Genomic DNA, 72,089 nt, shown 5'->3' on the forward strand with positions numbered 1-72,089 from the left:
CAAGTATAAGTCAGGCTTTGGAGCACCTAAATTCCAATCTTGACAATTTTGAGAATCGTTTGGTACAAAAATTCTTAACCTGTTTCTGTTCCTTCTCTATCCATGAAATGAGGGTAATTTTTTGTGCAAAATGAAACAATAGTACTTTGAAAATTTAAGAGAAAATTCAAGTGTAAATAATCATAATCTGAAACTCATTTGTATGCGGCTACGAAAGATCTTACAGGCTCTTTCTTTGCAAGTCAGCCTTTCCAATTATATTTTGCCTGTTTGAAATGAAAAACGTTTGCATCTCCTGTACACATATGAAAAACCAACAGAAGAAAGTGGTTAGTAAAAGATATAGCTGAAATTGAAACACTCATCTGTTAGGTGGATAAATTCATAAGAAAAAATGGAATTGACTACTTTTGAAGTACTAAATTTGAAGTCATCTTACTCCACTTTAAATGTTCTTTTTTTTTTTTTTTTTTGATATGTTGGTTTTTAAAGAGTTAAAGAGAGAATCAGATATGCCCAGCAGGGTAGATGGGTGAGGAGAAAAGTACATATTTAGAAATTTTCTCTAAAAGATATTTTTGAAGATTATGGAGTATTTTAATATTTCTGCAAACTATTCCAAATGAATGAATTTTATATAGGGCAACACATACTGGCACCTGATTCTGGTCTATTTGAGTCCATATGTAGGGTTTGTTGGGAAGAATTATATGATTGTCTTCTTTTTTTATAGAAAGAAAATATTTTCCCTTTTTTCTTATCCTTATACGATTCTGAACAGCTTTGCAGATTTCCTTAAGTTCATAGCTTGTAAGTAGTTCATGGTACATAGGCATAGTCTTGACTTAACAACTTAAGAAAAAATTTGTTATGGAAGTTTATTTTTTCTTTGGAACTGTCTTTAAAAAAAAGAAAAATATTAGAAATTTTGACCTTAAAATATTCTGTTTCTTGTTATCATATTCTGGATATCTATTTTGTTTACAAATGAAAATTATTACTCATGATTAGCAACTTGAGCCTGTTAATAGGAAATTGCAAAGCGTGAATACACACACATTGCCTTAGTCTATCAGTAGAGTAGAGGACATATGTTAAGAAAATGTGTCTGCTTGTTGCTTTTGTTGGACAAAATTTTATGTCTGTATGATTTTTTTTCTTTCTTCAAAGATGTGAATTAAATGAAAGTGTGGGAGCCAGTTAAATTACTTTATGTCATGGGTGTTCTGGATCCTTTCACGCCATATACCATTTTCTTGTATGGGCAGCATTTGTAGACTTGCTAATGGACTATAGAACTGAGCTATACTAATTTTATACTTGACCCAGGAGGTCAGCTCTGTGAATGCCATTGCATGAAGAAAGCAAATGTTTTCCTTGATTTTAAATGTATCCTGTTAATGTCTTCTTAAAACATGTTTGTTTAATAATATAGATTTTTTTTTATATCATAGTAAATATTGCTTAGTACTTTCCCCCACCCCACTGGGTAGTTTATATACTACCCTACAGGTCATGCCAAAATCAAATAAAAGTTTAAATGCCAAAATGTTTATGAAACTGCTGTCTAATTACTGATTGATTGCACAATTTAAATAAAAGTTTCCCTTAGTTTAAAAAAGAAATGCTAGTAATTTTCACACATTAATTTCGTATCGTGAGACTTTGCTTAAGTTGTTTATCAGCTTAAGAAGCTTTGGGGCTGGGCGCGGTGGCTCAAGCCTGTAATCCCAGCACTTTGGGAGGCCGAGACGGGCGGATCACGAGGTCAGGAGATCGAGACCATCCTGGCTAACATGGTGAAACCCCGTCTCTACTAAAATATACAAAAAACTAGCCGGGCGAGGTGGCGGGCGCCTGTAGTCTCAGCCACTCGGGAGGCTGAGGCAGGAGAATGGCGTGAACCTGGGAGGCGGAGCTTGCAGTGAGCTGAGATCCGGCCACTGCACTCCAGCCTGGGCGGCAGAGCAAGACTCCGTCTCAAAAAAAAAAAAAAAAAAAAAAAAAAAAAAAGAAGCTTTGGTCCGAGATGATGGAGCTTTTTAGATATAGAATTATGTCATCTGCAATTGAAGATAGTTTGACTTGTTCTCTTCCTATGTGAATGCCCTTTATTTCTTTCTCTTACCTGATTGCCCTGGCCAGAACTTCCAATAGTATGTTGAATAGGAGTGGTGAGAGAAGGCAAACTATCTTTTACAGGTTTTCAATGGGAATGCTTCCAGTTTTTAGTATGATATTAGCTGTGGGTTTGTGATATATGGCTATTATTAGTTTGAAGTGTGTGCCTTCAATTTCTAGTTTATTGAGAGTTTTTAACATGAGAGGATGTTGAATTTTATGGAAGTCCTCTGCTGCTGACACCCAGGCAAACAGGGTCTGGAGTGGACCTCAAGCAATCTCCAACAGACCTACAGCTGAGGGTCCTGACTGTTAGAAGGAAAACTATCAAACAGGAAGGACACCTACACCAAAACCCCATCAGTACATCACCATCATCATCAAAGACCAGAGGCAGATAAAACCACAAAGATGGGGAAAAAGCAGGGCAGAAAAGCTGGAAATTCAAAAAATAAGAGCGCATCTCCCCCGGCAAAGGAGCGCAGCTCATCGCCAGCAGCGGATCAAAGCTTGATGGAGAATGACTTTGACGAGATGAGAGAAGAAGGCTTCAGTCCATCAAACTTCTCAGAGCTAAAGGAGGAATTACGTACCCAGCGCAAAGAAACTAAAAATCTTGAAAAAAAAAGTGGAAGAATTGATGGCTAGAGTAATTAATGCAGAAAAGGTCATAAATGAAATGAAAGGGATGAAAACCATGACACGAGAAATACGTGACAAATGCACAAGCTTCAGTAACCGACTCGATCAACTGGAAGAAAGAGTATCAGCGATTGAGGATCAAATGAACGAAATGAAGCGAGAAGAGAAACAAAAAGAAAAAAGAAGAAAAAGAAATGAACAAAGCCTGCAAGAAGTATGGGATTATGTAAAAAGACCAAATCTACGTCTGATTGGGGTGCCTGAAACTGAGGGGGAAAATGGAACCAAGTTGGAAAACACTCTTCAGGATATCGTCCAGGAGAACTTCCCCAACCTAGTAGTGCAGGCCAACATTCAAATCCAGGAAATACAGAGAACGCCACAAAGATACTCCTCGAGAAGAGCAACTCCAAGACACATAATTGCCAGATTCACCAAAGTTGAAATGAAGGAAAATATCTTAAGGGCAGCCAGAGAGAAAAGTCGGGTTACCCACAAAGGGAAGCCCATCAGACTAACAGCAGATCTCTCGGCAGAAACTCTACAAGCCAGAAGAGAGTGGGGGCCAATATTCAACATTCTTAAAGAAAAGAATTTTAAACCCAGAATTTCATATCCAGCCAAACTAAGTTTCATAAGTGAAGGAGAAATAAAATCCTTTACAGATAAGCAAATGCTTAGAGATTTTGTCACCACTAGGCCTGCCTTACAAGGAAATTCTTTTCTTTAACAACATTGAATATTGGCTCCCAATCTCTTCTGGCTTGTAGGGTTTCCACTGAGATGTCCGCTGTTATTCTGATGGGCTTCCCTTTGTCAGTGACCTGACTTTTCCCTGGTTGCCCTTAACATTTTTTCTTTTATTTTGAACTTGGAGAATGTGACGATTATGTGTGTTGGGGATGACCTTTTCATGGAGTATCTTACTGGGGTTCTCTGCATTTCCTGAATTTGAATGTTGGCCTGTCTTTGTAGGTTGGGGAAGTTCTCCTGCATATCCTGAAATATGTTTTCCAAGTTGATACCATTCTCCCTGACTCTTTCCGGTACCCCAATAAGTCATAGATTCAGTCTCTTTACATAATCCCATGTTTCTTGGAGGTTTTGTTCATTCCTTTTTATTCTTTTTTCTCTATGTTTCTCTGCCTTTCTTATTTCAGAAAGGTAGTCTTCAAGTCTGTGATTCCATCCTCTGCTTGGTCTTTTTTGCTATTAATATTTGTGATTGCATTATGAAGTTCTCATAGTGTGTTTTTCAGCTCTATGAGGTAGGTTATTTTCCTCTCTATACAGGCTACTTTGGCTGTCAGCTCCTGCATTGTTTTATCATGATTCTTAGCTGCTTTGCATTGGGTTACTACATGTTCCTTTAGCTCAGCCAAGTTTGTTTTTTATCCATATTCTGAAGCCAACTTCTGTAATTTCAGCCATCACAGCCTCAGCCCAGTTCTGAGCCCCTGCTGGAGAGGTGTTACATCATTCAGAGGAAAAGGGGCACTCTGGCCTTTTGACTTTTCAGCATTTTTGCATTGATTCCTTTTTACCTTTTTGAGCTTGTCTACCTTTAATCTTCAATGTTGCTCAGCTCTGGATGCAGTTTTTGTTGTTTTCTGTTTGTTTTTCTTTTAACAGTCTGGCCACTCTTCCACAAGGCTTCTGCAGTTTCCTGGGGGTCAACTCCAGACTCTAGTTGCCTCAGTTTTTCTTGTACCTGGAGGTATCACCAGTGAAAGCTGGGAAACAGCAAAGACAACAGCTTACCTCTTCCTCTGGAAGCTCTGTCCCAGGGGTAATGACCTGTTGACAGCCTGAACACGCTTGTAGGAGGTAGCTGGAGACTCCCATTGAAAGGTCTCACCCAATCAAGAGGAATGGGATCAGGGACCCACTTAAAGAAGCTGTCTGGTTGCTTTTTGGTAGAGAAACTGTGTTGTCTTGGAGATCCCTTTGGTCCCCTATTGCTTTGGGCTCTCTGGGTCCACAGGCTGTACCAGCTGAGATGCCCAAACAGCCAAGGTAGTGGCCTGCCCCATTCCCCAACCACTTCATTCCAGGGAGAAATTAGAACTCTATCAGCCATAAAACATTGGCTGGGGAGGCTTGAGGCCCTAGTTGGGAGGACCTACTCCATGAGGAAGAGGAGTGGATCAGGCCCGCTTAAAGGAGCAGACTGGTCATAACTCGATGAAATAGCCATGCTGTGCTGGGGAACCTCTTCTGCCCTTGTTGGCTTGAACACTCCAAAGTCCACAGACTGGCATGGCTGTTATCCAAACAACCATGGTGGCAGCCATCCCTTCCCCTGAGCACTCTGTCCCAGGGAGACATCAGAGTTCTGTCCATAGAGTATGTGTGAAGTTGGCTGGAGGCCCCAGCTGGGAGGTCCTGCCCAGTAAGGGGGAATGGATGCAGTCCCTTAAAGAAGCAGTCTGTCCATGTTCTGGCAAAGCAACTGTGCTGTGCTAAGGGGACCCTTCCTCATCTGGACAATTTGAAGTCTCCAAAGCCCACGGGCTGAAACAGCTAAAGCAACCAAACAGCAGTGATGGTATCCCATCACCCCCTGTCCCCCACCCCTCGCCTCGGGGGCTCCATCCTGTCTCAGACAGGCTCCATCCTGTTGCTTGTGTCTTGTTGGAATTCCAAACCAGTGGGATTTCTGTGGAAGTGCGGCCTGCAGACTGACACTGCTTGGCTCCCTGGATTCAGCCCCCTTCCTAGGGGTGTGTACAGACATCCTCTTTGCCTGCATTGCAGATACCTTTGTTTGGATCCTGGGCCCAAAGTATGGGTCTTGTGCATGCCTGAGCGGCTGCTCTGCAGAGACTCCACACAGCTCTGTGGCAGACCCAAGGCCCTGGTGGCAAGGGTTCACAAGAGGATCTCCTGATTCACGTGTTGCAAAGATCCTTGGGAGAAGTGTGGTTTCCTGGCATCACGCCATCACTCACCACTTCCCACGGGTGGATGTGGATGTTTCTGCAGCTCTGTGTAGCTCCTGGGTGGGCCATTGCCCCACCCTAATTTTCTTCATTCTCCATGGGTTGCATTGTTTCTCTGATCAGTCCCAATGTCAGTACCTGGATATTTCAGTTGAAGATGCTATATTCACTGGCCACTTTTGTTCCTCTCCATGAGTGCCACAGACTGCAGCTGCTTCTATTCTCAGAAGTACTAGAGTGCTCCAAAACACTGGCCTGGCTTGGTGACAGAGATTGCTCTTCCATTCTACTTTTAAAATATTCTAATTGTAATGAAGTTTTTTGCCATATATGCCATATTGCCAACATAATATGTTTTATTAGTCCACGTAGTTTGCCATAACAAAATACCATATATTGGGTATCTTAACCAACAGACATTTATTTTCTCAGAATTCTGGAGGCTAAAAGTTCATGATCAAGGTTAAGGTAAATTCAGATTCTGCTGAGGGCTCTCTTCCTGACTTGCAGACATCTGCTTACTCATTTTGTCCTCATGTGGCCTTTCCTCAGTGCATAGTCAGTGAAAGAGCACTCTGGTGGCTCTTCCTCTTCTTATACAGACACAAGTCCTACTGGATAAGAATCCCATGCTTACAACCTTATTGAAATTTAATGATTGCCCTAAAAGCCATATATTTAATATAATCACATTGGAAGTTAGGAATTCAATAGGTAAACGTTGGGAAAACAAAATGCAGTCTCTAACATCTGTCTTCTATATTTCCTAAACAGAGTTCCTGGAACCACACAAAGTAAGTTAAATGTCTTATTTGTTAACAATCTTTTAAAAATAGATATCATCAAGCCTGTAATCCCAGCACTTTGGGAGGCCGAGACGGGCGGATCACGAGGTCAGGAGATCGAGACCATCCTGGCTAACATGGTGAAACCCCGTCTCTACTAAAATATACAAAAAAATAGCCGGGCGAGGTGGCGGGCGCCTATAGTCCCAGCTACTCGGGAGGCTGAGGCAGGAGAATGGCGTGAACCCGGGAGGCGGAGCTTGCAGTGAGCTGAGATCCGGCCACTGCACTCCAGCCTGGGTGGCAGAGCAAGACTCCGTCTCAAAAAAAAAAAAGTTAAAAATTTAAAAATAAATAAATAAATAAAAATAGATATCATGATACTCCAATCCACCCCATCATGAGTCTAGCTCTTGCTGAAATATCTCTAATTACTTCAACTGTGCCTTTTATTAAAATGTCTGATTAAAATAATATACATATTTATTTTAAAAAATTAGATTAAGGTAAGCTTTCGCCAAAACTAGTTAAGTTATTCTTAATAAGAAAAAACAACACACAAACTGTTTTCCTCCACTCTCCTGTGATCTAAGACACCAAAACAGATGCCCCTTTATTAACCAAGAAATACTCTAAAGTTAAGGAAACAAAATTACCTATGGGTCTAAGGTTCAGGTCCGGGCTGGCATGGCACATTTCCAAATTTCTGTGACTAAACTTTCCAACAACAGTAGTTATCAGCTCTGATTTACAACCCAGACCATCACAACTCTGACTGAACAATTGACCTACCTTATAAGCATGCCCTTCTGATAAGCAATTGCAGCCAGGTTTAGCCAAATAACGGAGGCTGCGCAAAAACCTTCTTTGTGTCCCATAGTTCACCTTTTGACATAGTCAATTTTGCCTCATTTTAATTATAAACCCCCACCTGAAAGTGAACATGAGATGTATGTTACATATATGTTTATCCATTATTGCATGTGCTCAGCTTCCCTCATAAATATGTATAGATTTTCCCCTAAATATGTTGAATATGTATGACATACGTCTTGTGAGGCATAAAACCCAACCTATCCCTCCTGTCTTCGAAGAGAGAACACCTCCCCTCTGGTCCATACAGATAGACCATCTCTCCCCAGTTTGCAAACCTTTATTTCCAATAAAGATCTTCTTTCTGTTTGGCCAGTCTAATTGTCTTTCGGATGACACACAATTACACAGAAGACTGGCCGGGTCTGGTGGCTCATGTCTGTAATCTCAATGCTTTGGGAGGTCAAGGCAGGAGGATTGCTTGAGGCTAAGAGTTTGAGACCAGCCTTGGCAACATAGCAAGACCCTGTCTACACACACACACACACACATACACACACACAACTTGTCTTGGTGGCATGTGCCTGTAGTACCAGCTTACTCAGGAGCCTGAGGCAAAAGGATCACTTGAGCCAGGAGTTCAAGGCTACACTGACCATAATTGTACCACTGCACTCCATCCTGGGCAACAGAGAGAGACCCCATCTCAAAAAAGTCCCAGAGGATCTGTGAACAAATGTGTGAATGTTTTCCCACATATACTAAGAAATCAGTTCTGCAGTAGATAGCAGCTGAATGTCCTTCACTTCAATTCTGGCACTGTCTATCTAGAGATAGTGTCAGATGCCACAGGTTAAAGGCTCAGTCCTATAATAATACTCCCACTTCCAATGACAATCACAATCCCCAGGTTATTGTACCTGTTCTTCTGACCAACCAGCTATTCATTGGGCTTCCCATAACCCCCTCCTTGAGTTTGTTTCATTTGCTAAAGTGAATCGGAATCTACAAGAAACATTTAACTTTACTGGTTTATTGTGAAAGATATTACAAAGGATACAGATGAAGAGATACACAGGGCAAGGTATGTCACCCTCCAAGAAGCTCTACATCGGTGGAAACTTCCTTGGGTTTTCTATGTCAGCCCTAGAGTTAGTGGCTGCTCCCTTTATATGTTGTTCCTGTATTTTTTAGAGTTCCATTCATGCTTCTTAGTAATTAATCCTTGTTTACCAGTTAATTACCAGTTAACAATTCTTTACATTGGATTTTCCCTGCTCAAATTACTGGTCTGGTTTCTGTTTCTTGACTGGATCCTGGTTGATACATAATAAAAGAAATGTTTTTAATCACTACTTACTTCTTTATAAAGTCACACTAAAAAAAAATGTACTTATTGTCCATCATTTGATCAAATTCATTTAAAAAAATCTTTTTGCTATGCCCTTCACCATGATACTGTGATTGAGACTAGGAAGTCTTTTTGTGGCTACCAACTATTCTTTATATAGATTGGCATGCATTTAAGCATAATTTTGTTGATTTAAATAGCAATGCCTGGTTTTGCTTCATACACAGCTGGAACCCATCACAATCCTAACACATCCACTATTCATAACATTATATTAACTAATGAGAAATTTATTCTATAAGAGAGCAAAAAGTGATCAAACCCATTTTCCTTATGTATGTGGCACACACATAGCAAGTGAAGACTCATCTTCTTCTCAGTAAATTTATGCAATTGTACATGCAAATTTCTGCAAGCATATACACACTGTAGTTTTTTTTCATGCGATTGCCATTGATATTAAGGGCATCCAAAGGCATCATGTGACAAAGGAATTGTATATGGATGCGTATGTGTGTTGGATCATTTCATCCTACATATTTAAGGGTGTGTGTGTGTGTGTGTGTATGTGTGTGTGTTACTATCTTTGCTACTTCCATTCTGTTCAGTTTGATTTTTCCAAAGTAACTGTCTTTCCCATCATATACATTCTGTAAATGTTTCTAATATGGTCTTAATTTTTTAAATGTTTTTATTTTCTATTGCTGTTAGTTCCCTGAGATTTTCCAAATCACTTTACATTTTGTTACGCTGTCTTAAAAGAAAAAAAAAGTATGTACTTTTAAAACTTTGATAATTATTTAATTCCTGTTGCTTTTAAAATTGTGTTTCTGGTATTTTATTGCATTACTGTATAGGGGTCATATAGGAGTTCTTTTCAGACAATTATTCACCTTTAAATGGGGCTAAATATTTATTAAAGAATGGTTTAAAAGAGGTAGGGAGAGTAACCTGAAGTAGCTTTCTCTCCTATTAAGTTGACAGATGATTTCTGCCTAGTAAAACTGTTTATTTCCTTACAACTTAGAGTATCTCTTCTAATTCAAATTATTTCTGCCTAATAAAACTGTTTATTTCCTTATAACTTAGAGTGTATCTCCTAATTCAAGTCCCCATGGCTCAAGAGCCAGTTTAGATGACATATCAGCATGATTTTTTCTTCAGCTCTACCTTCCCTACTAATCTGTTATTGACCTAAGACTCCATAGAGAACCTGTTCTTTAATCCTATAGCCCACCCACAACTTTTGAAATATGGTCCTAATCAAAGTGTCCTAAAATCATGAGCCTTACTTTTGGAGAAATACATTTTTTGCTTTACATACTATGAGGCATGTGTAATTTTGAAACATTTTATAGTAGTGACAAGTATATACCTATTTTTCTCAATGCCATTTCTCTTTCCATTGAATATGGAAGGTAGATGCATTTTCAGTATTTTATTCTTTGTAGATTATTATGCATTTTAGAGGGAAGTAGATTTAAGTGTCTTTATTTCACCTTAACTGCGGACTTTCGTATCATTTGGGATGGAAGCAGTTTGAAGAAAAAATTATGCCCTCAAAACATTTCACATAATCCTTCTTAATCAGTATTTTGAAATGAAAGCTCTTTATGCATTCATTTGTTTAAACACTTAATGATGAATTATGATATGTCAGGCTCAGTATTAGCCCCTATAAATAAACACAAATGAATAAGACAGTTGTCAGTTCCTCAGGATACTCACAGACTAGTGAGGAAGCCAGGATGCAGAACTGTAAATGTGATTTCAATAGACATATGTATAGATGCTCTAGAATCTCAGTGGAGAGACTGACTAATTTTGTCTGGGTTGGTAAGCAAAGGTTGATTAATGAGGTGCCATTTGGGTTGAATTCTTGAAGGATGAGAAATCATTCACAGGTGGAGGGTGGTAAAGAAGAGTTGAAGATGGAGTAAACAGTTTGCAGGCATGATGTTGCAAAAGACAAAGTAATTTTGTAGACCTGCCAATGTTTAGCACGACTGGAGTATAAAGTGCCTGTTAATGAGTAGTGGGACTGGATCCTCTTCCCTCTCCTCGACTCAAGGACTTTGCTGCAGTAACTGACACCTCTCTGTGTTGCAGCAATTTTTCTTTTGTACTGGATTACTTTCATTAGTTTACAGACAAAGTAAACAAGCCACCAAAATGCTGGCCCAAATAAAAGCCGCAGTATGAACAAACATAGAAAACCCTCTTTTGGGCCATATAAGCCTCTTCTTCTACCACCTATATCTCTACAAAAAAAAAAAAACTATTTGAAAGTGCTGGATATATTTATTTTCACTAATTATCTCTCATTTTCGTTCTTCAAAACTGTGTTAAATACAAATTGTTTAGAAACAAAAAATGTGTAACTGAGGTGTATGATATATATAATAAAAGTAAAAGGACACCTGCATGTATCCATGCCATAGATAAAAATATAGAATCTTAACAGTGTCCTTGAAGTCCTGTGTGTTCTCTCCCTAATCCTACCTCTATAAGAGAATCCAGAATTTTCAGCTCATTGCTTCCTTCCTTTTATTTATATCTTCAGCAAAAATTTAACTATAATCAACATATTGCTTACTTTTGAATAAATATAAGCTTCATAAATATTCATAAATATTTAATTATATCACATTGTTTGTGTTCTATGACATTTTTCTCCGTTTTTTTAATCCTGAGTGATTCTTGTAGCTCTGTAATTCATAAACTTTAACTGCTACATACTATCCTACTCTTTATATAAAATCCACAAATTATTTAACTGCTTACCTGCCGATAGAAATTGGAATTATTTCTAGCTTTTTCCTATTATAGGCAATGGCACTAGGGTCATTCTTGCCCACCTCTTTCCAAACACATGTAAATTTCTATATGGTGCATGTGCACTTGTTCACCCCTGCCAAAAAATGATAAATGGTTTCAAAAGCAGTTGTACTCATCTGTACTCCTCCAGTAGCGTGTAAATTGCATTGTTGTATTATATCACTCTGAATATTTAGTATTATCAGAAATGTTTTACAACCTTGTAGCTTAGAAGTATTTCATTATAGATTTAATTTCTACTTCTCTATTGTTGAGTTTGACCATATGTCTTACATTTATTGGTTTAATGTGTTTCCTCTTCTGTGATGTATCAGTTCAAGTGTTTGCCAATTTATCTGTTTGCTAATTTATCTGCATTTGTGTTAATTTCGTTAGGTTTCCTAATTTTTCCACGAGTGGAACCCTCTCTACAGGTAACACTCTCTCTACAGGTAACTGTACGGGTCTCCCCTTCTCTTAAGTCTCTTAAGTAGAGAAAATCAGGAGTCTCTACCTGACTATCTGGCATTCTCTAAAATCAACAGTGCCACACAGTCTCCCTTCTCCCATACACACATTATTTTCTACCGAATTATCATTTTTTTTTCCTCAAAGCACCTATTGCATAAGAGTAGAAAACATATCTGTTATTTATACATTTCTCTGATAGAATGTAGTCTTTACAATGTCAATGATTTCATTTTTAGTACCGGATCATAATTGCCTAGGAAAAAAACTGGAATGTTATATGCTAAGTATTATTCACTGCTGAATGAATAAATGTATTGAACCTAATCGTGTGCCTCTATACTTTAACATATCCCATTTTCAGCAAATGAACAGGACAAACTTTAAGAAATATAGTAGTACTCAAAGTAATAGTTTAATGGTGAAAACAGCTTATTTGTCATTTATTATCACAGAATCTTAATTTGATTCGCCATTTTATAGGTTACCTATCCACTTTGAAACTTGTTCTGTTATGTAAAAATAAGGCTAATAATAATATCTCCAAGCTTGCTGAGAATCTTAAATAAGATTCCGTTTGCAGCTGAACCTCTGTAAACTTGCAAATTCTTGCCTAATGTTGCATTTAATTTAACAAAACTTTTATCAAAAACTCTTAGAAGGTATTTGTTGAAATTACATTAAAGAAGAATGATAATCAGTGTCTTTGGTCTTTTTAAAATATCAAGTAGAATCAAAGACACAGATAAATAAAAAATAAGACTTTAAAAATTTATCTTGCAAATTAGTAGTCATAACATCAACAAAGGGAGAAAATTTAATCACGATTTGAAAGACAAGGCTACATATAATGTAATAAATAAGACAGAATTGTGTTTAATGCTGTATCAATTTGGGAATTGTCTTACAAGAACATTTAGGACCATTGCTTGGACTGCAGTATTATCAAGGATTTATTTTATAAATCAGAACTCTCTGTCTAATCACACCAAAGTCAACTGTTGAACTACATAAATAAATATTTACCAGACTTCTAATAAATACTAGTGAAAATACTTCAATATTGCAAATCTTTTTTTGTTAGAACAGTAGAACAGTTGTTTCTGTGAACTGGATTGTGCTGTTAGTCGTTTTGTTTTAAGAAAACGGTCTGAAGAAGAACAATGTTTAAATGAATTTATGGAATGTTCTATAGGCTTATAAAGATTATTTTTAAGATATATTGTAAAGATTCTATTAAAGTGCAACCAATTTATATAAATATGTAGGATTTTTCTATTACAATTATTTCCTTAAAAGTGGCCTTTCCAAAAAATATGATTAATTAAACCAAACAAGTATTTCAACTTTAAGGTTTTATTTTAAAATAAACATGTATACAGTATAACACACTAGGCTTTTTTTGGTATTTCAGTGGTCATTTGTATGGGTTTTTATTTTTTCAGAACTTTTTTCATCTTAATAGTAAGGTACAGAATTTTCAAAAGAATTTAGAGTTGTTTAATATGCCTCATAAATCACATCCTTTTATGGTTTTTTTTTCTATTCACTATACAGCAAGTGGTTTTAAAACTTCAGAAATCTGTTTTAGCGATTATAAATCAGACTGGTAAGCAATGCATTGCTGGTTTATTATCATTAACTCATATGCTCAGTGTCATTCACCATCTCATCTCATATTCCTTGGAGAGCTTGAAATCACCTATCATAATAAATCAAAACAACAAACAAATCGTGAAGGATTGCACATAGCAGTTCTGCATTACAAATATCCCACTCTTGCATTTTTTCCAGCCCATCAAACTAAAAATAGTCAAAACCAAGTTTATCATTTTTCCCCCTACTCCCATAAATTTATTTTCCTGACTTCCCTATTTCTGTTGATGGCACTGCTATTCTTCTAATCGTCCATTCTAAAATATATATGGGTGTATTATAACTCTTCCTTCTCTTTAGATTTCGCGTATCATTGAACACCATCTCTTGTGGACTGAACCTCTATAGAGTAACTCCACTATTATTTTATAACTTCCATCAGCTTCTTACTTAAGTCCCTCCTTACCTATCATTTTGTCTTTTACAAGAGGATTCTGAAAAAGAGCTGCAGCATCCACTTGCTGTCCCTATTGATTCATCTTTCCTGGCAGATAACATTCCCAAGGTACAGCCTGACTGTATTATTATCCTGCTCACAGAACGCAGGTAAAGCTTTCCCTTACCTCCTAAAAAGTGCACATTATCAACATTTGCTCCTAGTATAGAGAGAGAAAGAGAGAGAGAGAGAGATGGTGAAGTTCTTGTGGGTACTGCTATAGTATATTCTAAGACCTAAAAGGAACCAAAGGTGGGGCAGAGCCATTTGTCAGCTATCCAACAAGACACAAGAAAACTAGAGAAGACCCACTACCAAGTTTTCTGTGAACATTTTTCTTTTTTGGACTTCTTATCATAAAAACCCCATATTTTAAAAGAAATTCTTCACAATGTGAGCCTCTGAGGGAAACAGGGTATCTGCCCCCTGTGACAGCCTAAGACAGATATTTTTTCTCTTTCTACATCCTTCAAGCCAAGGTGAGGGCAAATTACCCAGGCTCAGACAATTAGATGCTACTAGCTAGAAATCTGATTCATGAAGAAAGGTAACAAAGAAGAATGGAAGGAGAGTTTGAATCTATGGTTGCAACAGCAATGTATAGCTGTGTAAAGTAGCAAGCTCACCCTGTAGGTCTCACTATCTGTAGTGGTGGCCTACCCTTCATGGTGGTGGGATTAGCTCAAAATTCCAGCACAGATTTTACATATTTATTGCAGTCTATTTTAGGCATTAGAAGCACAATGAGGAAATTCATCCATAGGAATGAAGCTTGAATATCATGGTGTAAATACAGTTTGGTGATGGCAGACATGCTGGAATCTGGTTCATTCCAGACATTTTATCTGAAATAAGAAGGCAGAAGCCAGACGTGAGGTTAGTAACATCAAAATGGGATGCCATGAACAAGGAAGTTATCTTAGTATTTTCTTTTTTCAGTTTACTGGTTAGTCTCCTAGACAGGAAAAAAGTAATCCCGCCTTTAAAGTCACAAAAAAGTAAGTCATATATGTGAGTGGGCTGGCTGCTCCAAGAGAGTAGTCAGAGGTTGGTGGACAGCAACGAATGTGTGATGTAGAGATTGATTATTCCAAGTTGAGACTTGGAAATGGTGTTTCTAAAACTTACTGGCCTCAGGAAAGAGGTTCTTGATATGTCATTCTTTGTTTTTAGCAGAGAGATTGTGCCAGCAGTAAATGGTTGAGTATTAATTTTGAAGAACTGGAATGGGGTCTGATACTGGGTAGTCTTTAATCTGGCATTTATTCTCCTGCATTTCTTCTTCAGTTTTCTACCTATGCCCTATTCTCCAATCAAATAAGACTTTTTAACACACTGAATACTCTGTACACTTTCTAGATGCTGGCTTTTATTTTATTTTTTTAAATTGATGCTGTATTTTGTTTAGAAATAATTCTTTCTCTGGACTTGTGTACCAAAATTCATCAAAGCCAAGTTGAATGGTAAGTTATTTCATGAGGTCTTAGATGATATACCTATCTGTAATTTCTTCCATTACAAAACCTTCTCAGGATTTTGTACTCCACTGAATACCACAGCCTGGTTAAGAGGCAGGCTGAAATCCATTAAGTAGCAAAAATCAGTCAAGCCAGGAAATAATCATGGGGTACAGGTTAACACAAGGGCTGGCCTCTCCCTGGTAGCAAAAATTCAGAACTATGTTCCTCAGCACTGGGCCTGTTAGCCAGATCATTGCACACAGGCTGGTGGAAAGAAGGAGCTATAGTTTGGATGTTTTCCTCCCAAACTTCATATTGAAATCTGATCCCCAATGTTGGAGGCAGGGCCTAATGGGAGGTGTTTGGGTCATGGATGTGGATTATTTATTAACAGCTTCATGCTGTCCTCATGGTAATGAGTGAGTTCTCACCCTATTACTTCCTGAAAGAGTTAACCTGAGAGCTGGTGGTTAAAAAGAGCACCTACCCTCTGTCTCTTGTTTCAACATGTAATTTATACACACCAGTTTCTCTTCACCTTCTGCAATGAGAAGCAGCAGCATAAAACCCTCAGCAGAGCAAATGCTAGTGGTGTCATGCTTGTATGGCCTGCAGAACCACAAGCCAAATAATGAGCTTTAGCAGCCTTTACCTAGATTTCAGAGAATGAAATCTCTGAAAATGCCTAGAGGTCAAGGCAGAAGTCTGTTCCAGGGGTGGAGCCCTTATGGAAAACTTCTACTAGGGAAATACAGAGGGGAAATGTGGGATTGGAGCCTCCACACCGAATCCCCACTGAGGCACTGCCTAGCGGAACTGTGAGAAGAGGTCCACCATCCTCTAGACCCCAAAATGGTGATCCACCAAGAGCTTGCACTGTGCTCTGGGAAAAGCTGCAGACACTTAACACCAGACCATGAAAGCAACCACAGGGGCTGTACCCTGCAGAGTCACAGGGGCAGAGCTGCCCAGCTCTCACATCAGTCTGCCCTAGATGTGAGACATGGAGTCAAAGAAGATTATTTTGGAACTTTAAGATTTAACAAGTGCCCTGCTGAGTTTCAGAATTGAATGGAGACTATGGCTCATTTGTTTTGGCTAATTTCTCCAATTTTGAGTGAGAACATTTACCCAATATCTGTATTCCCACTGTATCTTGGAAGTCACTAACTTGATTTTGATTTTACAGTGTCATAGGCAGAGGGACTTGCCTTGTCTCAGATGAGACTTTGGACTTGGACTTTTTAGTTAGTGTTGGAATGAATTAAGACTTTGGGGAACTGTTGGGAAGGCATGATTGATTTTGCAATGTGAGAAGGACATGAGATTTGGGAGAGGCCAGGGGCAGAATGATATGGCTTGACTCTGTGTCTCCACCCAAATCTCATTTGGAATTGTAATCCCCATGTGTTGAGGGAGGGACCTGGTGGAAGGTGATTGGATCATGGGGGCTGTTTTCCCCATGCTGTTCTCATGATAGTAAGGAAATTCTCATGAGATCTGATGGTTTAAAAGTGGCACTTTCCTGTGCCCACTCTTTCTCTCTCCTGCCCACCTTGTGAAGGTACCTGCTTCCCCTTCACCTTCTGTCATGATTGTAAGTTTCCTGAGGCTTCCCCAGCCATATGGAAATGTGACTCAATTAAACTTATTTCCTTTTCAGATTACCCAGTTTCAAGTATTTCTTTAGAGCATTGTGAGAATGTACTAATATAGAGCTGTTGTTATAAAGATACCTGAAAATGTAGAAGTGACTTTGGAACCAGGTAATGGGCAGAAGTTGGAAAAGTATGGAGGAGCAAACTAGAAAAGGACTCTATTGCCTTGAGTGAAGCATTCTGGTGAGGGCACTGAAGAAGACAAAAAGACAAGAGAAATTTTGGAACTTCTTTAGAAATTGATGAAGTGGTTGTGAACAAAATGCTGATGGAATATGATAGTAAAGACTATCCTGAAGAGGTCTCAGATGGAAATGGAGAACTTACTGGAAATTGAAACAAATGTCACCCTTGTTTTGCTGTAGCAAAGAACTTGGCTGCATCGTGTCCATCTGTAGGGCTATGTGGAAGATCAAACTTAAAGAGTGATGATCTGGGGTATGTGGCAGGAAAAATTTCTTATTAGAAAAGTAGTGCTCAAGAAGTAGTGTGGCTGCATTTAATAGCTTAAGATTAGACATGGGAGCAAAGGGATGAGCTAAAGTTAGAAGTAATAATTAAAAGGGAAACAGAGCATAAAAAATTGAAAATTTGCAGCCTGGCCATGTGGTAGAGAAGGAAAGAGCATTTTCAGCGAGAAACCTAAGGGTGCTGGGGAGCAGTCACTTACTAGAAAGATAATCCCAGATAAAAGGCATCTAGGTATTAACAGTCAAGACAATGGGAAAAAGGCCCTGCATACATTTCAGAAATCTTTTGAGTTGGCTTCTCTTATCACAGGCCTAGGATGACAGAAGGTTTTGGGGTCAGGCCCAAGGTGCCACTGCCTTGAAACACTTTGAGATGCTCCTTCTTGCATCCAGACCCCTCTGGCTGAAGCATCCATGGCTCAAATGGTACCAGGTACAGCTCAGGACCTCACTCGAGAGTCTAAGCCATAAGCCTTGGCAGCTTCCACATGGTGATTAAGAGTGCAGATATGCAGAATGCAGGAATAGTGGAGGCCTGGCAACTTCCACCTAGATTTCAGAGGGTATATTGGAAATCCTGTGTGCACAGGAAGAAGCTTGACATAGGGGAGGAGCTCACAAAGCAATTCTACTAAGGTAATGCTGAGCTAAAATGAGGGTTTGGAACCCCCGTGGAAAGTCCCCACTCTGGGCACTGCCTAGTGGATCTACAGGAACAAGGCACCTGCCTCTAGACCCTAGAATTATAGAGCCACCAGTAGGTTGCAACTTCAGCCAAAAAAAGCTACAGGTATTTGACTCCAACCTGTGAGAGCCGCCATGTGAGCAATACCCAACAAATCCACAGAGTGGGGCTACATTAGGCTTTAGGGGTTCACCCCTTGAACCATATGCCCCAGATGCAAGACATGGAGACAAGAGAGGTCATTTTAGAGCTTTAAGATTTACTGTCTGTCCTATTAGGTTTTGGACTTACATAGGACCTGTTACCCCCTTTCTTTTGACTCATTTCTTCCTTTTATAATGGGAATCCATACCCTTTTCCTGTTCCAACCTTGTGTCTTGAAAGTAAACAACTTGGATTTGACTTGCAACTGTGAGGAACTTTCCTTGAGTCCCAGATGAGATTTTGAATTTTTAAATTGATTCTGAAAGAAGTTAAGACTTTTAGGGTTATGGGGATGTAATAGTTGTATTTTGCATGTGAGAAGAACATGAGACTTGGGGGACCAGGTGTCGAATGCTATAGTGTGAAGGATTGTCCCCAAAATCTTATGTTGAAATTTTGATCCCAGTGTTGGAGGTGGGGCCAAATGGGACATGTTTTGGTCATGAAGGTGGATCCCTCATGAATGGCTTGGTGCTGTCTATCCTCAAGTTAATGATTGAGTTTTTTTCTCTATTAGTTTCCAGGAGGGTTACCCAAAGAGATGGTTGTTAAAAAGTACCTGGGACTCTTCCTTTCTCTCTTGTTTCCTCTTTCACCACGCTCTCTGCACATGTGGATTCCCTTTCCCCTTTTCTCATGAGTGGAAGCAGCCTGAAGCCCTCACCAGAAATGGATATTGTTAGCTCTGTGCTTCTTATACAGACTGCAGAATCATAAGCCAAATAAATGTATTTTCTTTATAAATCACCCAGCCTCAGGTATTCTTTTATAGCAACACAAACAACCTGAGGCAGAAGGCTATAGCACAGTGCAAATGAAGTTCCCCTGGGGCATTCCAAACTATGAGCAGAATTTCTTTCTTTCTTCATCTCACTAGTAAATGGAAAGTCTTGCCATTCTCCTAGGCCAGGGTCTCTAGTTGAGGAGTCAGACAGAGCTTCACTCACACACACACACACACACACACTCACACACACACACAGTTATTGCTTGCACTTCAGTGAAACAAGGTAGACAGGGACTGAGGATACTGTTCTTTTATGGTGTGTTTACTATCTCTTTTATCTTTTAAGTTATAGCTGCAAAAAAAGCTTTCTTGTTCCTTGGAGTTTCCTACAATACACAATTTCTACAGCCAGTCTCAAATAAAATTTTATTGAGAAAATAAACAATTACCACTGTATCAATAAAAAGTTTACAAAGGTATCTAGGTTCATGTTATCAATGTATATTCAATTTGTCTTTAGCATCAAATGACGTAATCTACAGATAGAAATTATTTCTTCATGCACATTTAACATTCAGAAAAATATCAACCCCAGTCCTTCCCACCCATGTTATTTTTATCACTTGATGAGTATACTGATATCCTTTTGTGAGTGTATTTAGTAACAGAGTTAGGCTTTTTTCTTAGGTATACACTCATTACATCAACCCCAAAATCAATGGCATTTGAGTGACTTCCACTGTGTTTCTGTAAAAAAGACTAAGGATTGGTAATTATAACACATTTCATACCTTTATGTAATAGAATCCAAAACAATAAAATCATATACTGTGGAAAATGTAGTTAACTTTTCATGAAAAATAATCCTAAAGTCTTGAATCAAAACTGCATTTTCGTTTTCTTTATGCTTGCATTTATGAAAAATAAATGGGCCAGTGAATTGCTGTATTCCTAAACTGCATACCTTTTAAAGAGTAACACATTATTGTCTGATTAATTTTGTTCCAGGCAATTATATTGAAATGGTTATCATGAGTTATAAAGAGCAACTGGTTTTCTTTTTTGAGTCACGTCTGCATCATCATTCTTTTTTGAACACGTCTGTTTGAAAATTTATAGAAGAGATGTCACAACTGTATTATCAATTTATGAAAATTAAAGAAACATTAAAAAGTGAGAATTCTCACATGATGTTACAATGATTTACAACCCAAATGGTAATTCAACTTTAAAATTAACTATACAGAAAATATTCTGAAATCACAAACTTTCAAAAGATGTTTAATAATATATCAAGAGGGTGACCATATGCTATAATTATTCCATTTATAATTTGGTGCTTACTATAAATAGATTTTAGATGCTTATTGCAGATTATATTTCAAATAATCTACCTTAAAATACTTTTGATTATGAAAATCGTATGCAAGCAAATGCAATTTTTTTTGAGAAGGAGAGTCTTGCTGTGTTGCCCAGGCTGGAGTACAGTGTGATGATCTCTGCTCACTGTAGCCTCTGCCTTCATGGTTCCTGCGATTCTCCTGCCTCAGCCTCTCAAGCAACTGGGACCACAGGTGTGTACCACCATGCTTTGCTAATTTTTTTGTACCAAATGCAATTTTCTAATTTACATATGCACTCAGCACTATTTCGGTATATTTAATGGCATATAAAAAGACTTAATATGACATTTTCTATGTGCTAGGTAATGTGGTAAGTAATTGAAAGGATCAATGTTATTTCATTTAATTCTTGCAATCGGCCTGTAAATGAAAAACCTTAATTGCAAAGCAGTTTAACAACTTGCCTAAAGTTAAATCATTTGTACATTATTTGAAATTGTTTTCTGACTAAAATCACACAATTTTTAAGATACTTCATATTTATATGTACATTATATATATGAAACACATACAAGGAACAATTTAATTTATCCAGCATCAAAGATATTTCCTATAAAATTATTTTGTAGAAATACAATCTAAACTCTTAAGCTTAGAGTGTTATTGAGTTTTCCAACTTTTGTGGAAAAGCTTTAACAAATGCATTGATTGCTCTTTTACATCTCTATTAAATTGTGGATAATAAAATATGTGTTTATTTAAATTTTTTTATCCTCAGGGTCATTAGTTTTTATAGACAGCAGTAACTTAGTCATGTATTTAGAGATATTAAATGTTTGTTTGGCCTTACTCTAGGGGGACTTGGACTATTATGCCTTTTTATTTTAACTTTAATTATTAGATGGCTCAATGGCTATGGCTTTTTATTGTCAGTGTACCTGCTTGCTGGGATGCTTCATTTTCATGTGTATAACTGATGTCTTGGATTTTTTTTTTTTATTACACAGAAACACGATTTCACCTTAAAATCTTAAAATTTTAAGATTTTATATCTTAATCTTAAATTTGCATATAATTGCAAATTTAAAATTGCATATGATATTTATATTAACTAGCTCTGAATTGAGTGTCTAAACTTCTCTTAAATGAAACTATTCTAGTTCAAGGTATGCAAGGCCATTTTCACATTCATTTTACCTGCTCATTCAATTATTCATTCAAAAATATTTAATGGGCAATTACTATGTGAGAGAAACATTCTCAGGTACTGAGGAATCAGCAGTGAATAAAAAAAGCAGTGGCTCATGCCCCTAGAAGTTCAAATTCTATCGGGAGAAAGAGACAAAGAAAATATTTTATTAAAAAATAAAATGTGTTTAACACTGACAAATACTATAAAGAAAATTGCATAATAAAGAAGAATAGGACATTCCAGGGGGACCTGGGATATGCAATTTTAGATGGAGTGATTAGAGAAGGCCAGACTGAAGGACATCTGAATAAAGAGCTGAATGAAGGTATGCTGGAATGAGTGTGTCTTTCCTTAGATACACTTCTCAGCCTTCTTTTGTTCTACTTTATATTCAAGGCATTCTGATGTAGACCAGCAGCATCTAGCTAGGTTTGGCTAAAGGAGAGCATTGAAAACTAAGGGGAAGAAAGAAGCGAGAGTGTTCCCTTTTGCCCACCTTTGTTTTATGTTTTGGGCAGTGCCTCTAGCTTTGCTTTGCTTCTGGCTCTTTTACTGAATGGGGTAACTGTGGTTCCAACATTTTCTTCTTAACCCCAGGTCTTACAGTCTGATAATATTGTCTCTTTCTTTTGGCAATGAAAGAAAGAGGTAGACAGTTCCCTACTGTTTTAAATTGATGTGTATTTAGTATTCCCAGCAGGAGATAGCCAATTCCATGTGCTAAATCTCCTTTTTCAAAATATTTTAAATACCTATTTTAAATACTTAAAAATTGTGAATCAATATTTGGAACTTGACTAGTACAGAGGGTGAAAGAGCAAAACTCACATTCGTCTAGGTAAAGATCATCATGTACCGTGGAAACATCAAGTCTGACAGTCTGGGGAAAACTGCCTGGAGTGTTCAGGACAGAGTGAAAGGACAGTGTGGCTGCCATGGAGAAGGAAAAATTGGGTCTAGAGATGGTAATAGATGGGTCAGAGAAATCAGCAAAATCTGACTTGAGCTTTTCCTCTAAAAGAGAGGGGAAGTTACTGAATACTTCTTAACTGAGGAATGAGTGATCTAATTTTTGTTTTATTGTAACCATTCTTCCTGAAAAGGACAATGGAAGAAGTAATGAGACAGGTTTAGAAGGTATTAAACTTTGGTTTTGTATCCAGAGATTTTGCCGAAGTTGCCTATCAGCTTAAGGAGATTTTGGGCTGAGACAACAGGTTTCGTAAGTATACAATCATGTCATCTGCAAACAGAGACCATTTGACTTTCTCTCTTCCTATTTGAATACCCATTATTTCTTTCTTTTTCCTGATTACCCTGGACAGAACTTCTAATACTATGTTGAATAAGGGTGGTGAGAAAGGCCATTCTTGCCATGTGCCGTTTTTCAAAGGGAATTCTTCCAGGTTTTGCCCATTGAGTATGATATTGGCTGTGGGTTTGTCATAAATAGCTTTTATTATTTTGAGATATGTTCCATCAATACCTAGTTTATTGAGAGTTTTTAGCATGAAGGGGTGTTGAATTTTGTCGAAGGCCTTTTCTGCACCTATTGAGATAATCATGTGGTTTTTGTCATTGGTTCTGTTTATGTCATGGATTATGTTTATTGATTTGCGTATGTTTAACCAGCCTTGTATCCCAGGGATGAAGCCGACTTGATTGAGGTGTGTAAGCTTTTTGATGTGCTGCTGGATTCAGTTTGCCAGTATTTTATTGAGGATTTTCGCATCAATGTTCATCAGGGATATTGGCTTGAAATTTTCTTCTTTTGTTGTGTCTATGCCAGGTTTTGGTATCAGGATGATGCTGACCTCATAAAATCAGTTAGAGAAGTTTCCCCCTTTTTCTATTGTTTGGGAGAGTTTCACAAGTAATGGTACCAGCTCCTCTTTGTACCTCTGGTAGGATTCAGCTGTGAATCTGTCTGGTCCTGGAATTTTTATGGTGGGTAGGCTATTAATTACTGCCTCAATTTCAGAAATTGTTATTGCTCTATTCAGGGATTCAAATTCTTCCTGGTTTAGACTTGGAAGGGTGTGTGTGTCCAGGAATTTATCCATTTCTTCTAGATTTTGTAGTTTGTGTGTTTATAGCATTCTCTGATGGTAGTTTGTATTTCTGTGGGATCAGTGATGATATCCCCTTTATCATTTTTTATTGTGTCTATTTGATTCTTCTCTCTTTTCTTCTTTATTAGTCTGGCTAGTGGTCTATTTTGCTGATCTTTCTAATAAACCAGCTCCTGGATTCATTGATTCTTTGAAGGGTTTTTCATGTCTCTATCTCCTTCAGTTCTGCTCTAATCTTAGTTATTTCTTGTCTTCTGCTAGCTTTTGAAAATCACAAGCATTCCTCCACACCAATAACACACCAACAGAGAGTCAAATAAAGAGAGAACTCCCATTCACAATTGCTACAAAGAGAATAAAATACCTAGGAATACAACTTACAAGGGATGTGGAGGACCTCTTCAAGGAGAACTATGAACCACTGCTCAAGGAATTAAGAGAGGACACAAACAAATAGAAAAACATTCCATGTTCATGGATAGGAATAATCAATATAGTGAAAATGGCCATACTCCCCAAAGTAATTTATAGATTCAATGCTAGCCCCATTAAGCTACCATTGACTTTCTTCACAGAATTAGAAAACACTACTTTAAATTTCATTTGGAACCAAAAAAAGCCCGCATAGCCAAGACAATCATCAGCAAAAAGAACAAAGCTGGAGACATCATGCTACATGACTTCAAACTATACTACAAGGCTGCAGTAACCAAAACAGCTTGGTACCAGTACCAAAACAGTCATATAGACCAAAGGAACAGAACAGAAGCCTCAGAAATAACACCACACATCTACAACCATCTGATCTTTGACAAACCTGACAAAAACAAGAAATGGGGACAGGATTCCCTATTTAATAAATAGTGTTGGGAAAACTGGCTAGCCATATATAGAAAACTGAAACTGGACCCCTTCCTTACACCTTATACAAAAATTAACTCAATTTGGATTAAAGACTTAAACATAAGACTGACCTAAAACCATAAAAACCCTACAAGAAAACCTAGGCAATACCATTCAGGACACAGGCATGGGCAAAGGTTTCATGACTAAAATACCAAAAGCAATGGAAACAAAAGCCAAAATAGATGAATGGGATCTAATTAAACTGAAGAATTTCTACACAGCAAAAGAAACTATCATGAGAGTGAACAGGCAACCTACAGAATGAGAGAAATTTTTTGCAATTTATCCATTTGACAAATGACTAATATCCAGAATCTACAAAGTACTTAAACAAATTTACAAGAGAAAGACAAACAACCCCATTAAAAAGTGGACAAAGGATATGAACAGACACTCCTCAAAAGAAGACATTTATGAAAAAATGCTCATCATCACTGATCATTAGAGAAAGGCAAATCAAAACTGTAATGAGATACCATCTCACGCCAGTTAGAATGGTGATTATTAAAAAATTAGGAAACAACAGATGCTGGAGAGGATATGGAGAAATAGGAACGCTTTTACATTGTTGGTGGGAGTGTAAATTAGTCCAACCATTGTGGAAGACAGTGGGCAATTCCTCAAGGATCTAGAACCAGAAATACTATTTGACCCAGCAATCCCATTACTGGGTATATACCCAAAGGAATATAAATCATTCTAGTATAAAGACACATTCACATGTATGTTTATTGTGGCACTGTTCACAATAGCAAAGACATGGAACCAACCCAAATTCCCATCAATGATGGACTGGATAAAGAAAATGTGGCACATATGCACTATGGAATACTATGCAGCCATAAAAAAGGATGAGTTCATGTCCTTTGCAAGAACATGGATAAAGCTGGAAACCATAATTCTCAGCAAATGAACACAAACACAGAAAACTAAACACTGCACGATCTCACTCATATGTGGGAGTTGAACAATAAGAACACATGGACACAGGGGATGGAATATCACACACCGGGACCAGTCGGGGGTGGGTGTCTGGGGGAGGGATAGCATTAGGAGAAATACTTTACATGTAGATGATGGGTTGATGGGTGCAGCAAACCACCATGGCACATGTATACCTATGTAACAAACCTGCATGTTTTGCACATGTATCCCAAAACTTAAAGTATAATAATAAAAAAATTATGTGATAAAAATGGAAAAAAAATAATGTGATAAAAATGGAAAAAAGAAGGTTTTAAACTATTTTGGTAAGAAATGATTGTGTCAGGGAAATAATGGTAGTAGTGAGGAGTGCTCAAATCATGGGCAGACTGAGGGCCAAGCCGATGGGATGTGAAGATGGATTGCATATGCTAAATGAAAAAGGATATGTTAAGTTGCAAAAGCATATTAGACATTTATGATGGGATGTAAGCTATATGAGAATATGAGTTATATGAGCATGAACTCAAGTGAAAAGATCTGCCCTACAGACATAAATTTGGAAATCACATAGAAATAGTATTAGGTTGGTACAAATAGAATTGTGGTTTTTGCCATTACATTTGCACCAACCTAATTTTTTTAAAGTCATGGAACATAATGACATCACTAGTGATGACTCTCATCTGTACAGTTTTGAGGTAGCTGGGTTTCTCAATAAATGAATACATAATCTATAGATTAATTATATAAAAATACATTAATTCCTTTTAAACAAAACTATAGAACCTTACATTTTAAATATGCTTTTTAAATATTCACAATGAGGGGTCATGCATTTATTCCAAGTATTCTGAACATGTCTTTTAAGCAGTTGTTTGTATTATTTAAGACTCTGTTATCAACCCAGCTCACACTAAGCAAGGACTTTACAAGATAGGCATAGTGCTAAACAAAGCCCCAGGACAGCACTATTGGGGCTCGAACACTGCCAGGGCTCATCTTTGTTTCTTGTCTCAGAGTCTCCATGTGTGTCTGCTGCATTTCTCCCTTTCACTACAGGCCAGCTTTTTCCACATGGCAGAAAGTGTATTTGCTGACACTCTCCACCTTTACATATATGGCTTCTGTGATTCAGAGAAAAAACATGTCTCCCAAAAGCAAGGAAGAGTCAAAGGGCTAGGAAAAAAAAAATCTGTATATTCAGCACAGTGTTCAAAAACAATTTAACAGTCTTAAGAAAATGTATCTTTTTTAGGTTCTTCATTCATTGTTTATATACTGAAAATGAAATTATTCCTGTTTATCATTTAAAACCTGTAATGATAAAAATAATGGAAGCATTAGAAATTTTTTTATCCAACTTTTAAATAATTCTTTGTGCTTTTCCCCAGATCTAATAAAGAGTATTAAGATTGGTGTAACAATTCATCTGCTGGGTATTTGATACGTATACAACAATAAGGGATAGCATTGATGATGTTTAGAAGATAGGATGGTATTCATTTTTCAAGAGTATTTATTTTGAAGCCCAATGTTCCATGTCACATTTTAAGATTACTTAGGCAAGTATAGAAAAAAAAAAGGGCCTTGAAGCTATGGAATATGATGAATTTACCACAGTACACTGAGATAATACATTATTCAATACCGCATGTGAAAATAGATCTTCTAAAGAGGGAAGAGATACATTTCCGTCATTCATTTACTCAATAGGCATTTATTGAATTGTCTCTTCTATTCAAAGTATAGCAGTATACCTGTTCTAGAGAAAGAAAAAATAAACTGAAAAAATGACATATCTGTGTAACTCTAAATATTACAAGGAAAAGGAGGCCAGTGCAATTCATTAATCAATCAGATCTATCCAGAATTACTCTCGCCACCACCGCAAATTGTCTAACCCCCAGCATTTCTCAAGACAACGAATGCAGAAAACAGACACGGCCTTGCGCCTGGTCTTTCCATAATGGCGATCGACCACACAGAACTCAAAGCCACCCTTATAAAATACGAATCAGATTCAGCCACTCTCTGAGTCTCAACTCTCTAATTATTTTCACTCACCCCTAGAATAAAATACAGAATTCTTACCTTGGTATACACTATCTGATTTCATGCTCACTCTTGGAATCATCCCGTTTTCCTACTACTCTTTCTCCCTCTTCCTATGATCCATTTTTGTTCATTTTGCTTTTCATTACTATTCGAAGCCTGGGGCAACTAAAGCATAGAGACTTGCTCTTCTCTCTCCCTGTAATTCTCTTCCTCCACATATCTGCATAGGTCATTCCTATACAGTATTCAGGTCTCTGTTCAGAGGCCACCTTCTCAAAGCTCATTCTAGACCTTCAAATCCCTATCACTTGGTTTACTTTAATTTTCTTTTTCTTTTCTTTTTTTTTTTTTTTTTTTTTGGCAGAGTATTGCAGTATCGCTCTGTCGCCCAGGCTGGAGTGCAGTGGCGCGATCTCCCGGGTTCACGCCATTCTCCTGCCTCAGCCTCCGGAGTAGCTGGGACTACAGGCACCCACCACCACGCCTGGCTAATTTTTTGTATTTTTAGTAGAGACAGGGTTTCACCGTGTTAGCCAGGATGGTCTTGATCTCCTGACCTCGGGATCCGCCCGCCTCGGCCTCCCAAAGTGCTGGGATTACAGGCGTGAGCCACTGCGCCCGACCAGTTTAATTTTTCTTCATACCATATACCTCTAATTGGCAATACAGTGTATACGTATTTAGTTGTTTAATATTTTTATCTAAAACTCATGTATGAACTTCTGGGAAGAAGAGATTTTGACTATTTGCTCTATTTCAGGGCATAGAAATGCTTGGCACATAGGTGATATACAATGAATTCTTCTTTAATTCACTACTTTATTAAATGTACCTATGCATACTTCATGTAAATAGACACGAGTCCCACTTACACCACTTTCTAGCTCTGAGGCCTTGATCAAATAAGATAACTTTCAGTAGCAAAATGATCATAATAATGACATTTATTTTATTTCATATGTAATGTCCTTATAATATTGCCTAGAACATTTGAATCTTTATTGAAGGTTATCATGATAATTTTATTTATGTCATTCTTTACATTATAAAAATGTGTTGTTGCATTAATGTAAGGTGAAATGCATGTATATAAAATATGTATAAATATAGTGTCCTCATTACCCTATCAGTATTAGATTCCAGACAGAAATGAGGTTTTATGGGAAGGCAAAAGTCTGTATTACACAAAAGTTTTACATATAATGACCACAGAGCAATTTTTTAAACTACTACTAGATTTATTCTTTTTAAAAAAACTGTAGTTCAAATTCTCATCTAAATCTTAGTATATATCAAAAAATAGTTTCATAATATTTGATTTTAATTTTAACTTTAATTTTAATTCACATTGACTTCAGTAACAATTATTCTTAAATTGCATAACTCTTCTTTCATCTTTTGCTTACCTTCAACATCCAGAAAAATAAATAAAAATTGACAATATTTAAAATAAAATAAAGTTAAATGTCAATAAGTTTTATTTTTAACTTATCTATGGCAGAATAAATCCAAATGGGATTTACCTATTTTGTGCTTATTGCCCTTAAGGGAAAAAAGATAAAAGACATAAGAGTGTGTCATGTCAATGTGTGTCTTCAAATCAGAGCATATCAGTCTAACTTCCCACACCTTTCTATGTACAGTCCTCTAAATGGTAACTTGTTTTCCAGTGATGGCTTTTTGCACTATGTTTGAAATTCTTTGGATATGTTACTGTGTTATTCCATATGGATCCATCTATGGCACCACATCTATGGAACCACATTAAGAAAAGGTTATTTTTTGTTCTGCAACAACAACAACAACAAAAACAGAGTTCAAACATTTATTTACAGGGTTTTTCATTGACCTGACAATAATACTCAAAGGACTGACTGATTTTGCTTAGACCTTTTTTTCTAGCACGCAGACAAATGTAAAAGTGAAATGCTAAAAAGTAGTGTAAGTATACTGTCAAAAGGCAGCACAAACAACATCCATATCATTGATCAATAAAATCTTTGCTGCTAATGCTGATGGGAAAATATTTTTAGTACTTAAATTTTTTCAAGTTTAACAAACATAGCTCATGTCCCAGTATTTCCAGTGTGCAGATTACCAGACACAGTTATAATGGTATTAGATATGGATTTCCTTCTCATGAATTTTAGTGAGATATGGACAAGATCTTACAAAAATTGACACCATCAGGGGAATAATTAATCTTAAAGGATGGAGAAGGATATTAACTATGCCCTGTAATACCTACCAGAGAGCCACCAAGAATGTTGGAAGGATTTCTTATTACTAAACATATCATTACTTATTTAAACTGAAACAACTATTACTATTAAAAAATAGTTACCTTTTTATTTTACCATTTTACTATGTGCCAGATAAGTGACTATCTTCAGTTTGCTTTACACATTATATGTAATTGCCATAACAACAATGTTCAATACTTCCATTTACAATTGTGGAAAATGAAGTTCATGGAGCTTATTTATGTTGCTTATGTGGTGAATAGAATTTATTGTAAGGTGTATATAGTTCCAAGGCCATGATTTTTTATGACTTAAGTATATTATCTATTGAAATAGCCTAAAATTTAAAAGAATTTCTTTGTTGTGTTAATAATAAATATTTTAAATAAATTAGAATTATTTTCTGAGCATTATATCATCTGCTACTAGTGGGGGATCATTTATAGCAAAGGAGTTAATATTTGGAAGAATAAATATAATAAAACTAAGGATTATTTCGTTGTTTTAATTAAAGAATTGGAGCCTGTTTCATAAGAAGTCCAAATAGAGTGGGACAGTACAGCATGAACAGATTGACAGCGCCAAAGGTATTATGTGTTCAGGTAGATGAGACAGAACCAGAATTATTAAATGCTCCACACTAGAACCACCTGCTATGAATTGTTAAACTGTACCACTGAAGATTCAACAGAATTGTGAGAATTTCTTAAGATAGAATCTGCAGGAGTCAAATGAAAAATATATAGTCATGCAACCACATAAAACATGTTGATTTATGTTTAATAAAAAAGAAAAATCTACATAAAGATAAGTGTCAGAGACAATATTGGCAACAATACGAAAAGAAAAACAACTATTCTCTAACAAAGAGATTCTAAAAATTGCAAAGAATGAAAAATGACCTAGTAGAAAGTTGAGCAAGTTATATTAATAGGCAATTCATCTCACCATTACTCAGAAAAGTATACATTAAAATAAGAATGAGATACTATCTGTAGCCATCAGATTGGGAAATATGAAATGAGTTCTTAACATTCAACAGAGGAAAGGGTAGAGGAAATGAGTGCTGTCATGTGTTACTAGTGGAAATATAAATGGCTTCAACCTCTGGGGAAAATAACCTGGAAGTAGCTATCAAAATTGAATACGCATATAACCTTTCACCCAGGAATCCTAGTCATCCCTTTCTTTGTTTATTTTTACTGCATCATCATCCTCACCTAGAGCTCCCAATTTTATCCAAGTTTTCCTACATCTGATCTTTCAACACTGTAGACAACAGAAGAACAAGTTGGCTACAGTAATGTATTCCAAAAATGGATTGTTTGGGGGCTCAGAGGCTGTAGATGATTTTGATTACACAGTTGGTATCATCAGAATGCCTTGGAGATTGTTTTCTACATGGTTTAGTTGTTTCAATGCAGGTGTAGAGAAGGTAGAGAGTTTGCCTGCATATGGTATTTGGTTTGGTTTGGTTTAGCTTGGTTTCTCCAAGCAGAAATGAAAGGAGAGAGAGGTAAATGTTAATAGTAATGGTAAGAAAAAAAATACAAAACAAATCATAGTATGTTAGCTAAAATCAGAGGAAACTAAAGGGAAAAAGATCCCATGAATAGGGAGAGAGTAGTTGGGACTGTGGGCTAAAAGTGAGTTCTCCTGAGGTTAAAGGACAAACAGTTGCAATTGTTGACCATGTACAATATAATAATAAGAGACCATCATGTGTTAATTATTCCATAGCTTCATGTTTTCAGTGAAACATTATGAAAGGTCTAGGATTGTCATTGACAATCTCTGACCTGGTAATATGCCCTACCGATCTTACTAGCCCAGGAGAATGTTTGGAGCACAAAAATCTTTCTGCTTCCTGTGTAAAATTTTCCAATGAGATTTACATAAAGAAGAAAAAGAAAGAAAGAAAAAACGTTCTGGAGTATGATTATGAAATGAGTAGGGCAAGGTGTGCAAAAAGATCATTAGAGGAGGGGCAGTCAAGAAACCAAATCACCATGCTATTGGAAAGATTATTCACAAAAACATCAAAGTCCCTCACAAATACAGAAATTAGAGTTGGCAAGAAGATTGTGAAGCAAAAGTAAAAGATATCAAGGTATACATGAATTTATCCAAGAGGTAATTAGATGTCAACAACTAGTAGCAGATGTAAAGTCAAGTAATATAAGACTTATTTTAAAAAGTTTTGTTTTTTCCCAATCAGATGGAGATATCTATCATATATTTGATATTACCTTGGTGGACCAGAGAATATGAGGTCATAAAGTATTAAGTACTATTATAGAAAAAAGTGAATGGGTATGGAAATTAGAATATAATCAGCACATAGAATTAAATGATAACTGGGTTAGTGTTTGTTAAGCTTCAACTGATTTTCATTCTGTTCAGATAATCTCACTGAAATAAGAAGTTACCGTAAAAATGCTAGAAGCCAAGGGAAAGAAGGTGCAATATTTCTCAGAGGATCAGTTTATTTAAAAATCTCCAGATACAGACTTTGACTTGGGTATGAACAAAGAAGAGTTTCTAGAGAAGTTCCTGCACAGCACTGGATTGTGGTTGTGGAAAACTGTCACATTAAGGCCCCTTTGGACAAAAGAATTGTGTTCTTCATTGTGAATTCCTGTATTTATCTGCCATTCAGTTTCCTCTCCTATGAATGGACTATTCATATTCTTAGGCCAACTTTTTTTTTTTTTTTTTTTTTTTTTTTTTTTTTTTTTTGAGACGGAGTCTCGCTCTGTCGCCCAGGCTGGAGTGCAGTGGCGCTATCTCGGCTCACTGCAAGCTCCGCCTCCCGGGTTTACACCATTCTCCTGCCTCAGCCTCCCGAGTAGCTGGGACTACAGGCGCCCGCCACCTCGCCTGGCTAATTTTTTTGTATTTTTAGTAGAGACGGGGTTTCATTGTGTTAGCCAGGATGGTCTCGATCTCCTGACCTCGTGATCCGCCCATCTCGGCCTCCCAAAGTGCTGGGATTACAGGCTTGAGCCACCGCGCCCGGCCTAAAACAACTCTTAAACTGTCATATCATTGTACAATAATTACTCCCATCACACCTTGATAAATGAAATTTTAAAAGCGGATTTAGACACCATGTAGTTTAACTTTCTCACAATCCAGAGATTTGCCTTAAACATACCTATAAGTTTCATGAGACCAGTAATAAGTTTCATGAGATTCTTCCTTGTTCACTGTTATATTCTGATACCTGTCAAAGTACTTAGCACACTATAGACAGTTAGTACGTGTTTGTTGAATGAACACATTTTTAATAATGTTGCCTGTTTCACCCAAGTCAGCTGCTCAAGTGGACGCTACCATTCTCCATAACTTGAAAGTGTATTTAGGCATGCTACTCCTACTTTTACTTCCAGAGTAGTTGGGAATGCACACAGTTGAGGACACATTCATTGATTCTTGCAAAGAAACCTCGGGTAAGAATATTCTAACTTTCAATCTGGTCCCCTCACTCATTTGATGCAGACAAGTGAGTAATTATGCAGATAGGGAGCTCATTCCTTCTTGATTCAGTCACTTCCATTAGCCTTTATATGAAGGCTAAATCTATTGCCCTTACCCACCTTCAAAATACTCCCAATATTTTTATGTAATACTATATAAAATTCCATTAATATTTTAATTTCCTAGTCAATGATAATGATAATGTCAGTTCCTAAAATTTTGATTCCACATTATTTTCATTCTTCATATGTTAATATGTTGCATTCCTTTTTTGTTCTTCTGTTTCACCTTAAGTATACAAATTTGTATTCTGTGAGCATTTATTTCAGACTTGTTCCCATGTGTGTTTTAACATTTCATGTTGAGAACTAAAAGTAAGTTGTTCTCAAATTCATAATCCTCTAGGGAGCTTTTGTTCTTGCCTGTACTTGATAAAGTAAAACTATGCTATTCAATCTAATTTCTTTCTCTAAAAGTTTTTCTAAGTGCCTATAATATTAATTTAAAGTTTCTTCAATAGATTTTGTCCTAAATAAATCACTGAAAACTGCATGAGTTTTTACTACAAACGATTTCCTCCTGAGAAAAAAAGAGTACCATGACTCCACTCTCTGTATGTATAGCAACAGGCTGAGAAAGATTCATGTTTAAAATTCAAAGACTGTGACTAAATTAGAAGTATCTATGTTAAAATTTTTTCAGATGTGGATGTATTGGTTTCCTTTAATCTAATGCTTCTGTGTGTGTGTGTTTCACCATATATTTCTGTTTTAGAAAAAAAGTCCTTAAAATTAATCTCCAAAAGAAGTTTTTTGTACACGGTTTATTTCATTTATTAAATGTGGAAAATGCCAACAAACCTCAATAAACTGATACAAACTGGACCAACATCTAAAACATTTTCTTCAATATCTATAATTTTAATAACATGTTCGAAAGCAGATAAGGGAATTGAGAAAGAATTTGATAACTTAAATGCAAGATTCCTGATGACACTAAACAACTAAATATAAATACAGGAACTTGAAGACTATTATCTTTCTTGGCTAGTTATTCATTTCTGTTATTCACAAATATTTTTTCTTTACAATATGATTCAGCATTCATTGAAATACAGTAGAACGTAAATATGAGTATATACCTATTTGAGTTTCATTTTCATTGTGTCTATGAAAATTTAAATGTTTCCAAACTAATATCATTAGTCCTGTAACTTATCAATCTAAACATTCTGCTTCTATTTTTTCCTATTAGATTTCATACTCAAAATATCAACAGTCAGTATGGAAAGGAAGGATTTCCCATACTAAAGAGGCAAAAATAAAGATACAGTGGATGAAAAGTTTAACTTCATGCTTTTATCTCCTCTATGACTAATATTGAACTAATATAATAGAAGGTGAAAAGATATATCTTGGTGTCTAAATTAATTCCGTATTGCCCAGCAGTTCTTTTCATAAGACTGGTGAAAAATGTTCCCTCTGGTAACTTTAAATCAATTTTTTGTAATTAGCATTTCGTTGTGTTCTTAAAAATGAAATTGGGCTTCTTTTTGTCTGCCAACACCAATTTTCAGCTCAGCAGCTAAAGGATAGGTCTTTTGTGTTAAAGCCAGCAGGTTTGAAGTCATGTTGTAATAACTTATGGAAGTTATGTCATTATATTACCTGTGGTAATTAATTTATTTTCTTCTAAATTTAATATTTGTTTATTCATGCATTCAGAATTCTGTTTGTACTGACTTATGACAAAGATATAAATGATATGCTGAAAGACCAAGGATTACTTATGAGAAATAATATTTTCTTTGAAATGAAAAAGGAATCTTTTCTCATTTTTCTAATATACTGAATATGAACAAATTTCCTTCAAAAATGATAAAAATAAGTTATATGTTAATTTTAAATTTCTGTACTATTCATTGACAAAATATCCATCATAAAAAATGCAACTGCATTTATTTCATCTCATTTTATTTCCATAAATGAAGAGAAACTTGATTTAAATATTCATTCTTTATGTATTTTATTTTTAAACCCAGAATATCTGGTTAAGAATACTTACCTTAAATATATTAAGATATTTATCAAGTCATTTACCTTAACAGTTTCACTTGGAAATAAAAAAGAAACTGCAAAATTTTCCAGATAAATTGTCATCTTTAGGGCATTCAAGATCCCTAAGGAATCAAATTATAAGAACTATCAAGTGTTGTATTTTTGTAGCCACCTCTCTGATAGGCCTACAAAACTTACATGAAATGATAACTGCCCTCAGTGCCTACCATTTAGTTGAGAAAAGGAAAAAAATCAAAGTATGAATTAAAACTACATAATTATGACTAAAATAGTTTCATAAAGGATAGTAAAGAGGCACAAACTGTCTTGTTTTATTGAATGTTGGGCTTAGTATCTATCGTAGTCTACTAGAGCTGCCATAACAAAATACCTAACTATGGGTGGCTAAAATAACAGAAATTTATTTCTCACAGTTTTGGAGGCTTGAAAGTATAAGATCAAGTTGCCAACAAAGTAGCTTTCATTGAGGCCTCTTCTCTTGGCTTGTAGGCAAGTACCATCAGGCCACATGACCTCTTCTTTGTGTGCACCTGAATTGCGGGAAACCTCTGGGATCTGTTTCTCTTCTTAAAACAACACCAATTCTATGGGATGAAGGCTTTGCCCTTATGACCTCACTTAACCTTAATTACTTCCTTAAATACCTATCTCCAAACATAGTCAAATTTGGAATTAGGGCTTCAAAATATGAATTGGAAGATGTGACATAATTCAGTCTATAACAAAATCTGAACCTTGACTAATGGAAAAAATCTAAATAAGTCAAAAGAAGAAAAGAAGTATCATCAATAAGGATTAAAAACCATGAAAAGAGTCATATAAAGGTAATTATATATTTACCAAAACCAGATAAATGGCCAGATCTAAAGTATAGAGATGAAAATAAATACGGTAAAACAATGTTTTCTGAAAGACTACTGAACATTAAATTGTCTTAAAAATCCAGAAAAAAAATATTTCAGAATCTCTCTTCTCTTCCCTTCACATACATATACACATGCACTATCTTCCTTCAGCTGTATATGTGTCACTAATTACAAAACTTTGGGCCTTGTATAATAGTCTTTGGAGGATACTAAAATTACATATTGAAATCAGCCGCACAAAGTACTCAGCTAAAGAACGTGACTAAATAAATATTTCAATATCAGTACTAAGTATTCAATAGTTATTAAATGTAGATGAAAATGGTAATAAGATAGAACTCTGACTTCTACACAGGCTACTTTAACATGTCATCTCATTTGCGACTATATTAGAAAAGTAGTTCCTATAGAATATTGTTGTACATAGGAATCTTGGGACTTAAAGAATACCTTGAAAAATGAGATTATTTAGATTTTATCAGATATTAAAATCGACACCTAATCAATGTATCTATATTCTTTCTATTATTCCTTTGAGGATAATCACTAAAGTTTTGAATTTTATTTCCAAAAAAAAGGAAACATAACAATCATGATTTAGACAAATATTAAGAACTTAAATTTTCCTATTTATCAACAATGAGTTTCATATGATTTATATATGTCTACCACAGCTGCTATAACAAAATGGCACAGACTGGGTGAATTAAACAACAGATTTTTAAAAACAGTTATGGAGACTTGAAGTTTGATATCAAGGTATTATCAGGGTCAGTTTCTAGTCTCTCTTCCTAGCTTAGAGACAGCCACCTTTTTGTTGTGTCTTTGTGGCAGGCCAGGTCTCCATTAGGAACCAGAGCTGTCCGTCTTTACCAACACTTGCTGTAATTCTGTTGAATGTATTAGTTAAACATTAAAGAACTGGAGAAACTAGTGCCTTAGTGCAAAGGGCTAGAAAGTAAAACAAGTCCATTATGACACCGCCTGGACTTTCTTAGATTCTAGGGTTTACTTAAAATAATGGAGACATTCTTGCACATGTTGTACCAGGACTCGCTTTAGATAATATTTTAAGTAATTTTTCCAAGCCTCTGAAGTAGTTGTCTAAACCCAGGACCCTAGTCAAAGAATAGATAGAGTGAAACACTTTGGCTTTCAGTTTGTAGGTGTACTGAGTATATATAAGCACTAGAAAAACTTGTAACTTTGACTTGGTTTGGTGAATTACTACAAACTTCTCCCCGTAACCAGTTACAGAAATAAACTCCCTTCTTTCTCAGTCTGTCTTAATTTCCTTATTGAACCAGGAGAACTAGCATCTGGACCACTGTTTGGTCTGGGAACATCTTCACATGTTCTTTCCTCCCTGTGTGTGAAGGGATATCTCTGGTGTCTCTGCCTCTTTGTATAAAGATCTCAATACTATCAAATTATAGTCCTGCCGTTATTACCTCATTTGGCCATAGTTACCTTTCTAAAGACCCTATCACCAAATGCATTTACATTGGGGGTTATGGCTTCAACAAATAAATTTTTAAGGGGTAAAATTCATCCATAACAATCTATATTTAGTTTCAAAGATGGAAAGGTAAGGTCAATAAGATAATAGAATTATAGTTTTCTAATGTCATCTTCCTCCCCACAAAAGTCATCAATTTTGACAACTACGCTTGTATAGGAGTACCTATGAAGTAGTCTAGGAGTTCAGCAGAGAAGTTCTAGGAGACCATGTAAGCAAAAATTCCAAACATAGATGAATTGTAAAAAAAAAAAAAAAAAAAAAAAAAAAAAGAATAGTTTTCCTTTACCCATGTCACAGTTTTACCAAGGTACAGCTCAATGCAAAGAGAGAAACAATTGACAATCAATTTATCCCTTGAGGGAAAAAGAGTATAGTGAGGAAGTGCCCAACTCCCTCAGCCATGCAGATGGTACCCAAGTGGGCAAGAGAGATGCTGTCCCTTTCTTTCTTGCCTCAACCAGAAAGCTGTGGTGATCAGCATAGCTGAGTGATTTGGAGAGGGTGGAAATAGGGATGAGAGGCTGTGCACCCTACTACTTGCTCTGCAAACTCTATCAGGAAGCCTGCCTATGAGATACTTAGTTTGCCTTATCTATACACCCCCTTGAAACTGGCCTATGGGAACCACAAATGCTCCACATGCCTCTCCTCCATTCCACTCCTATGCTGGCCCTCTGAGCATGTCCCTGGAGATAGTGAGCGAAAGCATCTCATGCAAACAACCAGCTAAATTCTGCAGGGTTGGGAGAAGGTGTACAAATGAGTCTTTCAGAACACAACCTTAGGGAAAAGAAACAAGAGGCTCTTGGCACCTGGCTTACTTTGCAGGACAGAGAGAAAGCCTATAGTCTTAAGAATCTCTCACCTGAATGAAAACAAGAGCTGTGGAGAAGGCACATTCATTAAAAAAAGCTCTGAGAGAACCTCAGAATTCCTAGTCAATTTAATTGGTAAGGGTGTTTATCTTTTGAAACCAGGCAATAAAGACTGTAGGAGAAGACTGCATATGTAATGCAAAGTCAGAAATGAAAAACTTCAAGAAATTAAAAAGAAATGAGGAAAACATGACACCATCAAAGAAATACAATGATATTCCACTAACCCAAACCTTAAATAAAGGCAGATCTATGAATTGACAATTTAAAATAATTGTTTTAAGTAAGCTCAGTGAACTATAGGAGAACATAGACAACTCACTGAATTTTTTTTTAAATGAAAAAACAACTAGTTAAATAAAAGGATAAAATCATCTTAAAAATAAATTCTGGAGATGAAGAATACAACAAATGAAATAAAAATGTAATAGAGAGCATAAACAACAAACTGATCAATCTGAATAGAGAATCTGTAAACTTCAAGATAGGTCATTGGAAACTATCTAGTCGAGGATAAAAATTTAAAAAAAAATGGAATTAAAAGGAATGAGCAAAGGTTGTGGTATTTATAGAACACTGTCAAAAGAGATACCATTCATATTATGAGAGTAACAGAAGGAGAAAAGGGGCAGAAAGATTATTTAAATAAGTAATGGGTGTAAACTTTCCAAATTTGGAGAGACTTATGGAATTCAGGTACATGAAGTTCAAAAGTTGCCAAACAAGTTCAAAAATACTTGTTCAAAAAATACTTCACTAAGACAAGTTAAAATCAAAGTGTCCAAAATAAAAGACAAAGAATGAAGTTTGAAAGCAGCATGAGAAAAGAGGCTTCAAGCACCAGTAACAAGACTATTAGCAGACTTTTCAGCAGAAACATTGTAGGCCAGGATAAAATGGAATGATACATTCAAATTTCTGAAAGAAAAAACACTGCCAACTGAGACTATTTTATTTGGCAAGGGTATCCTTCACAAATGAAGGAGAGATACAAAGTTTTCTATAAAAAGAAAAGTTGAGACCATTCATCACCATTAGACCCGCTCTGCCAAAAACTACTAAAAAGAGAGTTCTCTGAGCTGAAATAAAAGGATGTTAACTAGCAACATGACAGCAAATGAAAGTGTAAAATTCACTGGTAAAGTTAACAGAGAATTCAGAATATTCTAATTCTGTAGTAGTGATATGTAAATCAATTATAACTTGGTGTAAATGTTAAAAAAGAAAAAAAATTAATGCAGCTGTAATATTTTATTAATTGGGATGCTATGTACAAAATGTAAATTATGATATCAAACATAAAATGTGAGAGGGGAAAATGTAGTTTTTGTATGCAATAAAAGTAAAGTTATTTAAAAGCAAAAAAAGAAAAAAGGTAAAGTTGCAATCAGGTTAAAATAGACTGCTATAACTGTAAGATATTTTATGTAAGTCTGACTGTTACCAAAACCTATAGTAGTTACACAAAAAAAAAGGGAAGGGAAAAAAGCATACCACTACAAAATATTCTCCAATTACAAAGAAAAAAAGAGAAGAAAAAAAATCCACAAAAAAAACACACCTAACAAAATAGCAATAGTATGTCCTTGCCTGTCAACAATTACTTTAAATGTAATTAGATTACCTTCTCCAATCAAAGACATAAAACATGCAAAGCCTATTTCCTGTGCCACTTTAGCCCACCACATCTTGAGATGCAATTTCTGTTACTTGCTCAAGCCCAATTAAACAAACAAACAAACAAAAAAACACTCACATAACAAATTACATGATGCAGATTTATTACTAATAGATATAAAGGAAGGGGGCTGTAGAAACCTAGGATTTGTGGTGAGCTAGACCCCTGCTTAGGAAAACTGCACCAGATAAATGGAATTTCACCTGCACATGCGCCATCTGTACTGCAACTGAGAGACCTGAAAAGTGGCCTACTCCAGGATTTACACCCCAGGGAAACTTGATATGCTGTGTTAAAGTGTTGTAGGGCATCCTTTACTATGAGGAAAAGGAACAGAGCCCAAACTCTTCTGGCCAGTTCTTCCTTATCTCAGGATATTGTATTCTCATCCTATTTCTGCAAATATTGAGAACTTAAAGCAAGAAAAGGGGAGGGAAGAACCAGATTGGTGCAGGACTACCAGGAGAACTGAACTGTAGAGTCTTGAATGGATAAATAAAATAAAAACTTACAATATGGTGCCTACAAGAGAAATACTTCAGCCTTAGGGAAATACATAAACTAATACTGAAGGGATGGAAAAAGACATTCTATGCAAATAAAAACCAAAAGCGAGAAGGGATACCTATACTTATACCGGACAGAAGAGACTTTAAGTCTAAAATTGTAAAAAGAGACTAAGATCATTATATAATGATAAAGCCAAGTCATCATGAAGCTATAACAATTTTAAGTGTATATACACCTGATATCAGAGTATCTTAATATATGATACATATATTAACTGATCAGAAGGCGGCAGTAGACAAGAATATCATAATAATAGAGGATTTCAATACCTCATTTTCAGCCATGCACAGATTATTCAGACGGAAAATTAATAAGGAAACAGTGGACGTGAGCTACACTTTAGACCAAATGGATTTAACAGATATATACAGAACATTCTATACAACAGCAGTAGAATACAGATTATTCTTAATTATACATGGAACATTATCCAAGACAGATAACACAAAGTCTCAAATTTAGGACAAATGAAAGTATATTAAGCCACTTTTCTGATTACAATGTTAGTAGGACAGACAATATGCAGTTTCCTGGAAACCAATAACAGGTGGAAACGGAAAAATCACATTTGTGAGAATTAAAAGCACACTACTAAATAACCAAAGGACCAACAAATAAAGTAAAAGGAAATTTAAAAATACCTGGAGACAAAGGAAAAATGAAAACATAACATTCCAAAACTTATGGGATGCACCAGAATCCATAATAATAAGGAAAATTATGGTGATAATACCTGTGTGAAGAAAAAATAAAGATCTCAAAGACACAAACTAACTTTATATTTCAAAACAATAAAAAAAAAAATAAGTAAAAAGGAAAAAAACCACAAACATCAGATCAGAAATAAATGTGGAAGAGACCAGAAAAAACTGAGATCAAGGCAATAAAGAGTTCTGTTTTTGTAAAAAATAAACAAAATTGACCAACTTTTACCCAGACTAAGAAAATAAGAGAGAGGATTCAAATAAATAAAATTAGAAATAAAAGAGGGAACATTACAGCTGATAGCATAGAAATACAAGAGATCATAAAACACTACTCGAAATAATTATAGTCCAACAAATTGAAAAACCTAGAAGAAAGGAACACATTCCTAGAAATGCACAACTTATCAAGATTGAATAATGAAGAAATAGAAAATCTGAACAGACCAATAACAAATAAGGCGATTGAATCTGTAAACAAAATCTCTCATTAAAGCCCAAGACTTCATGGCTTCATGTGTGAATATTACCAAATATTTAAGGAATAATTAATGCCCATAATTCTCAAACTTTTTGAAAAATTGAAGAGGAGAGAATACTCTCCAAACTCATTTTAGTAGACCAGCATTATCCTGATTAAAAAAAAAAAAAAAGAAAAGAAAAAAGGACAAGAATACCACAAGAAAAGAGAATTACAGGTCAGTCTCCCTGAACATAGATGCAAAAATCCTCAATGAAATACTAGCAAACCAAATTCAAATTCAACAGTACGTAAAAATAATTATTCACCATGATCAAGCAGAATTTATCCCTGTGGTACAATGATGATGCAACTCACTCTTACCACATCTTTACAACATAGTGTCAGAAGTTATGGCAAGAGAAAGAGATTAAAGGCATCCAAATAAGAAAGAAATAAGTAAAATTATCTGTGTTTGCAGATGAGATGACATGATCAGAAACCCTAAAATTCCACAAAAAAAATTGCACAATTATAAATAATTAACAAATTCAGTAAAGTTGCAGGATACAAAATCAACATACAAAAATCAATAGCATTTCTATCCATGATCAAAGAACTATTCAAAAGTTAATGAAGAAAATAGTCCCATGTGTAACAGCATTTAAAAAACTACTTATGAGTAAATTTAAACAATGAAATGAAAAATCTGTACACTGAAAACTATAAAAATAAATGGAAAGTTATTCAGTCAGTATTCATGGATCAGAAGACTTCATATTGTCAAAATGTCTGTACTGTCAAAAGAGATCACAGATTCCATGCAATTTCTATCAAATTCCAATGATATATTTTATAGAAATAGAAAAGACAATTCTAAATTTTGTTGGACCCACAAATGACAGAAATAGCTAAAGTAATCTTGAAAAAAATGGACAAAGATGCTGGAGACATCATACTTCCTGATTTCAAAATATACCTCAAAGCTATAAGAATTAAAGCAGCATGGCACTGCCATAAAAACAGACAGATAAATGAAACAGAATAGAAAGCCCAGAAATAAGCCCATGCATGGGTAGTCAATTGGTATTTGACAAGGGTACCAACAATACACAATAAGGAAAAGATAGCCTCTTCAATAAATAGGGCTGGAGAAATTGAATATCTACATGCAAAAAATAAAATTGTATCTTTATTTTACATCATTCACAAAAATCAACATGAAATTGAGTAACCACTTAAACATAAGCCTTGGAGCTATGAAACCCTCAGAGAAAAATGTGAGGAAAACTGACATTGGTCTTGACAATAATTTTTCGGATATGACACTAAAAGTACAGGAAAAAATAAACAAGTGGGACTATATTAAACTAAAATGTTTCTGTACAACAAAAGAAATAATTAGCAGAATCAAAAGCCAACCTATGGAATGGGAGAATATATTTGCAAATCAAATATATTCTATTTGATCTATTATAGGTTAATACTATAATATATGAGAAACTACACAAATTAATAGCAAGAAACTCCAAAATAACCCAATTTAAAAATGAGGAAAGAACATGAATAGACATTTGTCTAAAGATGTCATATAAATTGTCAATAGATATGTAAAAATTTTTCAACATCATTAGTCATTAAGGGAGTGCAAATCAAAACCACAAAGAGATATTACCTTATACTTGTTTGGATGGCTATTATGAAAATACATATGTTGGAAATAATGTGGAGAAAATGGAAACCCTATACATTGTTCATGGGGATTTAATTGGTGCAGACATTGAAGAAGGTTTTTCTTCAATGAAGGTTTTCAAAAATTTAAAATAGAACTGCCATATGGTCCAGCAATTCAATTTCTGGGTATATATTCAAAGGAAATTAAATCAATATGTCAAAGAGACATCTGCACTCCCAAGTTCACTGCAGTATTATTCACAATATCCAGGATATGGAACCAACCTAAGTGTCCATCATTGGATGGATGAATAAAGAAAAGTTGGTATATAGACAATGAAATCCTATTCAGCCTTTTAAAAGAAGGAAATCCTATCATTTGTAACACAATGAATGAAACTGGAGGACATTATGTTAAGTGAAATAAGTCAGGTACCGAAAGGCAAATACCACATAATTGCGTATGTAGAATCTGAGAAAGTCAAATTCATAGAAGCAGAGGATAGAGTGGTTGTTGCTACAGGAATAGGATAAATTAGGAGATTTTGGTCAAAGGCTAAAAAGTTTCAGTTAGACAGAATCAATATGTTCTGGGAAAAATATTTCAGAGAGAAGATATTTTAATTCTTCATTCTTAAATCTATACCCAAAAGCAAGGCAGAAGAAAATACATAGAAACACAGAACTCATTTCTTCTGAAACTAAAAAATATCTGTAACGCCTACACAGAAAAATTAGGAAGAGCTATCAATTGCAATGAACATTGGTGAATCAGTGGAATCCCATCAAGAGTATCCATCTTCATTTAATTGCAGCTCTCAGAGTATGCAGCTCTCCCCAAAATAGAGTACATGCCAAGAGTTGAACAACAGACTGTCCTGGCTTCTGAGTAACAAGATATGAGCCAAATACCTTATTTTTTTTTTTTTAATTCAAGGAGAAAATTGTTAAAACATCCTACTTTCTCTCCAAAAAGCAATTCTACTAGGCACAAACACATTCACAGAGGAATTCTAAAATACTCCTTTAAGAAACTCATAGCTTTAATCCATATAAACTGTTCCAAACATTGGGAAAGAAAAAGGAAAGCTTTTATTAATAATGCTAATATGCACTGTTCCAAAAAATAGTCATGGGTAAAAATCACAGCAAAAATACCATTCATGATATGTGTACAAGAACCTTATAAATATTAGTCCATAGAATCCAGCAACCAAATCACAAATGAAATTAGAATTTTTTTCAGAGATCTCAGGATGGCTCACTATTTGAAATAATTTAATATATGTCATTATATTCCCAAGTCATAGGTTGTACATGTAATAAAAGCCAATATTGCAAACTTACAACAATTAAAAATGAAAATGGATTAAATGTCTATAAAAATGGAAATGCATTAGAGGTCCATAAGTGGAGTTGTTGTAGCTAAACTATAGCACATTCATACAATGAAATACTGAGCAGTTCGTACAATAAAAATGCAATCTTGAGTGCACTGTTATAAGATATATTGTTGAGTGAAAAAATGCAGAACAGTATATATGTGTGTGTACACACTTGTGCATATATGTGTGAACAAAATTTAAAAATTAATGAGTATATATGACTGAAACGTATAGAATACTTGCAAAAGAATACACAGAAAATTTACAATGGTTGGGAAACAGAAAATGAGAAAACTATACTTTTCATTGTATATTTTTTCCTAACTTTTAAGATTTATAACAATTGCATACATTACCTATTCAAAAATAAATGCAAAATTTGTAAGAAATACAAGTTTTCTTAAAGTGGCATGTAAAAGGGTAAGGCATTTTGAATTCCCAGCCATTAAGAACCATTAAAAAATTAATAAAAGGACTAGTAAGCATGACCATTTTAAAATCACCCACTCTTTACTATACACAGCCCAAATAAGGCTGCTACCAAAGAGCCTGTCTTAAATGCCTGACTTTGAAATAATGTACATTTTTTCTATTAGCCATAACATTTTCTATAACGTACATTTCTTCTATCGGCCATAGCATTTTCTATAATGTACGTTTCTTCTATTAGCCATAGCATCTTCTATAATTTCTTCTATAAGTCATGACACTTTCTATACTTATACTTTATGCCTTGTATTATAGTAATTTATTTGCACACTCATTCTCTCACACCTTAGTACCTTTCTCATGCTATCAACTTTTCATAAATTTTTCTTGGGCAGTTATGACAATGAGGATTTTTCAGGAAGTCTTGGGTCAAGTATTATTTCCTCTAGACACTTCTAGTCTAAGTTTTTAGTTTTTTGAGAATTTCTTCTCCATTCTTCCATGAACATCTTTATCTTACTACATATTATTCCCCAAATTACTATTCGCAAGTTTATTATCCCCTCTAGGCCATTAACTCTCAAGAAGCACGTTACATGTATCACACCATTCAATTGTGACCACAATCCTCTGATGTAGGTACTTTACCCATATCCTGCTGATGAGAAACCTGAAGCCCAAAGATACAAAATAATTTGCCCAATTTACTGGATTTGACTCAAAGCTGTCTGATTCTATAGTTGTATACTTCACTTATATGCTATGCTATTACTCAGAAGTTAATATTGATATTAACATCTAGAGTTTTGATGCTAAGAAACGGTACATAACTTCTGCTTTCAAATAGGAAATCATTGAATGCATTTTCTCTCATAGTGATGATATTCCCCATCTAGTTCTAATTAAACCCACTGGTCACCTTGAGAATGATGATTAGTGTTTCTAATACTAGCCTAAGTCATAAGCATATAAGTATGCTTTAAACTGGTATATTTAGTTTCAAATTAAATAGTTACTGGAAAAAAAAGATATAAGGAAAGTATATTTCTTAAATTTTCTGCTATAATTTCCTAAAAGGATAAGAATATAATGGTGCAATAAACTATGATGACTCAGTGTCTCCTTCATTATGCCAATGAAAACATAGTCTAGTATCTTAGTCTTGTCTATTTTAATATGAATGTTAAGTTTATACTGAAATGAACTCAAAAGAGATTATATAATCTTCACTTTTTTATGTCACTCATTACATTCTGCAAGTTATATCAGAAGTTAATTCTTTAAAATGTTCCAAAATTAGTATTGCTTTTTGTCCTATAATTTTAATAACTCAGTGTTGGGAACGATCATTTCACTTGTTCAAGAAAATTTAAAAGAAAACATGTAATGTGCTTATGTTTACCCCAAAAGGGGAAGATAAATTTAAAAAGAAAAAGATTCAAAAAGAGGCAAACTTGTTAAATTATTTCCTCTTTGATGACAAGAACCGAGTTTAGGAACTATAATCTCAGAACTTAAACTCTTGTCATCATTTTGAGAAAGGAAAAAAAGTAATAATATAAACCAGAATTGAAAGTTGTCATTTCTCTTCAAGGAAGCAATTTTTATTCTTTTCATTTGTCAATCAGGGGACAATATGTAGCTTATTAATATAAGAACCAGGGGTTTTATTTCAGATTTTGATCAGAAGTGTTGATGCCACAAAGCTTCTGGATAAAACTAAGTATTTTGCTTCCTTCCTTCGGTTAAATTGGGAGTAAAAAGGTAAGTGAGTATATCAATACATTAATTTTGTGCCACTCTTGGCAATAAAATTAATAAATGACCAAAAACTTCAGTGTAATCATTTTATTCTAAACCTGTAACTTATGTTAAAAACATATTCTGGCTATAAAATAAATTTTCACGTGCCAAACACCAACAGGAGTTTACCATGTATTGGTGTGCCACCAGGGCATCATTCCAAAAAAGGATTTTCAATCTGTTCTTGCATCACATGACATGCACAATTAGCTAAGCTCAAGGCAAAAATGTTGTATGAATGCATGTTTCTGAAAGAGCAGCTGGCGTGGAGTCTTAAAATTCAGCTCAGTATCAAAGGAATAAGTTTAACGCAAGCCCAAGTGGGACTGCTAGCTTATGTCGATTACCAGCTGTCATGGAACCAAACTTCAGGATTGCATACTGCTTCCTGTCCTTAAAAAGATTCACTAGTTTGAAGCAGAACACATGCTTTTGTTTTGCCTTATTTTTATTTTGGTCCAAATTTACTATAATTGGATATTTTATTCAATATGAATACTTCTTGAGTTTTCAGGGAAATAAAACTTTGAAATAGAGTAGTAGGATTCCACATTATCACCACTTTGATGGACCTTTTCTGGGATAACATGTTTGGGTGACCTATGTGCTATCCTCCCTTTAGTGAAATTTCTACCTGCACAAGATTTTAAATTTTTCATCTTATTAAACATCTAAAGCTATGCATTTTGAAAATTGAGGTTAATGGGTATCCTCCAAATAATTTATTTGCTTCCAAACTCCAAAGTCAATTTCCTGCAGGGATCATTTTTTACAATATTATATTTTAGACGGTTAGTACAGAATGCAAATAATTGCCATAAAGTGATGAATACAACCATTACATTCTAGTTTGATATTTTGTAAGGGAATACAGTTAGCCTAATGCTTCTAGGAGTTTAATCCTTAGTACCATCATAGATTAGCATTTACTAAATAAAATATAAAGTATGGTTATGTGCTATATATTACTAAATATGAAAAATGCTTATTATAACATAGAAGGCATCATTTCAAAGTAAAATGTATCATAACTTATATAATAATCTTGACTAAGAATTTTTTTAACGTCTAGGCAAATCTACATATCAGCGCAGAGGAAACAACACGGTTGGCTTTTCTACTGGAGTCACTTAAATTAATTTTACATTTCTGAGGCTATATTATTACAACACAATACCTAAGGTCACAGGGAAAGACCTAATACCATTATATTTCATGAAGGAATCATTGACTATATTCTCCCAGGGGTACATATGGAACTGCCTCCCCTCCCCTCCCCTGCTCCTTTTCTATATACTGGGAGGTCTTTTCTCTGTTAACATCTATGCTCTTTAAAGTTGGTCCTTGCAGCTGATGAATTACTTTCACAGTCAGTAAGTTCTACTTGGCTTGTCTTATTACTCATTGAGAATAGAGCTCAAGGTTCTATCCTTTCAGATCAATATTTTTGTTTTGTGTTTGCTGTGTTATTCACAAATTTCTATAAAAGCTTCTACAAACTACCTGGAATCATTTGCCAGGGAAACATGATAGACTTTGCTTCATATTGTGTGTTTCTTTTTTTAGTTTATATAGGAAAACACAAAGGGACTAGAGTAAACCACAGTGATTACAAAATTAGACTCCAAAAGGAGATTATATATTACCATACACACACACACACACACACACACACACGTGTGTATCTAATATATATTATATGGAATAAGTCATTAATGAAGCACACATGGATTGTTTCTACTGGAAATATTTGGTCTATTTAAAAATTCTCACCTTTGTTTATAAAAAAATCCTAATGGCTAAAAGCAGATTTTTCACTGGTATTCATAACTCTTTAAAGTGTGAATAAATTCATAATGCTGTAGGAGGCTCTGTCTTTTTTATTAGCTTTAAGAATTATTATTCATAATAAAAATCACATGTAAAGATATGCTGCAAACAAGCTAGAGAACATATCTTGACCATTGATTTTACAACTTTTACTCATAGGCTACAACAAAACTCTGAGAGAGTAATAAAGTTTACAAAAACTTTTAATTCAAGAAACTATGCTATACAAATAAGCAAACTCTATGAATTTAGGTAACATAAGGGGTAGAAACAAAGGTATGTTGCCTTAAAAATTATTAAGAAGCTTAAAAATGAACCCTAATGATGTCCTAATTCTTAGTTCTATATATACTCTTATGATTTGCATGAACCAATATACATGAACACTAATGAATATAAAATATAAAGTGCTTTAGATTTTTATTGAATATGTTGCAATCATCTTTATCCATTATTCTTGAAGAAGTTTTGATTTTTCCTTCATGAAACCATTTATGTAAGAATGTCACACATCTTATACTCATTTAGATAATTGTAATTAGGCTATAACCAGTTCTGTAAACACTATCTTCCAAATAAATTGCTTCTACTGAAGCTACACCAATAAATTTTAAATATATCAGAGAAAAAAGTGCTCTGCTGTCGTTACAGCCTGCTTAAATCATAGAACTATATAAAAGACTTTGTTTAGGCCTTATTTTAATGGATTAGTCGGCAACATTCTCTTGCTCTAGTCTCCAGGCATCCAATTCATATGTTAATTAGCAATTATTTTTTAAATACCTCAAAATTGATCTTTTGGTCATGTGCAAAAGAATAAGTAAATAAAAATCTGTATTTGTTAGTTTAAATGGAACTAATAAAATTCCCTTTTAAAATATTTTTTATTTGAATCTATCACCTCAATTCAATTGGAATGTGTTTTACTAAACTTCTCTCCTTCCAATAAGCTCAGTCACGCATGGTTAGGAAATCAGCCGCAAAAGTAGATTACACATATCTTACTTGAATAATCTTCAGTATACAGTTTAACACATGGAATCAGGCTGACATCTATAAAGTGATAAATCTATAATCTTAGCAGCAATTGGAAATCATCAAGGTAGACACATCCTTTGCGGCTAATTTTGTCATAGATGTCAAATTTTGCAGTTGAATTTCCACATTGGGTATTATTATACACCTTGGATGTAAAAACACCAGGAAAATAACATTTAGTAATTATTTATTCATGGTAAATATTATTCTAAGAACTATCAATAAGTCCCAAATTAATGAATTTCAAACACATACAATTTAATTGTTTAAAGTTTTGTGCTAGTTATAGACAAATTAAACTAGTAAAGCACTTGATATCACAAATGAGTCTAAAGAGTTAGGTGGTTATGGTGGACAACAAATAGATGTCTCTTTTGAATTATGTAAGAGAAATGAAAGTATCTGGAAAAATATGTAATACAATGGAAAATAAACAAGCACAGTGCAATTTAATAGAAGTTAAATTTGTAGCTGTCTAACTATTTAATTTATGCATAAAAGAGTTACAAAGTAGGCTTCCCCTTTCTAGAGATATGATACACCAACAGAATCTTTGATGAATCTTACAAATGTTAATTTTCCCCACAGTGGAACTAATGTTTCTGATTAGCTAAAGTAAATAGTTACGTGCAATTACAAGTGATTCTCAGTGATAATACTTTTTCTTTTTCAAATATTATAAACATTTAAAACACAAACATTGTTCTATACACTTAGGAAAAAGATTGAAGTGAGATTCCAGAATTCAGGTTGTGTTTTAACTTTGCTAATAATTAGCCTTTTGCTATATATCTTAACATTTATTCTATATCAGTAAAATGCATAAAATACTAGGGACTTTAAAGGGTATCTTAGAATTCGCAACAAGCTATATTTTTAAATGAAATTTTTGCACCCAACTCTCATTAATGTAGAAACGCTACATCTTGGAAAATCACAGTAAAAAAGAAAATCTTTCTCTTTTGTTTTTTTAGTATAATGATGATACTCACATGTTCACAATTACAGAGCAAGAGAGAAAGAGATTATATAAGATGTGGTCCAGTGGGGCGGAGGAAGGTTACGTTTTTGTGATTATGTAATGGTATTAATATGGCCCAGTTATTTTATTTAAAAAATGAATACACCTTTAAAAGTATAAAACATTTTCAAGTCTATTATTTAATTTCAGGGATATAACAATCCTGTAAGTGACATAGGTACATTCAATATCTCAGGGATCAAGAAATTACATTTGGTTTCTTGTGGAAATGTCACACACATAGTAATGTCAACCAGTGCACCAGATAGGAAACTCTCTGATTCCCACAGTATTGCTAAATTTCCTCCACCATTATGACTAGCACACAGCTTTGGTGGAAAACCTGCCACAAACATTTACTGCAGCAAAGGAAAATCTGCACGAGTAGATCATAGTTAGACATCAGTTCACCCTGCCTTAGAGACAGAGTGTGCTGTCTTAGTTTGAATTACCTCCTCACCCTTTACCTTGTCAAGTTCCATTTTTTTCTTACCATGTCTACCACTAACTTTCAAAAATGAAAAGGATTGCACCTTCTGAACTTCTGCAGTCTACTGGACAAAGTATTCAGCTGACATTTACTGTATTGAGACTTACATTGTTATTTAACTTTCTTATGTTTATTTCTCATTTCACCAACGAAATCTCAAAAATTGGAGGGTTCTATGTTTATAAAATCTGTCACTCTGCCAATGACCTGATGATGAACATCTTTCATAATATTTCTCATAAAGGTTGTTTCTGCATATTCTGATTCCCAAAGATTGGAATTTCTGGAGGATCATGATTTTCACCCAGATGCCCCAGAAGCTAGACAATAAAAACCACTAGTTAGTAATCAGTAAACCTTTAATAAATGAATGTATATATGTGCAACAAATGTCTGTTCTACATTTTATAATTGAATCAGCCAAGCATTTATTCAATCTAAAAAAATGAAAAACAACTCTTTTAACTGATATTCTAAAATAAGGTAAGATTAAAATTAGAGACATAAAAAATTAGAAGTTTGTTTTTATTCATTTTGGTGGATTCTATTGAACTTTTTTTGGAAGAGAATACTAATGAATCACTAAGCATAGTTAATTTAGAAAAATATACGTGCAGAAAGTTGAATTATCAAGCTAAATAAAAATGTTGCATTTGTGATGTTTGTGAATAATTGACACACCCAAGGAAGAATTTGTTTAAAATGTGTTGGAGTTACAGATTAATGATTTTGTGGTCAATTATGACCAAATCTTCTAAGGTCATACAGCACTTTTCCCAAACTCACATGTGAAGAAGAGAAAGAAAAGTCAAACTTATTTATTTATTTTTATATTTTATGTTTTATTTTTTATTATACATTAAGTTCTGGGGCACATGTGCAGAATGTGTAGTTTTGTCACTTAGTTATATACATGCTGTAGTGGTTGCACTATGCACATAGTGGCTGTGCCAATCAACCTGTCACCTACTATCCCTCCCCTACCCCGCTACCCCCAAACAAACAAGCCCCAGTGTGTGATGTTCCCCTCCCTGCGTCTATGTGTTCTCATCGTTCAGCTCCCACTTATAAGTGAGAATATGCTGTGTTTGTTTTTCTGTGTTTGTGTTAGTTTGCTGAGAATGATGGTTTCCAGCTTCATCCATGTCTCTGCAAAGGACATGAACTCATCCTTTTGTATGGCTGCATAGTATTCCATGGTGTGTATGTGCCACATTTTATTTATCCAGTCTATCAATGATAGGCATTTGGGTTGGTTCCAAGTCTTTGCTATTGTGAATAGTGCCACAAGAAACTTATGTGTGCATGTGTCTTTATGGTAGAATGATTTATAATCCTTTGGGTATATACTCAGTAATGGGAATGCTGGGTCAAATGGTATTTCTGGTTCTAGATCTTTGAGGAATTGCCATACTGTCTTGCACAATGGTTGAACTAATTTACACTCCCACCAATAGTGTAAAAGTGTACCCATTTCTCCACATCTTCTCCAGCATCTGTTGTTTCCTGACTTTTTAATGGTTGCCATTCTCACTGACCTGAGGTAATATCTCATTGTGGTTTTGATTTGCATTTCTCTAATTACCAGTGATGATGAGCATTTTTCATGTTTCTTGGCCACATAAATGTCTTCTTTTGAGAAGTGTATGTTCATATCCTTCTCCTACTTTTTGATGGGTTGTTTTTTCTTGTAAATTTAAGTTCTTTGTAGATTGTGGATATTAGCCCTTTGGTCAGATGCATAGATTGCAAAAAATTTCTCCCATTCTGTAGGTTGCCTGTTCACTTATTTAAAAATGATTATGTAAATAGTTCTCTCAATTACCATTTATTCTCTCAAGGGAAGCTTAAAAAATAAAGAAGAAGAAAAAACAACACATTGGTCTGGCCACCTCATCAATCCAACAAGCATTGTTGTGGCATTTCAGTGGAGAAGGAAACTTGGGGGAAAAATAACCCATCAAGGTTGTAAGAACAGCTCCCAACGTAACTGTCCCTGTCCCTATTTACCCACCTCTATTCACCACCCAAGACCATCCATTATTCTAGAGCACCCTCACCTATAAAAGTGGTCAAAGCATCAGGAACAGGCAAGGAGAGAGAAGGAAAAGGCATCAAGAAACCGATTTGCTTGAGAAAAGCAGCCATTCTTCCTTTAACAGCTCTCTATGGCTGAGAGGGAAAATGCCCAAGAGATCATCTATGTGACTTAGAGACTCCTCTTTGGGAGGTTAAGAGTAGCATGGAGAATTTAAGATAATGACAAGTCTAAATTTTTAAAGTTTCAAGTCTAAATTTTTAAAATTTCAAGGTTTCAACAGAATGTGGATATATTCAAACTTTCAAAAAGGACAGTGTTTGGAAGGGGTAAAACCAGGACACACAAAACGTTGGGAATTAGCATGACCCCCAAGTGCTTCTGGCTCCAGGTAATAACCATTCATGTGTTTGCTGGAGGCCACACAATTTTCCCCTATTACCTGGTACAAAATGACTCATCACCTCCCAAAAGCTTCTTTTCAAACCACGATTTTCACTTTTATTTTGGTCCAAGGTAGTCCTATTCTTTATGTCCTATAGTCTCACCCCGAACTACTTCTCTGGGTGGTAAAAAAAAAAAAAAAAAAAAAAAAAAAAAAAAAGAAGGAATTCCCCTCAACCTGGTCCCCAAAACTCAGAATTAAGTAATAGGAGGGGCTGGCAGCCTCCTGGAGACTAAAATAACTTAAGGCTAAATCTATCTTTCCAAGAGTGGAACATTTATTCACATAATGTTTGAAAATTCATATATGCCACAATAGGATAAAAACCGAAAGGCAGAAATCTCACACTTTTCCTTATACCTCCCTCCCCTACTGCCCAACCAGATTCCAGACTTTCTATCACTGTCATTACCATTTCTGTTAAATGGAGGCCCCCTAGGCACTAACCACACTGGCAACTGCATGGTGACAATGCACCACGACTTTTCCACTAAAAAGCTGTAGCCTCTTTCTCTCTGGCTGTATTGGCGATCTCCAGTTACTTCAATACTGTAAAGCCTGTGGCAGCATGCAAAATAATTTCATTTTCTTTTTTAAAGGTAAGAAAGGTCTCTAGGAGACAGTGAGTTTTATTTTGTCTTGTCTGGATAGAGATTTGATTTGCTTTCAAATGTTTCAGGGTGGAGAGAAACTAAGAGAAAGCACAGGATGTCGAGGTCTGTTCAACATAATCTTCTCCCTCGTTTTTATCTTCACCATCAATGGAGAGAGCAGCATACCTGCTTGCAGAACTGAACTTAGAAGCTGGATTTTCCTCAGGTTTCTTTGGCTTAGGTGCAGATCTGGAGTCTGGATCCTTTTTGCCATCTTCCCTATCTGACTTCTTCCAGTGGTCTTTGTTCCCTCCATCTCCTGGACCACAGCTAGAGTTCCCAGTTTGGTCTTTTGGGACATTCATCCCATCTACTTTATTTTCATCTTTCCTTGCTGGTCCTTCCTCAGATGGTTGACCTGCAGCTACTTTTCCCCCACCACTTGTGGGAGATTGCGGCTCTGTGTCTGAGCTCTTGCAACAGAGTAGCTAAACTTGCCTGCTTTTATGTGCATTTTTGTAGGGATCAGCTTGGTAGACACTACAAGGAGAGAAATGACACCGTGATCTTGGTTTGCAGACCCTTCTCCCATCAGTCCTAGATTAGGCCCTGGTCAGCCATGCAGGGGTGTTGTTTTATGCATGCTGCAGCAGTGGGTATAATGAATATAACTTACTGAGCGGACAAAGGTGTGTACCAAGTGAATTTAAATAATTGGTGTGGATTGGCTAGTAGCTAAGAAGTGGTCTTTTAAAGAGATACTACAGATTATAAAAGGTTTATTTTAAAGAAAAACAAAACCATTTATTGTAGATAATGAAAAGCTAGGGTTTGCTCTCTTCGTGTCTACTTTCCTTCCAAATAGTTGTATCCAAAACTGTTTTTCCCTCTCCCCTACCTTGCCCCCTGTTAAAATAGAAATGGGGATTGATTAATGTCCCGTTCCTGAATACATATAAAATTTGTTCAAAAATATTGTCTATGAAAATGATTTGTCATCTGTAGACTTATTACCTGGGAGATGTCTTGAGATGTAAAAGCCCATCTTTTGGGTTGTGGGTTTTTTGTTTTATCCAAAGAAATCTGATCTTTAAAGTTAAAAAAAAATGACTGTATAAAAAACTTAAAATTTTAAAAGCCCCAAAATATTTGCAAATCTGCTAGCCACTTAGTGGTTTCGGTACTTGAATTTCACGTTCTTTCTATAGTAGCCTATAACCCAACATGAATAGAAATGTTGACCAAATATGTTCTCTATAGCTAACAAATGGAAATTTATTTGCATTTTACTAAAGTAATCCATATAAGTGAGGGGTTTTGTTTTCATTTAAAAATGTCAGACTATGTATCACTTAATGCTTTTTAAAACAAGCCTATTATGTTTATCATCTTAAGATATTTAAGAGCTGCAACCCTGTATTTATATGATAAAGCCCCTACGTAAAAGATAATACTAGACACATTAAAAAACACTCATTTTTAGGGACATGTTAATTCAACTTTTGACATTAGACTCATAAAATGAGGTGATGTATCAAAATTATTTAAAATTCTAACAGGAAAAAAAATGTTCTCACATAAGCATGCCTAGATATAAAAAAACTAAGATTAATGAAAATATCTGCTTGATTTATGACAAATTATTTGACATATGATAATATTAATAGCTCACACTTAATAAGCCCTAACTAAGTTCATCACTAAGTTCTTTAAGGATTATTTAACCCTGGCCTTAACCCCTTTAAAAAATGCGATGGTATTTTGATGCTGTTATTTCAAAATATTGTTTATTTGCTCTTTTTTGGCAATGAGAGTTCCTTTGTCTCTTTCTAGTTTCACTTTGATACACCTCCGTTTACTGCTTAGTACTGCTTCCTTCGGCCAGTTCATACTGTTCTGTGGGATAATATATTTTCATGGCATCAAAGTATAAATTTGCATTTTCTTCAACACCGTTCTTTGTTCATCTCCACTTCTTATATGTATCTCAGATGAGCAGTGCTTAGTCTAGACAATAGAATATAGGAGAGTAGGAAAAAAGGGAGAGAAAACAACTAAATTGAACTTGAATCAAAAGAACTGCCAAACTGACACTTCCATTACTGCACAAATTGGGCAGATTAATCTTATGGTTAGATTTAAGCTATTCATACTGGAGCAAAATTTCCAGTCAAAGCACTCACAGTTCTGTGAAGCCAACATGGCAAAAGTGGCCAAAATGATTAGTGACTTTGTTGTTGATATATTCTCATCCATCTATAAAACAAATATAAAACTTAACTTTTTCATCTATTTTTCTCTGCCACTTTCTTGAATAATGACTAGTAATACCACCACCACATCCTAACACAGACCTTCTGCCTACCTGGTATGAGCCCAGCAGACCAATCTGTATAGATGCCTTGTGTATATAAAAGCACAATCAAAAAACATATGCTCAAGGCTATTGAAATGCTACCATGCACACCTCTCAAGATAATCACAGACATCAGATATTGTTCTACAGTAGTAAGATTCACAATTTATTGCCTTTGAGATTGAGCTGTTCACATTAAAATTCTAACCAATATTTAACTTTGTATACAAAGGACAATAACAACATCCTTTCTTCAAAGTCTCTCAATGACACATTTACATTTAGAATAATATGCAAGCTATTTTGAACAACCCTAGAAATACTACTGGTGTTCAAGAGAAATCTGGTAATTTTTAATATATGGATTTTTGTGAAATTATGAGGGTTTAAGATTTTAAGGTTAGATTAACATTTTTCTTGTGAGTCTCTTTTCCTACTTGTTTTTTAAGTATACAATGGATAATTCCATTTATCTTTCTTATTACAGAGAAACTTGTTGCCTGTGTTACCTAGTTGTGATGGTTAAAATAATAAATACTATGTAGCAGTAGATATTGTTTAGTCATATTAAGTCATTTAATAAAATATGGCATTAACTTCATGATTGTGGTAGATAAAAAACTTATAAGGAAATGCTTAAAGTAGGTAACAGACACTAGTGTGCTTTCAGAAATATTGAACAAGTTAGGACTGCTAAACATATCAACATTTGCACAATTATAGAACAACCATAGAACCAACTTTTTCATATACACGCATCTACCTACCACTATTTGGGCTGCAGACTAGAGAACTTAGCACACAAAAAATGCAGCTAACGCAAAATACAGTTTTTAGATATCAGATATCTGAACCAGATGGTTCACCATATTAAGACGTAGGTTTAGAACACAGATGTCCTTGTGCCAGAATCAAAGCAGCACAGCCCTCCTCCATGCCTCTAGGAAATGGTGTTAGCCTTGCAGCCAGACAAGATGCTGTGACAAGAGGCTATTTCTGTTGCTAATGGAATGAGGACAGAAGTACTAACTGGAAATCAGGTTTCTATTTTTCCTCACCATTCTATTTTGCTTCTCTCTCTTCATCTCCTTCCACTTATATTCTCTTCTTTTTCTCTCCTTCCCAGTACCGTTCATCTAAAAATAATTCTCATATCCCAGAGCTTTATATGTCTCCGTTTTTTAAAGAAATGTGCTACAGTTTACTGTACTTGGGCAAGAAAAACGTCAAGAATAGACTTTGAGTAGATTCTTACATAACATTATGATTATCTGATTATATTGATATATGAGGTTAAAAAGCAAAATAACAAAAAACACTCAAAGATATCTGGATAAATGCCTCAAAAGTGCAGTGAAACAGCTGGACAGTCGAAAAATAGCTGCTATCAACAAAAGTCATCCATATACTAGTATAACGCTGTTCAGGAGAGTGTAGTCTTGACTCAGCAGAAATAGTATGCAACGTGTGGGTCAAAACAATCATGCTAAAAATAACAAGAGAATGCCCAGGGACAAGAGAACCCAACGCCAAGAATTACAAGGCTTGCAAAATCATCCAGAAGAGTCTAAAACATGACTATCCTTAACTGCACTGAAGTCCAACATCAAATAATGTCATGATTCCTACATTTGTCTGCTGAGCTTTCCCCAAAGTCATTATTGATCAATTTAAAAAGTTACCTGTTTATCAAAATAATACATGCTCATTGACATAAAAAAATTGAAATATACAGAGAATGTAAAAATCCTTCACTTAGTTTGAATCCAAATCACAGAACCAAAAAAATTTTTAAGAAAAGCCTTCATTGAAAAAAGGAAAAAAAAGAAAAAAATATTATTGTTAACACTTTGACATGTTTTACTTACATACGTACTTATTTATTTGACACAGGTGTTACTCTGTTGCCCAGGCTGGAGTGCAGTGGAGCGATGTCAGCTCACTGCAGCTTTGACAACCTGCAAACCTCCCTGCTGTGGAAGGTCTAAAATGATCCTCCCACCTCAGCATCCAGAGTAGCTGGGACCACAGGCATGCCCCACCACACCCAACAAGTTCTACATGTTTTTAAACATTGTATTAGTTTTTGAAAAAGTGATATTCCTATTGTATTTAACATATGAATCTTGCCCTATATTTTATTGATAGTGTAATTTATTTTTATATTCACCTCTTTGGGGAAATTTAAACGGTTTCTTCTATTTTACCACTATATTGTTCAAAACATCATTAAATGGGCATCACTTTTAAACATTGGTTAGTTGATAAATGGTCATTAGATTTTTACAATTATTACAAAAGTGTACTAAAGGCGTGAACATCACCAAAATATATTGGGTTATCATCCGTCAGTAGTAAATGCTAGAGTGTGCTTCCTATATTCCTCACCCTGTTAGATAAGGCACTTATTCCCTGAGTTGCTGGGAGTACCACCTACTATCTGATGAAATCAAGACTGTCTTGTGGTTTTGTTTGTTCGTTTGCTTGTTTTATGAGACAGAGTCTTGGTTTGTCACTCATGCTGGAGTGCAGTGGCGCAACCTCAGCTCACTGCAACCTCCACCTCCCAGGTTCAAGCAATTCTCCCACCTCAGCCTCCCAAGTAGCTGGGACTACAGGTGCATGCCACCACACTGAGCTAAGTTTCGTACCTTTACTAGAGACAGGGTTTCGTCATGTTGCCCAGGCTGCTCTTAAACTCCTGAGCTCAAGTGATCCACCTGCCTTAGCCTCGCAAATTGCTGGGATTACAGGTGTGAGGCACCATGTCTGGCCTTTCCGGACATTTTAATTTAATTTGCAACTCTGAGGGACATTCTAGCAGTAGAACTTCCCATGGAATTGCAGTACAACCTCTGCTGTGCCTGTTCTTTCTTCCTTCCTTCATTCCCTCCATCACAGGTCTTGGTACTGAGAGCACCATCCAGTAAATTTCCTGCAAGTCCACCTTATTTCATAGACAATTTATTGCAATTTTTGCAAAACCCCAAAATCTGTGGGAAATAGTGTCTGTATTATTATTTAGTTGGAAATTGTAAGTTGTTTTGACTTTTATCTGTTACAGATTCTTTCTAATTTGATGGTGAGGTCTGTCTTTTGACAGTGGCCATTGCCAAGATAGTCACTTTCTAGGAGAGCCCTTACAGGAGAAAGTTAGGTTTTAGTGGGTCGACAAGGTAAGACACAATAAGGAAGTAAAAACCAAAATGCATGAAACTGAAGAAATTTATTACCCTAGGTTCTCTAGAGGTTAGGGGTGTGGACAACAAGTTTGGAGACAACAGGGAGCTCAAGCAGCAAGTTGGGAGTGAGAAGAGAATCTGTGGAACTATGCGTTTATTAAGGTCTATGGACATTATCTCTTAGGCTTTCCCATGGGAGTTGTAGATTGGCTAGCTTAAAGAAAACACACATAAAGGAGGGAACTTATTGACATGGCTGTAGTGTTGACCACTGGGTTTTATCCTGGTTAACACCTGTGGAGTCTGTTGTGTTTTGAGCCAGTGTGATTAGGATAATTCAGAACTATATCACAGAAAACACGCAAGAAAGGAAACATTTCACTAGGCCCAAAGCGACAGAGTACAACTGGGTTTCAAACAACTTAGGCTTAAAAATTAATGCCAAGGCAGCAACTATATTAAACATATATATAATATAAATAATTTATTAATTTATGATCTGTGATTCAACTAGTGATTGTCTATTTCATATCCAAAATTCCTTGGAAAAACTATGAATTTCTTAGTTTGTGACATTGCAAATAAAGAAAATATACAGTTCCTTCATGACTTTGCATCATGTGAATTTTTGTGTTTACCTATTCAATATTCTTTTCCTTTTGACAATAATACAATCATTAGTGTTTCCTGTATGTGTTATATAGCTGATTCATAATCGCAGTAAAAAGCATCATACATTTCAGTTTTTTATGGCTGTATGTTCAGTTATGTTTAAAGTATTTAAAGGTGGAAAAAGACAAATCCTACTTTTAAAAAATGTTAAGAAAAAAATTTTTTATTCTTTAAAGATGTTGAGATGCAGATCTATTTTCCTGAATGAAGGAGTGTGTCTAAAGAAATTAGCAGAATAAGCAGGATGCATATAGCAATTTCAGTAACCTAATTACACAATAATCAAAACCTGATATGAGTCGAGGATGACAATGCAAATAAAGTATCATGTATCTTCTGAATAATTTTGACATGAGATGGAATGAAAGGATGAATTAAAAGAAACTCAGTTATCTGAGAAATGTCATTTTTGGTCCAAACATGAAAGAAATATAATCCACTCAGGAAATTTGTATTAAATTAACATAATTACTAAGTGAAATCTGACGCATTATCGCACTAGAACAAAAGTTTGGAAAATGTTCACTAGAAAATCTTTTATTTATTTTTGTTTAAACAATAGAAAGGCATTTTCTCATCACTCAGGATGCTAGAAGATCCAGATCGAGGTCCTGCAGGATCAGGTTCTGAAGAAGGCTCTTTTCCTGGCTTCACACAGCCGCCGTCTCACTGTGTCCTCACATGCCAGAGATCTCTATCTCTCCTTTTCCCTTTTTTTTTCTTTTATAATTTCAACTTTTATTTTAGATTCGGGGGTGCATGTACAGGTTTGCTACATGGGAATACTGAGTGATGCTGAGGTTGGGCATATGAATGATTTCATCACCCAGTTAGTAAGCATAGCACCCAACAATGAGTTGTTTACCCCTTCTTCCCTGTCATCCCTCCCCCTCTAGTAGCCCACCGTTACAACTGCTATTTAAGACAGTACTGGCTGTCCTAGCCAGGGCATTTAGTCAAGATAAAGCAATAAAAGGTTTCCAAATAGGAAAAAAAGAAATCAAACTATTTCTCTTCACTGATGACATGATTCTACACCTAGAAAGCCCCAAAGATTCTGTCAAAGGCTCCTGGAACTGATAAGCAACTTCAGTAATACCAAAGTCAGTGTACAAAACCCAGTAGCATTTCTATTTACCAATAATGTTCAAGCTGAGAACCAAATCAAGAATGAAATCTCCATTGAAATAGCCACAAAAAAAATAAAATTCCTAGGCCGGGCGCGGTGGCTCAAGCCTGTAATCCCAGCACTTTGGGAGGCCGAGACGGGCGGATCACGAGGTCAGGAGATCGAGAGACGATCCCGGCTAACACGGTGAAACCCCGTCTCTACTAAAAAATACAAAAAAAATAGCCGGGCGAGGTGGCGGGCGCCTGTAGTCCCAGCTACTCGGGAGGCTGAGGCAGGAGAATGGCGTAAACCCGGGAGGCGGAGCTTGCAGTGAGCTGAGATCCGGCCACTGCACTCCAGCCTGGGTGACAGAGCAAGACTCCGTCTCAAAAAAAAAAATAAAATAAAATTCCTAGAAATACATCAATCCAAGGAGGTGAAAGATCTTCATAAGAAGAACTACAAAATACTGCTGAAAGAAATCAAAGATGACATAAGCAAACGGAAAAGCTCATTCTGTGCTCATGGATTGGAGTAACATATGCTGTTAAAATGACCACCCTGCCCAAAGTTACCTATTAAACTACCAATGGCATTTTTTGTAAAATCAGAAAAAAAAATTATAAAAATCATACAGAACCAAAAAAGAACCCGAATAATCAAGGCAATCCTAAGCCAAAAGAACAAAGCCAGAGGCATCACATTACCTGACTTCACACTATACTATAAGGCTACAGAACCAAAACAGCTTGGTATTGGTACAGAAAGAGACACATAGATCAATGGAACAGAATAAAGAATCCATAAATAAAGCCACACACAAAGCCATCCAATCTATGACAAACTCAATACAAATAAGAAGTGGCAAAAGTACTCCCTATTAAATTGATTTTGCTAGCACAGCTGACTAACCATATGTGGAAGAATGAAACTAGACCCCTATATTTCACCTTAAACAAAAATTAACTCAAGATAGATTAAAGATTTAAATGTATTACCTCAAACTATGAAAATCCGGGAAGACCACCTAGGAAACACCATTCTGGACATTGACCTTGGAAAAGAATTTATGTCTAAGTCCTCAAAAGGAATTACAACAAAAACAAAAATTGACAAGTCAGACCTAATAAAATGAAAGAATTTCTTCACAGCAAAATAAACTATCAATAGAGCAAACAGACAGCCCACAGAATGGGAAAAAAATATTCACAAACTATGCCTCCAACAAACTAATTTTATTTTGTTTGGGTATATATCTAGTAGTGGGATTCCTGGATCATAGGATAGTTCTAGTTTTAAATTCTTGAGGAACTTTCAAACTATTTACCATTATGACTGTACTAATTTACATTCCCATTAACAGTGTGCAAGAATTCCTTTCCTCCTTATTCTCACCAACACCTGTTATCTATTTAATAATACTGACTCTAACAGGTGTGAGGTGATATCTCACGGTGGTTTTAATTCCCATTATCTTGATGATTAATAATGTTGAGCACCTTTTCATATACCTGTTGGCCACCTGCCTGTCTTCTTTTGAGAAATGTCTATTCAGATGTGTTGCCTGTTTTTTTGTTTTGTTTTGTTTTGTTTTTGAGATGGAGCTTCACTCTCGTTGCCCAAGCTGGAGTGCAATGGCGTGATCTTGGTTTACCGCAACCACCACCTCTCGGGTTCAAGTGATTCTCCTGCCTCAGCCTCTCGAGTAGCTGGGATTACAGGCATGCGCCACCATGCCCAGCTAATTTTGTGTTTTTAGTAGAGACAAGGTTTCTCCATGCTGGTCAGGCTGGTCTCAAACTCCCAACTTCAGGTGATCTGCCCGCCTAGGCCACCCAAAGTGCTGGGATTACAGGCGTGAGCCACCATACCTGGCCCCATATTTATTTATTAAAAATTTCAACTTTTATTTTAGATTCAGTGGGTACATGTGCAGATCTGTTACATAGGTATATTTCGTGATGCTGTGGTTTGGGATATGGGTGATCCCGTCACCCAGGTAGTGGCAGCAGAATATCCCATAGATAGTTTTTCAGCCTACACCCTCCCTTCCCTCTCCCTTCTGCTAGTCCCAGTGTCTACTGTTGTCCTCTTTCTGTCCATGTGTACTTGGTGTTTAGCTCCCACTTATAAACAAGAGCACGTGGTATTTGGTTTTCTGTTCCTATGTTAATTTGCTTAGAATAATGACCTCTAAGGGCTGCATCCATGTTGCTGCAGGGGACATAATTTTGTTGTTTTTGTGGCTGCATAATATTCCATGGTGGTGTATGCACCAAATTTTCTTTATTCAGTTCACTGTTGACAGTGAAATAAACCTAGATTTATTCCATGTCTTTGCTATTGTGTATAGTGCTGCAATGAACATACAAGTGTGTGTGTCTTTTTGGTAGAATGATTTGTTTTCCTTTGGGTATATATCCAGTAATAGGACTGCTAGGTCAAACAGTAGCTCTGCTTTAAGTTCTTTGAGAAATTTCCAAACTGCTTTCCACAATGGCTGAACTAATTTACATTCCCACCAACAGTATATAAGTGTTCCCTTTTCTCCACAGCCTTGACAGCATCTGTTGTTGTTTGACTTTTTTATAATCACCATTCTGAGTGGTGTGAGATATTATCTGATTATAGTCTCGAAGTGCATTTCTCTGATCATTAGAAATGATGGGCTTTTTTTTATGTTTATTGGTTACTTTTATGTCTTCTTTTCAGCTGTGTGTCCTTGTCATTTACCCATTTTTAATGGGGTTGCTTTTTTTCTTGTTGATTTAAGTTTCTTATAGATTCTGGATATTAGACTTTGTCAGATGCATAGTTTGATAATGTTTTCTCACATTCTATAGGTTGTCTATTTATTTGCTGTGCAGAAGCTCTTAAGTTTAATTAGGTCTCACTTGTTTTTGTTACGATTCTCAGATGGACAGTTTGAAAATATTGTCTCCCATTCTGTAGGTTTTCTCTTCACTTTGTTGTTTTCTTTGCTGTGAAGAAGATTTTTAGTTTCTCGTAATCCCATTTGTCTAATTTTGCTCCTGTTGCCTGTGCTTTTGGGTTCATACTCAAAAAAAAATCATTACCCAGATAAATATCATGGAGGTTTATTCCTATGTTTTCTAGTAAGTTTCACTGTTATGGGTCTTACATTTAAGACATCAAGCCATTTTGAATTTTTTTTGTAGATTCTGTAAGCTATGGGTATCATTTCATTATTGTACATGTGAATATCTAGTTTTCACAGCACCTTTTATTGAAGAAAATGTCATTTCCTTGTTGCATGTTATTGGCACCTTTGTCAAAAAAAATCAGTTGGCTGTATTTATTTTTGAGGTCTCTACTCTGTACCATTGGTCTGTGTTCTGTTTTTGTACCAGTAACATGCTGTTTTGAGTACTGTAGTTTTATAATATATTTTGAAGTCAGGTAATGTGATGTTTTGATCTTTTGTTCAATATTACTTTGACTATTCAGGGTATTTTGTGGTTCTATACAAATTATAGTACTTTTTATTTCTGCGAAAAATATCAATGAAATTTTGATAGCGATTGCATTGAATCTGTATATCACTTTGGTTAGCATACACATTTTAACAATATCAATCCTTTCAATCCATGGATGTGCAATTTCTTAATTTTTGTGTGTTTCTTCTTTGATTTTTCATCAGTGTTCTATTTCAGTGTACATATCCTTTACCTCCTGATTTAATTTATTTCTAAGTATTTTATTCTTTCCGGTGCTATTGGAAATGAGGTTACCTTTATTTCTTTATTCTTTTGCAGGTAGTTCATTGTTAGTGTATAAAAATGTTACAAATTTCATATGTTGATTTTGTATCCTATAACTTCACTGATTGTTTATTGACTCTAATAGTTTTTGGTGGAGTCTTTAGAATTTCCCACATATAAGACTATGTCTGGTAACAGAGACAATTTAATTTATTTCTTATCAATTTGAATGCTTTTTATTTCTTGCCTCTCTGGCCAAGACTTCCAGTGCTATGTTTAATAAAACTGGTGAGAGTGGACATCTTTGCCTTATGCTTGCTTTCAGAGGAGAAGCTTTGAGTATAATGTTACCTGTGTAACAGGTATAATGTGGCCTTTATTGTGTTGAGGTATATTCTTTCTATACTTATATTGTTGCAAGTTTTTATCATTAAAGGATGTTGAATTTTGTCAGGTGATTTTTCTGCATCTATTGAGATGGTCTTTCATTTTTTGTCTTTCATTCTGCTCATTGGTATACCACATTTATTGATTTACATATGGTGAACTATCCTTGGATGCCAGGGATAAATCCTTCTTGATCATGGTGAATGATTCTCTTAATGTGCTATTAAATTCAGGTTTGCTAGTCTTTTGAGAATTTCTATAGCTATATTCATAAGGATATTGCCCCTAAATTTTCTTTTCTTCGAGGTTCCTTGTCTGGCTTTGGTATCGGGATAATGCTGGCCTCATAAGTTGAGTTTGGAATTATTGACTCCTTTTTAACTTTTTAAGAGAGTTTGAGAAAGACTGATATTAATTATTTAAATGTTTGGTAGAATTCAGCAATGAAGGCACCAGATCTTGGGCTTTTCATTGAAGGAAGACATTTTGTTATTCTGATAATTTAATAGATTATGCAAATTGGTTTTCTATCAGGTAAGAAAACAAAAAAAATGGTTTGCTTAATTTTTTTGTTTTTGGTTTGTTTCGTTTATATATTCAACATAATACATTATATCATTTAGGAAAACACTTCTTGCTTATTGAAAAGGAGGATAGCTTTAAATATTTGGATGTAAGACTGTCCTTCTTTCAATATTATTTTGACCTATTGCTGACCTTGAATAACCAGAAAAGCATTTACTCCTTACGGAGTAACTGTAAAATATTTTGAGTTTCACTAGAAATAATAATGGGAAATAAATACAGCAACATATGAAAAATAATGAAATATGTTTTTGTTTTTCAGGGAAAATAGTAGTTTTGTTCTCAGGAAAAAGTATCAGGTTGCTTGAGAATATGAAAGATCACTATGAAAATGAAACTTGAGTTCATATAGGTAGTTGTAGAATGTTTGAGGAAAGAGAGTTTTATATGCCAGTTTGGGCTGCTGTAACAGAATACTATAGGCTAGGGTGGGGGCTTAAGCAATAAACATTTATTTTCATAGTCTGGAGCCTGGTAAGTCCAAGATCAAGGTGCCTGAAGATTTGTTATCTGGTTGGGTCCCTCTTACTGGTTTTCATAAGGTTGCCTTCTTGCTACATCCTCACATAGAGAAGAAAGAGATCATCTTCCTTTTGCCGCTTCTTGTAAGCATTCATCCCACCATTTCCTCTGGTATTTGTCTGAAGGTGCTGTTCTAAACTTGAGGCCAGAAACTGAATTTTCAATAAAGGATATTCTCAGAGCCATGTAGAAAGGATACAACAAGAGAGCATTAACATTTTAAGGAATAGATTCATGAGTACATGTTTCAGAGCTTAAACCTATCATTGCTTAGAAAACTGTCAGACATTATCCCAGGATTTGGAAATTAAACTGCTATCAGAAGATCTAGAATAAGAAGAATTTTCTCAAGTTCTAGTTAATTATAAAAGACTGACTAGGTGGGCCAGGTGCTGTGGCTCCCACCTGTAATCCCAGCACTTTGGGAGGCCAAGGCAAGCATATCATTTGAGGCCAGGAGTTTGAGACCAACCTGGCTGACATGGCAAAACCCTGTCTCTATTGAAAACACAAAAATTAGCCAGTCATGTTGCTACGTGCCTATAACCTCAGCTACTTGTGGGGGTGGGAGGGCAGTGGGGGCTAAGGCATGAAAATCATTTGAACCCAGAAGGCTGAGGTTGCAATGAGCCAAGATTGTGCCTCTGCACTCCAGGCTAGGCAACAGAATGAGACTCTGTTTCAAATAAAATAAAAAATAAATAAATAAAGATTGACTATGTGGATGAAGGAAATTATTTGTAGTTATTTGTTTGTGAGAGTGTTGAGGTTGACCTAATATTCTACTGAAGGGGTGGCCTGCCCCTCCACACCTGTGGGTGTTTCTCATAAGGTGGAACGAGAGACTTGAGAAAAGAAATAAGACACAGAGACAAAGTATAGAGAAAGAAAAGCGGGGGCCCAGGGGACCGGCGCTCAGCTTACAGAGGACCCAGGCCGGCCCCGGTCTCTGAGTTCCCTTAGTATTTATTGATAATTATCTTTACCATCTTAAAGACAGGGGAGTGGCAGGACAATAGGATCAAAGAAAAAAGAGGAAATCGGCAGTAAGACATATGAACAAAAACCTCTGTGACATGAATAAGTTCAAAGGACAATGCTGTGCCTTGAGATGCATATGCAAACATCTCCATAAACCTTTTGGCAGCATAGTTTCAGTCTATCACATGGGGAGAAACCTTAGACAATACCTAGCTTTCCTAGGCAGAGGTCCCTGTGACCTTTGGCCGTGTACGTGTCTCTGGGTAGTTGAAATTAAGAGAATGGGGTAACTTTTAACCAGCAAGCTACCTTCAGGCATTTTGTTTAACAAAGACACATCCTGCATAGCCCAAAATCCATTAAACCTTGAGTCACCGCAACACATGTCTCTTGCAAAGGACAAGGTTGGGGGTAGGGTCACAGATTAACAGCATCACAAAGACAGAACAAAATGGAGTCTCTTATGTCTACTTCTTTCTATATAGACACAGTAACAGGCCGATCTCTTTCTTTTCCCCACATTCTACTTTTTATTAACATATGTGCAATCATTTTTAATCTGACTCTAATATTCAAGTTGGTAGAATACATTTTCATGAAGTAAATGGATCATTTTTAAAATTAGTATAACTTTCATCGACTCCATTAAACTTGGTAAGAATTACTTTATTAATTCTCCTTATTTTTCATATTATTATTCATATAAGTATAATAAAGATTGATCCTCCTCTGTAGTACGATATAATTAAACAAAGTGATTGTGCAATAATCAAGGCCAACCCTGGAGTGTCATATTTGGTAATACGTTGCTCTAATAACAATAAGCTCATCATTAATGACAAAGAATTGGGGCCGTGCGCGGTGGCTCAAGCCTGTAATCCCAGCACTTTGAGAGGCCGAGACGGGCGGATCACGAGGTCAGGACATCGAGACCATCCTGGCTAACACGGTGAAACCCCGTCTCTACTAAAAAAAATACAAAAACCTAGCCAGGCGAGGTGGCGGGCGCCTGTAGTCCCAGTTACTGGGGAGGCTGAGGCAGGAGAATGACGTAAACCTGGGAGGCGGAGCTTGCAGTGAGCTGAGATCCGGCCACTGCACTCCAGCCTGGGCGACAGAAAGAGACTCTGTCTCAAAAAAAAAAAAAAAAAGAATTGCACATTTTACTTGCAGACAATGCCCATAAATATTTTCAAGAAGATGTGGAACACAGTTTATAGGTTTCAGTCTCTCAGGTGGTGAGGAAGGTGACTTCCTGACAGGCCAGGAACTTTAGAAAATCTGGTGTAACCCGAGGAGAGAGGAAGCAGCTCAAATCTATAATATTGCTGGAAAATCTGGTGGAGAGAATTTCTTTCACTTGACTTTCCAGCCTTGGGGCAGAAAATATATTGTAGAACTTTTTAAAGGTTCATAATGTGATTTTTAAGTGAAATGTCTTGAAATAAGTTAATTACTCTAGCCTCAATAGCTGCTTGACACTTTGTGCTGAAGGAAACATATATAGTCAATTAACACCTCTTGCTACAGCTACGTTAATAAACAGATCTACACATGAAAAGAATGGCCTTTTTGGCATCACGAGTACTCTTTAGAAATTATGTATTATCAAAATGAATGTACTGTATAAAAAGTTATTTTAATATGATTTAATTATCGGGGAGATGCGAACTTTGGTAAACAATATAAAATCAGGCTTTGTTAGCCATACAGTCTCTCTCATAACTACTCAGTTCTGCTATTGCGACTCCAGATCCACCATGGACAATGTTTAAACTAATGGGTATGGTTGTGTTTTAAAAAAATAATAATAACTTTATTTATGAAAGTAGGCAATTGGCCAGCAGGCATAGTTGGTTGCCCTCTGATATAGGAAAATATACTTATGTTTATTTCTGATGTTTCCTGTTAAGTAAGGCCATAAATTCTGTGAATTTACATTTTAACATACATTTTTGATCAGTATAAAAGTTATAGTTGCCCTGCCTGGTAAGACATTAACCAAATGTGTATCTGACCTAGCAATCTCATTTTATTGGTTTTTTAATGCATTTTTTGAAAGATGATATAATCTCTGTTCCTCTTATTCACATTGAGAGTGGATTTACTGTTTTTTTGATCCTTTCAATAATAAATTGAGTATTTTTGACACAAATTCATTCTAAATCTGTAAAAGAATAATGTTTTTACTTTTGAAAGTTATATCTGAATAATAAAAAAAATGTGTATATCTTTTGAATCCTAATTCTATTATCTTAGATATTTTAGATTCTAAAATATCAACTTTTCTGTTAGATTTTGGTCATCTTTAATGGCAGGATTTGAGGATTTCTAAACTAGGGCAGCCTCTCACATCTGAAGAAGACAAAAATTTGAATAATTAAATTATTGAGACCAAAATGTTTCAAAACATCAATAGTCAGAGAGCAGTTAAATTGTTTCACAATTCCTTTATCCCTGACAAAACATACTACTAAATATATATACTTCATCTGCATTTAAGCTTTTGACTTAAGATGTGATTTTTTTTTTCAACTATGAGTAATTTCAAGTCCTAAATTGCTGGGGGAGTTTTTTAGCACATCGAGTGTAGTAGACAAGAGTTTATGCTTAGCAAAGAATCTTTGCAGGCATGGAGGTCCACAATTACAAAGAGAGAGATGTTATAACTTCTTTAATGACTTTTTCTTGTGACAGAGAATTTGAGCCTTTGGCACATCCTATCAAAACTCTCGAGTCATTCACGACACTGAGAGGCAAAGTTCACTCAGAGTTAAACTTGCATTCAACTCTGCACAGAATTTCTAAGTGACAAGCACGTCTCTGTCTTTGCCAGATGTGTGGTGTTGTTTATGGTCTAGAAACCTGTAGTTGGATGACAAATTTAACCACTCCAACACATGCAATATGTATTAGTGAACTAAAACTTTATGGACGAGTAAGAAAAATCAGAAATTTAGTGAAGTCAAAATCCTGAATCTAATTCATTGATGGGGAATGTCTTCCTTTTTACAAGAGGTTTTTTGTTCTGCCATCTTCCCAGCACTCGGTATAATGGCTTCTTTCTTGGTAATTGTTCTGCAACAGTAGAAATTATAGAGACCTTGCTCTACAGTTGTATCTCAGTGGATTATACTTCACAGTCAAACAATTTTTACATTTGTCAGTCAAAAATTTTAAAAATTAGGTTCATGGGGAGGAAAGTGGTTTTTCTCAGGTTTTATAGTATCATTTCTATTTTCATTCTTACCTCCTTCACTGCTTTTTCTACTACAAACCCTACCTAGGGCAGTATATGAAGATTTATGGTGCTGTCGAACTGAGGATTTTTAAATTCTCAGCCACATTGTGGCACTAGCTGAAGGCACAAAGAGTTTCTCTTCATTAGGTCGTATTTATTCCTTCTCTGCTTGCAGATAGGCTACTTAGAAGAAGCTGGTCTCTTTCTTAGAAGAAATTTTTAAAAGCCACACAAAAATATAGTCAACACATTTCAAAATACTGAAATTTCTCTACAGAATTTTCTAAAGTTCTAGCCACAGAGAACTAAAACTCTGAATACCAAGTGAATTTGCATGAATATGGCAGTATAAATATTTTTTTCTACTATATAATACCT

This window comes from Macaca fascicularis, chromosome 7 (assembly GCF_037993035.2).
Source record: "Macaca fascicularis isolate 582-1 chromosome 7, T2T-MFA8v1.1".
Lineage (NCBI taxonomy): Eukaryota > Metazoa > Chordata > Mammalia > Primates > Cercopithecidae > Macaca > Macaca fascicularis.